The sequence below is a fragment of the Mustela nivalis genome (assembly GCF_964662115.1).
Source record: "Mustela nivalis genome assembly, chromosome: 2".
NCBI classification, from domain to species: Eukaryota; Metazoa; Chordata; class Mammalia; order Carnivora; family Mustelidae; genus Mustela; species Mustela nivalis.
Window position 1 is genome coordinate 81,078,434 of NC_139021.1, and position 72,089 is coordinate 81,150,522.

Genomic DNA, 72,089 nt, shown 5'->3' on the forward strand with positions numbered 1-72,089 from the left:
TTGGATCCCGATAGATTTACTCACGAGCACATTCAAACACTCTGGGAATAGCCCATTCCAATATCACACACTCTGTTCAGACCATCAAATTGTAGTGGAAGATAAAAAAGTCTTAGATAATCTCGCAAACCTTTCTGACCATGTTTTCAAAATTTAATGAGAAGAGCTCAAAAACAAACAAACAAAAACCCATCTTGAACATGATGTGAAAGAAAGCCTTATACCGGGGCACCCGGGTAGCTCAGTGGGTTAAGTCTTTGGCTCATGGCATGATCTCAGGATCCTGGGATCGAGCCCTGCATTGGGCCCTCTGCTCAGCAGGGATCCTGCTTCCCCTTCTCTCTCCCTGCCTGCCTCTCTGCCTACTTGTGATCTCTCTCTGTCAAATAATTAAAATATTTTTTTTAAAAAAAGAAAAAAGCCTTATACAAATGACTAGCTAATTGATTTCAGCAATCCATTAAAAGTGAGAAAGATTAGGTGATAGGTACAAAACAAAAACCCGTATCACAGGGAAAAAGAATGCTCAAGGTCATTACGTTTGTTCCATCACCAGTCACATGTTCCAGTCAAGAGCCCCAAATGTGGCTTCTGCCTCAGATCTTGCTGTCTGTAAAAATGCTGCCTTGGTAGCTGGGTTCAGCTCTCAGCCACAAGCCAAAAACACAGCTGTGCCCAGGTCTAGATGCCTTTTTCTGAGAGCTTCCCTATACTGTAGAATTTGCATCAACTTCATGGTTGGTATGAAATTCCAGATGAAAACACATGGATTCATCAATGACCAGCTTCCAGACCTAAACAATCTGAGATGGGCTTCTCTTGTCTTTAAAAGTTCAGTGCTCCTTCTCCCAGCTCATGGTACTCCCAGCGGCCAAGGTGGATGCTTCCTCTGAAGGTTGTCTCATTTGCACCTTTGGGCAACCAGATTGGGCATATTTTTACCCACCTTTGCCTTTTACCCGGTGGTTCTTTGGTGGGGATATACCTTAAGGTCTGAATTTCTAAAACAGTAGTGATAACTCTTTAGAAAAAGCAAGCATGAAAGAAACATATGCAATGCTCATATCAACAGAAATATATTTCTTTCATATCAAAGAAATAAGGTAATTATGACTCTCAGTGTCAAATTCTTCCTAGTTGAAATCACAGATCGGGACCAGTAGATGACCTGGCACAGGTTCCTGCCTCTTAAAGCATTTCATCAACTTGTCTTGCCTGGAATTTCTAATGCCATTGGAATTTCTATCTGATCATTATTCTCTTCTATGACCCAGTCATAGGTCAAAGAACAAGAATTTTTGAGGCCTGGGTGGCCTTTAAAATTGCTATCTGTTCTCTCTGGGACAGCAGGAAAAGTCTTTGGGAAGGTGTGGAAGTAGGCTTGCTGGGATTCTTCATTTTCCAAGACCGATATCCTGCCCTCTGTGGACCTTTTCCTGCCTCAGAGCCCTAGTTTGTCATTGCAGCATGCACTTCGGAGGCTCTCTCGGCTGGTTTCAAACAATGTCTGGGGGCTACTCTGCTCACAGTTAGGACCAGAAGAAGCAGGGTGAGAAAGAAGCAACCCAGCCAATACCATCCCTGAATCCTACCTCTGAAGGTAGGCAATGAACACCAAAACATATGCAGTGAGCCTCTGGGCCAGGCTGGAGTGTAAACAGTCTTGCCCTTGCTTGGTGCCCAGCCACTTCTCAGTCTTTTAAATCCTGAGGGAGCAGGGCCACTCACTGCCACTCCCTGCTCTCTGTGCAAGTCTGGAGCTCTCCTTTTAGCCTTTAAAACAGGAACATTCTTCATTCATGGCAGTTATGAAGGAAGACTACTTTAAAGACAACAAAATGCAACTGCAAGAGGCCAATTCCTTGCATACGTACCTTCTTCAGCTTATAAATCATCCAGTGTATTCATAGGATGCTTTCAGTGTATTCAAAGCATGAATCATCGAGGGAGAGATGCACACTAAAAGAGTTAGTCCCTACGTTTGAAAATGAGGTCACCTTGAATTCTGTATGAAAGTGAACAGGAACACTGTTGGTCTAGGTTTATCATTATTCAGATTTTAGCCATGAATGCATATCTCCAGTCTGACTCAATCAAGTCAAAGAGAGGAGTAAGAATTTACAGACTGAAAGCAGGGTCTTGGCAGGATTATGAATACTTTTATTTTGCAAGTCAATCTTCTAGTGGAACAGTTTTTCAGTTTTTTTAACTATAGCATATACAATGCATCCTGGAATAAACCTTTTTTTTTTTCCTTCCTTTATCTCCTCCTGTAGGGTGGGTTTTGAAAAGCAAGATAGAGGGGCGCCTGGGTGGCTCAGTGGGTTAAGCCGCTGCCTTCGGCTCAGGTCATGATCTCAGAGTCCTGGGATCGAGTCCCGCATCGGGCGCTCTGCTCAACGGAGAGCCTGCTTCCCTCTCTCTCTCTCTCTGGCTGCCTCTCCATCTACTTGTGATTTCTCTCTGTCAAATTAATAAATAAAATCTTTAAAAAAAAAATTAAAATTAAAAAAAAAAAAGAAAAGCAAGATAGAGCAATTTGTTTTATGAAATTAGAGATCCAACAGATATGGTCATGTTAGTGGATGACAGATGAGTAGCAATCCTATTTTAATAACTCCTTCCTGATTGTTTTAATGTATTTTTAAAAGATAATCATTTATTTGAGAGAGAGCAAGAACACGTGAGCAGAGGGAGGGGCAGAGGCTGAGGGATAGAGAGAATCCCCAAGCAGATTCCCCACTGAGTATAAAGCTTGACACAGTGCTCCCTCTCAGGACCCTGGGATCATGACCTAAGCAAAAATCAAATCAGATTCTTAACTGACGAAGCCAGCCAGGCACCAACTTGCCATTATTTTCCAAATCTGTCTGAAATATTTAATTTTCACATGCCATTGCAATAACCTTTGCAAAAAAGAGAAAACAGGATGAAAATGGATTCACTTGTGCTAAGCCCCACATCACCAAACTGAGCCATAATACCTAATGTAATTGCAGTGTCAGCCTCTCCCAGGAGGGGAATCCTAAACCAGCCAATCGAATTACCTGGTCAGCAATAGTGAGGTAATTTGTTTGATTACCACCGGAGGAAGGTGACCTCGTCACAAACAATCCATTCTTTACTAGTAACTTCTTGTCCCACCCAATTCTGCCTGTAGAAGTCTTTCATTTTGTACAGCTTTTCAGAACTGCTTTGTGTGCTAGATGGGATACTACTCCATATATGAATCATTGAATAAAGCCAATAAGATCATTAGGATTATTCAGTTGATTTTTTTTTTTCTGATTGTAAATACAATGACAAAGGGGGAAAATCTTTACTTTTCTGTGAAATTGGACTAAATTCTGATCTCTTAAAAACTGGAAGTAGAATGGGGTGAAATGAGACATGATACTAGGGCCCCAATGCTATACAAATTTTATATCTAAAATTTTCCCATTACCTATAATCTTGCTTAAAATTTAAATTTTAAAACCTTACACAAACTATCCATTGGACTGAACCCCTGAAAAAATAAAGAAGTTAAGCGTTATTATTTCCTGGAATCTGATTATCAATATTCAAATGTACCTGCTTAAAATACATTCCTCAGAGATTCAAATAAGAAATAAACATTCCTGGCTACCCTTTTTTTTCTTTTTCTTCTAATAATATTTATATAAACTTATAATGTACCAAGGATCCATAAATATTATTTATAAGCATGTCCTTTATTATCAGATCTAATGGAAATAACAAAAATTCTATTACATTAAACTCCTATAATTCTCCCTGTGAAAAACAGATCTGTGAAGAACATAAAAAAGATATGACCACTATCCAATGTTTCATAGTCTAAATACCTTAGAAGTCTAGAAATGTTCTATTATAAGACATTATCTTGAAAAAATTATCTCTGATGTTTCTTATCAAAGTAAAATGTTTTATAAGCTCTGTATAGTTTTCTGAGAATTGATGTCTTTTAACTATTTTGAAATGTTTATTTTGCTGTTTAAAGCATGTAAGTTCCTTCAAAATGGAGATGAAATAGAGAAAATGTTTGCCAGAACTTTCTATTAAATACAAAAAAAAAGAAAATCCTTTTGAAAACATTTCTTGCCAAGTTACATATTCTTGCAATGAAGGAATTTCTAGACCAATTTTCAAAGAATACCTACGTGCCTCATGATGAATTGAATACCACCATAGAGAAAGGTCTTTGTTACGATTATTTTTTTAAAGTTAAGATAGTGAGCTAGCATTTTCTTTTTCATTAAGTCTAGAGAATTGTGGCTCATTCTTAATGTTTGGATTTAAAAGACAATATGTGGTGACAATTACCTACATTTAGGTTTTAATTTAAGGAAATTATTGGATTTGTTTTATTTTTGAAGCGAACCTATTTGTGAGTCAACACAACACTGTTTTTCTCCTGTTTACATTTAATCACAGATGCTGTGCACATTCAATTTTCCAAGTACTGACTTGGTAGATTTCCTTCCCAGTTGTATGTTTGTAGTAATTCTTGTAGATCATAGCCTATGCTAACTCAAAGGGCCAAGTGAGTTTTCCCTCAAACAAAAATAAGGAGCTTTTAACTGAATTCATTCTCAGAACTGACATCTCCCGCTGCTCTTAGCCCCGGGGATCCTTCTCCTGTTGGAATCAATTGAAGTGTCACACATCAGAGTGAGAACAACGTGGCCTGGAGGATATTTAGGTCAGAGCCCTGCCTATCAATCTGAATTAGGACTCTTAGAGAAAACAGCTTTTAATTGTCTAACACTATATATTTGGAATGACTTCAAGGCACAGAGATGTTCATGTTTAGGTGGGAAATGCATCTCTTTGTAAAGCCCCTCCTCAATTAAAGAATACGTCTAAAAATACCTTGAAACCCTATTGTATCTGGGCCGTGTGGGTATGGGACAGTCCTGCACAAAGAACTTAAAATTCTGAGAATAAAATTTGACAGTAGTGCGGCTAAACTGAGGTCTAAATTTCAGACTGTGCTTTAATAAAGCAATGATGTAATATATGAAACCACAGGGAATAGAGAGGAAAGTCATCCCATCTAAAAGGTAAATGTGCACAATACTGGTCCTAGGTCTGGAGGAAGGAGGAGAAGCATCCACAGATACCAGGGAAGCCCCATAGAGTGTGTATTGCTGGGCGTGTTCAAACATTGTTGCGTTTACCCAGTCAATCAGGGGAAACGAGAGTAGAGAGATGGTGATCAAATTGCTGAAATCTTTAACTATCATTCTGGGAAGTTGGAACTTGGTAAAAAAATAATAGGACACCTAGTTTGTTATTGTTTTTGTTTTGTTTTGTTTTTTTGTTTTTGTTTTCTGCAGAGAAACAGAATAATAAAGATTGTTTATTGTTATTTATTATTTATTGTAGTTTGTTTATATATTTATTGTTTATTAATATTTTTAAACTTCCATTGGCCAGGCACTATACAAAGTATCTTGTATATAATATTTATTTAATCCTCACAAAAATTCAATGAGTAAGGACATAATTTGTTGACAAGGAATCTGAGCCTCAGTTTCACTAGCATACTGGGGAAGATACTGTTTGTTGCCTATTTACAACATTTTTCATTGCCCACCTCCATGACAGAGAGTTCAAAAACTACAAATTGTCCTTCCCATCCTCTCCGGCAGGCTAGAGGTCTCCATGGACCACAGTCCTCGCCAATAGGAACATAAAGGGAAATCTGTTAGGAAGCTTCAAGAAAAGTTTAGGATTGCTTCTTAAAAAAACAACCAAACCAGGTTGCTGGGGTTTGGGGGGAGGGATAGGGTGGCTGGGTTATGGACATTGGGGAGGGTAAGTGCTATGACGAGTACTGTGAATTGTGTAAGACTGATGAATCACAGACCTGTACCCTTGAATCAAATAATACATTATGTGTTAATAAATAAGTAAACCAAACAAACATACCCAAGACTTGCTGGTTCTGCCCCTACCTCTTCTTATCCACAATGTGGGTGTCATACTGCCAAGTGGGAAAATATGGTGAAGCCAGAGTACCTCCTAAGTGCACTACCAGGAGGAATATCCCTGAGGTCTTGGGGTAGAAGATCACAAACCCAAATAAGATTCTTGAATCACGCAGAGAGTTAAATAAATCTAAAACCTACAGTGAGAAGCAAGGGGAAGGAGAAGGGGATGAAAAGGATACAATGCTCACCTAGCCTCTATTTGCGGCATAGACCTCGATGCCAAGCTGAGTTCAGTGAAAGCAAGAGGTGTCTACTGTGGGAGTAAAGGAAGGCAAGGAGTCTCTACCAACAGAAGGTGCCTGAAGTCAACACATGTTGCTCAGTTACAATCATGCAGTGGTGCCCCTGATCACGGTATCACCAATAGCCTGAACAGCAGCCATGCATCTTATGTAACCACCATGGGTAAAGGATATATAGGTTAGAATGGGTGTTACAAATGGGGGGCTCATTTAGGAGCAGCCTAGCTTTCAAACTGGACATAACATCATCAATACCTTGTGCATATTTCAGATTTACATGATTTTTCTTTATCTATCTATAGGTAACATCCTTCTTTGTTCTACAGAAACACATAAATGCTCCATGTATTGTATATCTAATGTTTCTTATGGATTAGTAACTAAAAATCTATACATCTTATAATTTGATACTATGATTAATAACTTACTTGCTTAAAATCTATACTTAAAACGTCTTATGAGTTATATTCATTTACTTGCTTTTTTCATCCTCTATTGAAGAATTCAATATATTCTATTAATACAGCACATACTCCTTACAGATGCCAAGTTATAAGACAGTTTTTTTGTAAAATTCTTTATAAGAAAGTTTTTTTGTGACAGTTTTTTTATAAGACAGTTTTTTTTTTTGTAAATGCTACAAGTGTAGAGAAAAAGCTGTAGGAATGGAGTGGCAAGAAAGAGTCTTTAATACTCTGCAGTTAAACCACAGCCAGAAACCATCTACTTCTAGACTTCTTGCAATGTGCAAAATATAAGATCCTATTAAATTAAGCCACTGTTCATATGAGATTTCATATGCACTTAAATGCCTCCTGATTAGACTCCTTTTCACCATTCATTCAACAAATATTTGAGGACCTGTTGTAAATCAGATACTATTTAAGAAATTTGAGATAGAACAGTAAAAGTAGTCTCTATTCTCATAAAATTTATTTCTAGTGAAGGGAGAGAGATAATTTTTTAAAAGATTAAGTTTTTGATTTCTCATTCTCTCAATTTGCCCCCTTCCTACAGTCAACTAAAAAAGTCAGCAAAATATATGAAATAGGGTGTTCAGACATGAGAGAAAAGTCAGTACAAGATTGTGATCCTTGAGGGGAGAAAAACAAATGATAGGGGCTGACAGTCAATTCTGATTTCTACCTAGAGACAGACCATGGTGCAAAAGGAGAAAACCAAGATGAGCCCGATGGAATTGCTGAGCTGGGAAGATAAGGTTCAGAATTTGGAAGACTTGGTCAGCTCCAGTTTGCTTGGCAGAGGAATTCCTGACATAGAGGACCTATGTCAAAAAAAAAAAAAAAAAAAGTCAGAGGTATTCAAGGGAGGTCTCTTTGAGGCTTGAGATTCAATAAAGCTGGGCAAAGAATAACCACCAAGGAAAACACAATTCCAGGATAACTACACATTGAACAACACTAGAGCTTGCAGGGACATGGGAAATGTTGGAGTTAGGATCAACAAGAGAGAAGAAAGCACATTGAATAACCAGGGACATTCAGTAGGGACCCCAAAAGACTTTTTCATTAGTAGTAAAGATAAATTAGTGGGTTAGAAACAATTTAAACCTTCCTAAACAAAACTTAAAACCAGTTTTCAAAATATCAAGCTATTTGGCATGTTAGTTTAGTGCCAGCAGGCACAAAGCCCAGCACTCCTCAAAAGAAAACAATCTAACCTTGATAATCAACAATGTAATATTCACGATGTTCAGCAACCAATCAAATACTAGTAGACATGCAAAGATGCAGAAAAATATGACCCATCATCAGAAGGAAACTGTCAGGACACCTGGGTGGTTCAGCTAGTTAAGGGTTTGCCTTCAGCTCAGGTCATGATTCCAGGATCGTGGAATTGAGCCCAGCATTGGGCTCTCTGCTCAGCAGGGACCGTGCTTCTCCCTCTCCCTCTGCCAGCAGCTTCCCTTGCTTGTGTACACTCTCCTTCTGTCTCTCTCTGACAAATAAATAAATGAACTCTTTAAAAAAGAGAGACAGAGAAAGAAAAAATTGTCAATAGGGACAAATCTATAGGGTGTCTGGGAGACTCAGTTGGTTAAGCAACTGCCTTCAGCTCATGTCATGATCCTGGAGTCCTGGGATCAAATCCCACATCTGGCTCCCAACTCCCCAGGGAGTCTGCTTCTCCCTCTGAACTTCTCTCTCATGCGCTCTCTCTCTCTCTCTTTCTCTCAAATAAATGAATAAAATCTTAAAAACAAAAACATATCTGTAATTGACAAAGATGATTGAATTTGAAGACAAGTTTAAAATAGTTATTACAAATATATTTAAAGATTTAAATAAAAATATAAGCATAATAAACAAATTAATAATATAAAAGGAATCAAATGGAATTTCTACAGCTGAAAAATTATAATATCCGAAGTTAAAATGTATTGAATAAGTTCAACAAGAAATTAAACACAAAATTAGTGAATTTATAAACATGACATTAGAAACTTTCCAAACTAAAACAGGGAAAAAAGGATGAAAAGAATCAACAGAATCTCAGTGTTACATGGGATAATATCAAGCCATCTATGAATATAAAAAGAGTTCCAGAAACAGAAAGGAGCAGAAGAAATATTTAAAGAAATATTTCCAATGATTTTCCATATTAGGTTAAAAATATCCATTGTCAAATCCAAGATAATTGTAAAACACTAAATAGAATAAACAAATTAAATCACACTAAGGCACATTATAATCCATTTGCTGAAAATCAATAATAAAAGAAATCTAAAGTACTTCATATAAATGTACAAAAATAAAAATTATCACCGACTTTTCACCAAAACCAATCCAGAATATGATAGAATAACAACTTTAAAGTACAGTTGAATAATATGATTTGAACTGCATGGATCCACTTACATGTGGATTTTTTTAATATTTATTTTGAATATAATACTGTAAATGTGTTTTCTCTTCCTTATGGTTTTCTTAATAACATTTTCTATTCCTTTACTTACTTTATTGTTAGAATATAGTATCTTATACATATAACATCCAAAATGTGTGTTGCATTGGTTATCCATAAGGCTTTCTCAACAGTAGGTTATTAGTAGCTAAATCTGGGGGGGGAGTCAAAGTTATATCCAGATTTTCAAGTGTGGGGGGATCAGTATACCTAACGCCCATATTATTCAAGTGCCAACTGTACAGCAAAGCAGAAAAAGTGTTATTCTAGGAATCTATATGCAAAGGAAACATTCCTTAAAAACAAAGGTGAAATAAACACATTTCAAACAGAAGCTAAAATAATTCATTGCTAGGATACTTGCTTTACAAAAAATGTTAAAACATGTTCTTCAGGATGAAGAAAAATAATACCAGATGGAAATTCAGATCTATACAAGGGAATAAATGCCCAGAGATATGGTAAATCTGTAAGTACATAAAACAGATTTTTATTCTTTTAGGTTTTTAAAAAAAAATAGTTGACTGTAAAAAAACAAAAGTAGTAAGTATATATTATATGGTCTATTATATATATATTATCACAAGGAAAGAACAAAGATTGTAGGGTTCTTGCATTTTATATGCAGTGGTATAATGTTAATTTACAGTAGACCATGGTAAGTCAAAGATGCAAAGAGTAACCACAAAAAGAAAATAAGCCCCCCAAATGCTCAATTAATCTGAAAGAAGTCAGTGTGGCCAATAAAGCTAGGGTCTTGAAGTAATTCTTATTGAGTTATTAATCTTAATAAGTAAGTTGTTTAGTTGGTTCACTGTCTTACCTCCTACAGACAGATATTTCTGGAGTGAGCAGCCATGTTGTTTTTCAATATAGAGACATGGAAGTATATGCACTCCAAGTACTGTTTCACAAACAAAGACAAAAAATTTTGATGATTCACTTCTCCCTGATTCAGACCCAACTGTCTGACTATTAAAGAACCATACTTCCCACTATATTTTGTAGTCCCTTGATGGTATCATCATAACTTTGATTTTCATTTTGGAATAAATTACTTGAGAAGTAGATTGACAGTGGGGAATCTTGTGTCTGCTATTTCCACTCCAAATTATGTGGATTTAGAAGCTAATCTTTATGCCCAGCTCCCTTATATCTTTGGCATTATGGAGGAATGTGGGACTCATAGGTTCATATTTTGATTAAGGTGACCAACATTCTATGATCACAACTTTCAATCAGTTAATTCATTTCCATTTTAGGTACATCTAAAAAGTGCAGCATTACACTAATGTCTTAATGCAAAGACAATGATGTGAACAGAATCTTAAACTCAGTTTTAAACTGAGGTTATGATATAAAACTAACCTTTATGCTCTCTATTTACAATTACCTAAAGGACAAGGCTTATATTTTATTAATCTCTATTTCCCTTGCATTTAGCACACATTTTGCCACACTGGGGAAATTCAGTAACTTCCATATTAAATTTTAATTAAGTAAGATAGATTAATTGGGACTGAAAATCAAGTGAACATTTTATCATTGCTCACTGGTAACATTTTTCAGTCCAGAAAAAAAATCTTTTGCCAAGAGGACTTTCTGTAAGGAGCTAGTATTAAATTGTAGCCTTGCCCGTGTTAGAATCCATGGAAGAATTCCATTTATTAGGGATAAATCACTTGACTACATAGGGTATGCTATTATTCATACATACGATTAGGAGGTGAGAATACATGACATCATCATTCATAAAAACAACCACACTACGTCTATCATCTATAGAAGTCTATGGTGTGGCATTTATTTAGTGGTCAAACCAGTTGATTAATATCTTAAGGGTGTAATGATCTGAAAGGACGTAGCAGCAGGAGAAACATGAGGTAAAGGTATTTGCTAATCTGTATGTTTTAATGGTTTCTTTCATGCCAAACAGTACTTTGAATTCTTAAGCCTAATTCAAAAATTTTCTAGCCTTCCATATTATGTTCTTAACTCCTCCCCCACCTCAAGTAATTGCAAATTCAGAGAAAATAACCTGAGCACACAATTCTTGTCTTAAATTATGTGAGATCATATTTCCTCATTATAGTAATTTGAGTCAGAAATCTGTTGAATCTTAATTTACTGTGCAAAAAGCATTTAAGTTCCACAGATGGAAATCAACTAACAGAATAACTTTCTCTCTTCATTACTTGTTTACAGGGTTATGAATGAAATTCTATATGTTGACATAATTCATTAAAGCAAGCTTGCTATTTTTGCTTCTGAATTAGAAGCAGCTCCTGACTTAGCAGTGGATTTATACTCAAATGACCATAAAAATTGCTGGAGACTTCTGGAAAAAAATATAGTCCCTAGTGAATAAATGCAATCTCAGAAAAATGACATTGGATGGATTCTTTCATGACGATCTTCTAAGAACTTTCCTATCAGAAAAATCAGTGAAATTTAAGACTAATAGGATGTGTTCTCCAGTGTTTGCACAGTTGAAACAGAAATAGAAGACTATTTTCAGTGTAAGGTCTAGGATTAAGGCATTTTGTTCTTAGCAAAGACATTTTCTCATTAGAAAAAAAAAAATCTATTCAGGTAAGGGAAAAAAATGGACTTCATTGTGGAAGTTTTCAGTTATTTACTACAAAGCATAACAGTTTGGATGAATTATGTATTCTCTTCCACTCACTATATTGTGGGTGTTCTGTTGTTTATTACAAAGAAAGTGTTCATGATGTTTCTACTATAAGAAATATATCTCCATGGTTTATGCAAAAGACTCAGCAACATCTTTTTTCATTCTTAGAGCATGAGTAAGCTGGTGGCTGTTAACAGGAATTACTGAATTTAATTTGAACACCCTGTTTTGTGTGTGTGTGTGTGTTTCTCCAATGCAAAAAGGTGCCTTTATTAAAGCATAGGGACAGGACAGCCTGTTATTTTTAAGAGTACATTTCAGTCTTGCAGAGAGAGCCCATTAGGAAAATATGAGATCTGGGATATTTCTCTTGTGTCCTGCATGGTGTCCTGTTCTATTTGAAGTAAGCTGAAGGGGCAAGTGGAAAGAGACAGAGCCCACAGATGGCAAATCTTTGAAAATAGCTCTGACCTGGTGTGGTTTTTCTCAAAGCCTCTATTTCACCTGGAAGACCTGACTGTATTCTAAAAATATCAATTCCAGAAAAATCTCTAACCATCAGCTGCAACTTTTTCTGAGTTTTGGATCTGCTCTTCTAAACCGCATGCCCCCCACCTTTTTTTTTTGGCATTTACCTATTCTCATCATTAAAAAAAAGGGGGGGCAACAGAAATAAAGAACTTCTATTTCAGAATGTAAGTAGGTGGGGACCAACAACTATATAACTGAGTACATGGAGGTTAGACGCTTTTAGAAAGACTTCTATTCTAGGTACTTCTAGTTGGACAGAAATTAAAAAGGTAACTGATGAAAGAAGTGAGCTCTGGGGCAGGGGTAACTGTTTAACAGCTGAAGTCCCCTACTCACAAAGAAAATTCTGCAGGAGTGAAACTCCATTCTTTAAACCATTAGCTGTTGGGGTTTTTAGTTGCAACAATATTGAGCAGGAAATATGTACTAGGGTTTTACAAAACCAGTTAAATACACTTAAAATTAAATATTAGGTAATGAAATTTTTTTTTGGTATAATCCTAAAACTACTCATAGAAGAAAAACTTTTCTTACCCCTTAACTTTCTACATTTTTTTCTAAGACTGAAACTTAAAAAATAATAAACCTATAAAATGAAATCCAACATTTAATCCAGAAGAGCTCTGGATATCTTGGTGTGCAAATATATAATTCTTCATGTAAGTAGAAATAACTTTTCAAATTTATTCTTTTTCAAACTAAAATAGAAAGAAAACTCTCATATAAGGTAGCCTAGACACATTAAAAGGAAGATATTTTCACCTACCAAAATCAGTAGGAGGTATTTTCTGTGAGTTTGATATGGTTTAAGCTTTCAAGACACAACATGAGCCATGTTTGAACTTAAAGGTCTCGATTATTTCCAAAAACTTTTTCTTGTACTCTGACTTTATGGTTAATGGCACTGAAATCATTAACTATTAATTGAGAAAATACTGAGTGCTCTATCATTGTGCTGGGGTCCATATGGGTGTTTGCCTAAATTGTGGCTATACCATTTTCTTAACTGGAAAGTCTTACTAACTTCTTCGATCTCTGGTATCATCTATAAAATGGGTATGTTAAAAACAGTGCCTGCTTTGTAAGGTTGTCATAATAATGATGTAATGATGTTATGAATTAATGCACATTCTCTGGCATTTAAACAGGGTTCAATAACTATTATCTACGAGGAAAGTAAATTTCCTAGTTAGGTGCTAGGGATCCCATCACTTTAAAGGAGTATGAAGAATTTTTTTAATGGTGATACTCAAAACAGGTATGGTTTGGGGACTATGAAAATAAAAGTGTGGTAATGAACTGAAGGGGGATGGGTAAAAGGAAAAAAATGACAAAGTCAGATTAGAAAATTTTATGTGAGCTCAGAAAGCTTCCTTCCACTGTTGACCACAGTCTATCTCAATGTTTGAGCATGGGAATTGGGGCTATTCATTACTACGTGTAGAGGAAGAGAAGTACCTTTAAATGTTTACTATAATCATGGAAATTATGAACAGTCTTAATTTTCACAATCTCCTCTACCTCTATAATATTTTTAAGTCACAAAACATATATAATGCTTTTGTTCATACAAAAGGACTTATAATTCACTCAACAGAAGCAGCTAATATACACTTGTGTATATATCCTTGTGAATCTGTCCATGCCCTGAGAATATGATTCTTAGGAGGTATGACAGTTGCATACATGCGCTTAGAGCCCTGGTTCAGTTATGTATGAGTATATAGGTCACAGCAACATATGACCCTTTTAGGCATTCTTTAGGAGGCCCGGACCCTTCTCAGGGCTGTTACTAGGGATACCACTATCCTTCTGTGCTAGCAAGTTCCTTGTGAGCTATTCCATTGGCCTTCAAACATTTTTATTATTCATTGTGATGAGTTCCCTTGTACATTATAATCAAAGAAAAGTGTCACTGCATAACAAAGACTGGAATAATAGTTTGAAAGATTTTGTCCAAATATATGCAGATTTGTACTCACTTAAACTGACAGCTAGTAAGTACCCAGGAAATTCATTATGCTAGACGGTCTACCTGGAATTCTTGATCTGAACACAAAGATAATTTCCAAAATGTCATATCATACCACCATATAATGGGCCACCTCTGTTGCTGGTTGAATAGTACATGCGATCCGCAAAAAATCTCTTCTAGAGAACGTAACAGCATATTTCAACTAGCCTTTATGACCCGCTACTCTTTAGCTTCTGTAATGAGTACATCCAAGTGAGAGCGAGTTGGCAGCAGGAAGAAAGCTAATTAAACACTTTTCAGGTCATGTTATTGAAAATGAGGCCATCTGGTTGACTGTCACTGTGGGCATTACACAGTACTAGTGTCTCTGAACACATAGTATGGAAAACATAGGATTAAAATGCCAGACTTGATATCCAAATAATTTTCTCACCATTCCACATGTAAGAAGAAAGGTTATCACTTGACCTGAACATCATTTTAAAAAGAATAACATGTACATCTTGCTGTTAAAATATTCTGTTGATAAAGGGACCCCGGGTGGCTCAGTCGGTTAAGCATCTGCCTTCAGCTCAGGTCATGATCTCAGGGTCCTGGGATCAAACTCTGTGTTGCTCCCTGCTCAGTGGGGAGTCTGCTTCTTTGCTTCTCTCTGCCACCACCCCGCCACCGCGCCCCCTCATGAGTACTCTCGCTCACTCTCAAATACTCTCAAAGAAATAAAAAAAAAATCTTTTCAAAAAATATTCCATTGAGATACTCTATGAATTCAGATGTTCAAATTTGCCCATATAGCAACTAAGCTCCTCAGTTGTAAGCAATAAAAACAGACTGGCTGACGAAGCATTTAAAAAAAATGCTTATTAAAAGATATTGAATAGCACATAGGATTGTGGGGAAGACTGGAGGATATCTTTTTGGCTAAGCTATCAAGAAAGCGTGTGTACTCTTGCAGAATCAGCCCAGTGAGGAAACTCCACTGAGCAATACTGTGCTGGTTCCTAGAGCTGCTATTTGCACCACCATGCTACTAAACACCCCTGCACCCCTGGCCCCTGAAAGCGGTGCTCCGGCTACAGAAGGGCTCCTCAGGGAGTCATTTTCATTAGATTGTTCACTTCAAAATAAAAATCTCCGGAAGAAACTCTGATTGACTAAGCCTGGGTAACAGACCTGCCTGGGAGATGGAAGTTACACATTGTGGGGTCCCACTTTGGGGAGTCTGGACCACAGCCTAAAAGATACTGCAGACCAAAAAATCTGACTCAATAATTACAGAGACCATATAATTTATCATTCACATCACAACCCTTCTCAGAGTGAAAGAGGGTGTGCTATTAAACAATGATTCCAGGGAAAGATGTATAAACTGCGGCACTTTAAAGAGAATATGGTATTTGATTACCAGTTTTCATCCCCGGGCTGTGCTCTCAGTGCCACCACGAGGTTTTGCTATGCGTCTGCTTGGCTGTGCTGCTCCCAGAGAGGAGGCTGCCTCTCCAAGGGCTGCTGTGAGAAGCCAACCAAAAACGCCAGGCGGTCACATGATATGGGAATCTTTTATGCCTCCCACAGAGATCCAGGTTCTCACCTAGGTGCGACTGACTCTGTGATACCTGCTGAGCTTCTCTACCAGGCTCTCCAAATAATGCATAGTAAGGTGCACTAATCAAAAACACTTCCACAGATGCCGTGACAAAGCCGCTTTTCTAATTGTATGGGGAATCCAACCTGTAGCTCATCTGAAGTTTGGAGAAACATGTGCTCCCTTTAATATTTTATATATCTATATTAATTATTTATCTTCTATTGAGATAAGCACATTGGCTATAAATGGAACAGATTTGGGATTAACCCTAATTTCTGGTCCACAGATGAGGCATTGCTGGAACCATAGACACCACCACTGCATTGGGAAATGAGGCCATTACAGGTCTGCATGAGAAACAGCATTTTGTGATGCTGAAATATTCTCCAGATAACCTGGATGCTTTAAAACCTTAAGAGAAAGGTTCTTCTTGGGGCACCTGGATGGCTCAGTGGGTTAAGCCGCTGCCTTCGGCTCAGGTTATGATCTCGGGGTCCTGGGATCGAGTCCCGCATCGGGCTCTCTGCTCAGCAGGGAGCCTGCTTCCCTCTCTCTCTCTCTGCCTGCCTCTCCATCTACTTGTGATTTCTCTCTGTCAAATAAATAAATAAAATTTAAAAAAAAAAGAAAGGTTCTTCTTAAATAACTGATTTCTTGGGGTGCCTGGATGGCTCAGTTGGTTAAACATCTGCCTTAAACTCAGGTCATGATTTCAGGGTTCTGGGATGGAGCTCCCTGTCATCAGGCTCCTTGCTCAGTGGGGCTACTTCTTCTCCCTCGCTCTCTGCCCTTCCCCCACTTATGCTCTCTGTCTCTTTCTTTCAAATAAATAAGATCTTTAAAAAAAAAAATAACTCATTTCTTGAAGTTTATATAATTTTTTATCTTATTTTCTTACTTACTCAGCTTTGAAAATTACTGTGAAGATTTCTCTAAAGCTCCTAGTTTTGTTGCTGAATTTTATTACTCTGTCTTCATTTTAACATCTACTATGTGGATACTTTGTCAGATAGTTTCAAGGGACAAAGTAATGAATAGCACATGTTCCTTGTCTCTCAGTCTACTGGAGAGAGGGACATGTCAACAAACAGGCACTATAATGTCACAGGTGACTTGACTTTGAACTGAATAGTATTCAACCATACTCATAAAATTGAATCTTTGGGGAGAAAAACCACATGCATTTTAAACTGTATGGACAAAAGATGGAAAACACAAACATATTAAGCCTTTATTCCTAGTCTTTGCAAATAATAATCTTCAGTACAAAAACATATACAAATGGCTATAATTTTGGATTTTTAAAAATGAAATAACTAAAAAAACCACTGCATTTCTAAAGCACAGATGTGGCCATTTTTGCAAAGAATTTATGATCCTTGTCCTTAAGACATTCACAGTCTATTGGGAAGATGAAGATGTCAACAAATGTACATTATAATGTCACAGGTGACTTCACTTTGAACTGAATATTTTTCAACCATACTCATAAAGTTTAACTTTTGGGGGGAAAACCTCACATACATTTTAAACTGAATGGACAAAGGATGGAAGACGTTGCCAAGTTAAACCTTTATTCACGTCTGAAAAATAATTTTGAATACAGAAATGTATAAAAATCATTATAATTTTGATTAGTATTTTTAATGATTTTTAATGTTTAAAAAACTACATTTCTAAAACACAGATGTGGCCATTCTGCAAAGAATTTATGGTCTTTTTGTGACCCATTAACATCACTGCACCTGACTGTTCACAGACCCAGAAACCCATTGGCCAAGTCAATGAAGACCAAGAATTAGTCCTCCCCAGGGCCAGGTATTCTGCCCAGTTGAACTGCTGTGAAAACAAAATGAATTATCAAGAATTTTTGTGCTGAGTCTAAGAGGTTTGTGAACGGAAAGGGAAAAGAAAGATATTGAATGGTTAGCATTGAAACCTTGGCAGGTAAATTGCAATTTTCTCTGAAAATCTTGAAATCAAACATGACTATGGTTTCTCTTCAATTGTGGAATAGTTGAAGCTGCCCCAGGAGTCTTCCCCGATGAAGAACAACTTTGTTCATTGACGGATGAGAAAACTAAGATGCACAGGCTTTCAATGACTTGTCTGAGGTCACAAACTTTGTTAAATAACTGGATAATGGAGTAGAGACATTGAATCATTCGATAACAAAAGACAGTTTTACAAAACTATGCAAACATCATAGCTTACTTAACATATTTAAGTAATCACAATGAATGATTAATGGTCTCTGGAAGGCTTTTACAAAATAGGAATGTTCTTCCTGGTGTGTCAACTCTTGAGTGTGATGGTCTTAAATTTATGCCCGTTATTCTCATTACCACACAACAATGCTTAGACTCTGAAAAGGATCTTCTATGAGAAATAGTCATTTGTCCTAGACTATTCAAATCTAAGACATCTACTCATTATTTCTACTCATTATATCATTTATTCATGTATTGAACTAATATTTACTTAGAATTCAAATGTTAGGCACTAGTTTTTTTGTTCGTGTTTTGTTTTTTGTGTTTTGTTTTTTGCCAGGCACTATTCTTATGAAGGACTGCAAGTCTAGTCTAGTATTTTAGAAGCACAGGTATGTGAAAACAAAGAGCTAAAAGGCAATGTCTAAATGAATCATGGAATTAAACTCTGATCTTCTTCTCTATGACTTTAAAGATATTTTTAAAATTGTTGGGGCACCTGGGTGGCTCAGTTGGTTGAGTCTCTGCCTTTGGCTCAGGTCATGATCTCAGGGTCCTGGGATATAGCCCTGCATCAGGCTCTCAGCTTGGCAGGGAGCCTGCTTTCCCCTCTCTCTCTCTCTCTACCTGCCTCTCTGCCTCCTTGTGATCCCTGTCTGTCAAATAAATAAATAAAATCTTAAAAAAAAAGATAACCATATTTTACACATTGACTCACTTGTTCATTTAACACATATTTACTGAACATCTGAGCTGTGACATGTATTGGCTAAATCAAGGGTACAAGAGATGTTGAGTGCTGGAGAAATGGATATAAAGTTTAGCACTTATACTTTGTTTAAAGAGCAAACCCTACTCTTTCTGCCTCATAGACTTCTAATAAGCTAAATACAAGGGTCACAAGATAACTATTCAGAGATTACCTTTCTAAGAGTAAGAAGCAACTTACCTGAAGGATGGAATGCCAGTGTCAGCCATTGGGGTAAGACCAAGGGATGCTTGAAGATAGGTCTCTCCATTGCTGTTGTTTTGCTTTGTCTGTAAAAGGCGTGCTGAGATAGACCTGGAATCACTTATTCATCTTTCATCCTGAATGGTCACCGTGGTACAGATGTAGGATAAAACCACCATCCTGCCCATAACAAACAGAACCCACAAATGTGGGAGAACATAGTTCGCTTTGCTTTACAGCTTCAGTGAATCCCTTCCTGCAGACACCTTCCTCACAAAATTGAGATGTGCCACCATTTAAAATGCCAGACTGTATTCCTTGAGCAAGAGGGCTCATAAAAGTTTATTTTGGCATCACCATATAAGAGTTTTCATATCCTCTGGGCACCGTTGCTTTGTATGTCTACAAAGCCAGAGGGGGAATGAGAACTGATAAAAATTCATGAGGAAATGTTTATAGAAGCTGCAGGATTGGGTGGGAGGTGAGTGGTCCCAACTGAGTGACCACCCGGCCTGTTCAACTTTCTCTGCTCCAGCTCTTCTCTGGGGACGAGGGCATAAATCCTGATCATAAAGCTAACTAAAGAAATATGCCTTTTAGAAGGCCCAGTAGACCCAGTAAGCTAAATGGGGTTGGTTCATATTCTTCCTTGCCCATTACATCTCACATTCATTTCCTCTCCCTACCTTTCATGTCTACATGGCCCAGCTCTTGAAGGCTCACCTCAAATCTCTCTTTGAAGACCCAACCCGCACAGATCTAACCTCACTGTGGGCTCCTGCAAGAGGGACGTGTACCTACTCTGTGGCACCATGAACTCATCTTGTCACTGACATCTTGTCATAACAGTAGATTCGTGCTACTTAAAAGTGGCCTAGAAAATGGAATTTTCCACAGTGACTCTTACTGCAGAGGGCTTAATATATCAGCACTGACTGAATGAAAACAAAGCATTTCTTGATGAGTCAACAATAGAATCCTCAGGTATCACCAATCTCTATTCCCATGTTCATGGAACATGGTGTTGACATGGACATGTGGGAATAGGAATAGAAGCAAACTAAGGTGAAACAATGTGGAAAAAAAATATAGGAGAAAGAGGTGGGGGGAACCATGATTCATTGAAAATTATGTCCATTATTACCATCTAAAGACTTCTGAGGGAAAAAGAAATAATACTTAAATGTAGCAAAGAGAGGTTTGCTTACTTGAGGTGAAATCTCAAGAGACAAGGGAACAAGTAACTGGACAATGGCCCCAGAGTGAGCGCATGTGAAAAGTGCTAAGTGTGAAAAGGTTGGCCCCACACCAGTGTACAGGACTCCCAGTGTCCTCAGTAATGAGGGATGCCTAAAGAAATAGTTCTCTCTAACACCATGCTTTGGACTGCTAACTGAAGTTCATATGGCCCTTCTTTTCCCACCATGGACAATGACAGATGTATTTCTATCCAGTCATCTGATATTCCATTCACTAGAAATTTACAGTATGGGAGAGAAGGATTGAGAACAATACAGGCCATTCAAGTAGATTTCTGCAGGTGTCTTTCCAGGTCCCAGTGTGCACTGTAATTTTTCAGTGAATTTTCTCTCAAATTCAGCCTAGCTTGGCTTTTATTTATTTATTTATTTATAAACATATAATATATTTTTATCCCCAGGGGTACAGGTCTGTGAATTGCCAGGTTTACACACTTCACAGCACTCACCATAGCACATACCCTCCCCAATGTCCATAACCCCACCCCCTCCTCCCAGCAACCCTCAGTTTGTGAGATTAAGAGTCATTTATGGTTTGTCTCCCTCCCAATCCCATCTTGTTTCATTTATTATTCTCCTACCATATGATCTCCCTGATATGAGGAAGTGGAAATGCAACATGGGGGGTTAAGGTGGTAGCTTGGCTTTTTCCAGCATTCTCTGGAATAGGTATGTCTCACAATTACAGCAGGTAAAAAGGAGATAGTGCAGAAATAAGTTAACTGTGGCAATTTAAGGTGCATATTTAACACAGAAAATGGATCTGAAAATAATTTTAAGTGACATTTTCTGTGTCCAGGGACACTGTGCATAAAATTTCACAGATCTCCTTTAATCAATCAGTCATAAACCTTTTATTGGTTCTACTTCACCCCTGCCTTATTATTTCATTTCGAAGTTCTATCTCTCATCTGTCTACTTCTCTCCATTTCCATGGCTACCGTCTCATCATTTAGTCACTGTAAAAGCTTTGAGCTGGTCTGTCTCCTCTTGGCCCCATGTCTATTCTTCGCATAACACGTACAGGGAATTTTTAAAACAGACATCAGCTCATGTCCCTCCTGCTGAGTCATTTAGTGAATTCCCAATGCATTTTCTAGACCATTAAAGTTCCATAGGAGGGGGAGCCAAGGCATCTTCATTGAAAAATTATAAATATTAATATTTTTTAAATGTAGTTGTGGTGGCAGTGAGGATGACTAGTTGAGGAAGGGCAGGCCCAGAGACAGGTTATGGCAACAAGCAATAGAGATCCGAGGACAGCCTGAGCCAGAGGTGACTCCAGTGAGAGACTGTGAATGAGTGGATTGCACTGGGAGTCAGAACTGGTGTAACAAGTGGACAACGGAAGTGAGGCAATGGGAAAATTAGAGTGATTTTTAGGGTTTCGACTTCAAGTGATGCCATGGATTGCAACAGGCAACACAGAAGTGGGTTGGGCTGAGCACAGAGGAAGAAGGAAGAGGGAAAGGAGGGGAGGGAAAGACTGAACGGAATGTGGAACTTATTTATTAACACTCAGGGAGGACTTACTATGCACCAGGCACTCTTCCCAGCACTTAACACATATTAACGCATCTAAAACCCAGAGCAGCCTTCCAAGGCAGCTGCTGTTACTAGCCTGCGTGCCAATGAGTATAATGAGGCACAGAGATGATCCATACCTTGTTTAAGATTTCACAGTTTATAACTGGTAGGTTTGAGACTGGAACCCAGGTGCCTTGGCTCCAAAGTCCATGTCCCAGTTGCTCTGGAACATGCCCCTCTGAGAGGTCTCCTGTGGCACTCAGCGCCCTCACGTGGTTGGGCAGCCAGTGCCACCATCCATCTCCAGAACATTTTTCCAAACTGGAGCTCTGTGGCCATTAAACAGTAACTCGCTGTCCCCGTCCCATGCCTAGTCCCAGGTTGGCACCATTCTACTTTTGGTCTCAACAAATGTGCAGATTTTTCTTTTCAATCAGATACTTTATGAAATTCACAGAGCAAAAGATGCTATCTGCAGGCTTATAGACTTTGGGGTAGGACTGAATCCCTGCCAAGAAATAATGAATTTGCCTAATAGCAATGATATTTTATGGCTTTTTCTTGTTACTCTATTCTTCTCCCCTCTGAAATCTTTACCCATCCTTGGGAACTGTCCTTTGAGCACAGAGAATGGTTAATGACTGTTCCAATATTAGGTTAAAGAGTTGGTAAATAGAGCTTTAATATGATCGATTACTTTGGCTTCTTGATGAAAATCTTCTCTGTGCTAATGTAAGCTCAGAGGTCCTTACTAGGAAAGGCACTGAATTTATAAACTTCTAGAAGCACTGTGAACACTGACTCTTTTTGGCTTAACAAGAGAAACCTCTTTTTTTCCTATGATGATTTCAGTGAATGCAAACCTGTGTTAGTCACTTCAAAGAAAGGCGGGGGGTAGAAGAGAAATTGACATACAAAGTTTGCATATTTAATAAGGAGATATGCTTAGAGACAAAAGAGAACACATAATTTGGAATGAGTCCATCAGGAATTCAAATCATGGGTCTGCCATTAAGTCATACGTGGACTTGGACAAGCAAGTTCATTCTTCTAAGCCTGTTTTCATCATCTGCAAAATGGAACCACATTGGCCAATGGAAGGAATAATTAGGATAGGATATGGAAACGCCTTCATATCTGGTAGGCAGGCCACAAATGCCATTTTCCCTTGGTTTTACTTCTCGTATATCATGCTTCTGCTGCAGATTTTGATCTATTCCTTGAGGTTCGGCATGCCCATAAAATAATAAAGTTATCTTATAATTATTTGAACAAGATTAACTGAATTCAATCCAAAATATCTTTTTGCTTTGCTCTGAAATTTCCTATGAAAGCAACAAATATAATTGTGTGTGTGTGTATATATGTATAAATCCTGTATTAAGAACCCACCATAAGTAAATAATCATTGCCAAATAGTTCGCAGCAATACAGCTGCTCTAAAGACAGCATCTCTGGTATTGAAAGTCGTGGCATCTCAATAGGCAAGAAGAGTTTCAAAGACATCTGCTGGAGGCAGCAGGTCTAGGGGACAGATGTCTGTCGGGTTCTAGAAGCCTTATGTGTTTTACCCAATAAAATGTTACTTCCTTTTTTAAAATTAAATATCCTATTAAAAGTTCTTAACATCATTTTAGGAAATAAATTAAAGGGCATAAGGGATTATACAGATTTAAGTGTCTTCTAATTTCTACTTGGTTTTAATTCCATGTATTATTGAATTCATATTCTTGTGAGCTATTTTAAGCACAGTATAATTTCCAAACAGACAGGAAGCAGTCTGAGGCGCTCACATACCAAAAACATGGCTAAAAACTATCCATTTGCCAAGGATTCTTGTTTTGCTTTATGAACTTGTACAAATGATTTAAATTTCTATGAATGCACACTCATTTACCATGAACAAAACCATTCTTCCTTGAAACAAACAGTGATGATACAGTCAACAAGTTGGGTTTTAGCAAGAATCCATATTAGGTTGAAAAATGATTAAAAGCAAACTATGGGCAAGGTGGCCAAGCCTTGAAGTGAACATTGTAACTTCCCATTGTCTGCTCTAAGGTGAGTGGGAAGCTCCACACTTAATTTCTTTATAATAGAACAGAGGCTCCATAATACCCTTTTCTTGAACAGAGTGATCTTTCCAAGAGTCTGGCACTAGCTCCAAGATAAATCTGCATTTGAAGAAGCTTTTTTTTTTTCTCTTCTTTTTCTTTTTTTTTTTTTTTATTTTTTATTACTATTTTTTTTAAGATTTTATTTATTTATTTGACAGATACAGATCACAAGTAGTCAGAGAGGCAGGCAGAGAGAGGGGAGAAGCAGGCTCCCTGCTGAGCAGAGAGCCCGATGTGGGACTTGATCCCAGGACGCTGGGATCATGACCTGAGCTGACGGCAGAGGCTTTAACCCACTGAGCCACCCAGGCGCCCCATCTTTTCTCTTCTTTTTCAATCCTTGTGTCAGAGTCACCAAGAATATTCCACTTCTTTACTCAATCTGGTTTCTGGAGAAAAAAATATGAATTTTAAATTTTTTTGTTAAAGATTTTTGTGTATGGTGCATAAACAATGAATTCTGAAACACTGAAAAGAAATAAAATAAAATAAAATAAAATAAATCTTTGTGTACATATAAAAAACACAATTCTTCTATTTAATGCCTGCAATGGTTCCTTTCTGTGTGATTTTGAAAAATACAGATTAGCGTCCCTGTACATGTCAATGCCTTGCTGTTTTCTTATCCAGTTTCATCTTAAAATAGTGAATCTACTCTTGGGAGAAGAAGCAATTACACCTTTCTTGTTGAGATCCTCTGTGTTTGATGTTGTTGGGAAGGAAATGCAAACCCCCCTTCTGGGTCCATGGGCCTGCCCCACATGGCCCTGAGATCCTCTGTCAACACAGAACTCCAGCACACTGTTTCATCATTTCATAACAGCTAGGTTTATACATGTTGTGTTTCTTAGACTGCCATCAAATCCCAGCTGACTCCTCTATCTGGGCTGGGAGTAAAGGTTTGATCCTGATTTTACTACTAATGAGCTAATTTACTAATGTGTAAACATGCACATGTCCTAGCCTTGGGAAGCCTCATTTCTGCATTTATAAAAGAAATAAATTAAAGACTAGATTATATTTCATATACAATCCAGCTCTAAAGGTTTATGTTTTTAATTATTTATATGTCTAGTTATTGAGAATGCACTCAGCAACATTAAATAGCATTTAGGTCAGTTGCAGATAGGTTAGGCCTAACTGTACCCACCCCACCCCACTACACACACATTTCCTTCTCTTTGGTTCTAATTCATTCTATGCTGTCACACTGTTCTTTTCTCTGCTTCCAGTAAATTTCCTTCCACCACCCTCAAAGGTTAATTAATTTTTCTTAAAGCAATCTAGCAAGTCCAATTATAACATCCAAATGTAAGCTCAAAAGAATAAGCATGCAAAACAACCAGAGAAATCTGAAAAAGAAGAGTAGCAGAGGATAACAGCCCAAATAAATAATAGGGGCACATTATGAAGACATAATAAAGAAATTTAGTACTGGTGCAGGAATATGGTATATGGGTCAAGCAGACCAAACAAGCCAGAAAATAAACTCAAGAACATAGGAGAACTTGTTACATTGTAACACTGAAGCTTTAAATCAGCAGGTAAATTATAGATCAGCTATCTACTCATTCAGAACAGAAGGAAGCTGGACAATTTATACCTCATAATAAGATAAATTCCAGGTGGCATGAATAGGTAAATATTTTTAAAAATCATAAAAATCTTAGGGGATGTGAATAGATTTGTATAACATTTCACAATATCAAAACACAGATAATTCTAAGCATGGCAAAAATTTAGAAGTTGTAAAGAAAAAGTTAGATAATTTATGTGGGAAAAAAAACCCACTGGGGACACAGTCAAAAAACAATAAACAGAAAAAACAATTGCATCACACATGACAGAGAGCTCATTTTATTAATCTAGATTTCTTACAAATCGATGTGAGAAAAATCTGACCCTAATTACAAATGGACAAAGATTGCTCACAGAAAAAAAAAAAAAAAAAAAAAAAAAAAATATATATATATATATATATATATATATATATATATATATAATATATATATATATGCCTGATAAACAGATGGGGAAGGATACGTAACAATGATGCTCTCAGGCTCCATCAGCCACTCTGTCTACAAGTGGTGCAAGGGTGAAGAACATGGACCTTGGGGCCTCAGGTTTCAATCTCAGCTCTTCAGCTCTTGGCTGTGTGACCTTGGGCAACTAACCAAACCATTCTGGGCCTTAGTTTCCTCACCTGTATTTGGGGAGACTAATAATGGTACCTACTTTCTATTTTTATGAAGTTGAAGTGAATTGATATTTGAATGGCCCTCAGATCATTGCTGGGAACACAGGAAGTCCAACACAAGTGCTCTAACTCTAATCCACCCTATCACTGTGTGGGGCAGTGATAGAGTCAGTGCACCCGGTCCCACCTGGCTGAAGGACTGAAGAGCAGTGTGTGTCCCTAATAGACAAAAAGCAAGCAAGAGAATGATGTAAGGCATGCACTCCTTGGACATCGTTTTTTTTTTTTTTTTTCAAATTTGACTATTTTTTAAAAATTTATTTTCAGCGTAACAGTATTCATTGTTTTTGCAGCACACCTAGTGCTCCAAGCAATCTGTGTCCTCTCCAATACCCATGACTTCTTCATATTTAGTAAGCATTGCCATTTTTCTTGGAAATTGTCCTGGGAAATAAAACGTTTGATGTCCTGACCAATGGAATCCTTTAGAGGTAATTTAATAATCTCAGAATCTCTTCTCCTTCCCATGGTGGAGTGGGAAGTGGGGGAGGGAGTGGGGCAGCGTGGGAGGAGGGGGAGGAGAAGAGGGGATGGAGGGGTCACCCAGGACAGAACATCTCTGGCCCCAAGTTTCCTGGGAAGACCACACAGTTCTGGTGGACTCCTCTGCTCTGTGGCCAGCCCAGGCACCCCCAGTACCTCCCTAGCTGGCCCCCAGTACAATGCTGTAAGAGCCATAGCATTTAGGAACCACTTTTTCACCAAAAGCACCTGGCAGTAAGAATAGAACCTTGAACTGGGCTGGTCGTCCTGAAGCTTTCACAGCTTCAGCCAAAAACTCACTGTCAGAAACAGACACAGAATGGGTCAGCACCTACCAGACTCCATACCTCGTCTGGAATTCATCATTTTCAAGGCAGTCCTAGCGTAAATCGTTCACCGATAAAGAGTTACAGTCCTCCTCAGCCCCAAGTTCACACCCTCTAGAGAAAATTAGAGGCTTAGCAGGGCACATTTATTATTGTTTTTTTCAGGTTCCTAATTTAATGCTGAGGTTATCATTACTTCACCTCCTTAAACACACCGCTGATCACTCAGAAGAAACTTAGTTCAAGTGAAATAGCCCAAATAAATTCATTGCAAAACAATTTTTCCCCTAAATCTTTCATATTCACAAGAAATTTCCAAATACATATTGATGAAAACAACAGTGGTGGGAACTTTGCAAACTTTTTTCTTAATGTTCTCTATTTCCTAACAAACCCACGCCAGTAACCGTTGGTACCTTCCTGTCAGTTTGATTTATTACATAAGTAATGTTCTGCCCAGTGCTTGGTGCCAACACTCCAGAGTCTCCAAGTTACTCTTAACACAGTCCAAAGAGAAAGTTGCTCAGAAGAGCTGTTAAGATACCTAGAGGGACTTGCTATAACACAGCTCAGGGGATGACTAGCCATACTTTTCTCCAAAAAAACCCAAACAAACAAAACAAAACAAAACAAAAACCCAAAAAACAAAAAACAAAACAAAACAAAAACAAAAAACAGTCATCGTGGCTTGGCAGGAAATGCCTGGAAAATGTGAAGCAAGGAAGGAGTGAGGAGACCATGTGAAAGCAAAGAGTGTGTTTGTGAAAAGAAGAGGAAGCATGGCCTTGCCAAGCTGTTTCCAGACCAAATGGACCAGGCACAGAGAAGAAAACTGGCATGTGAAGGCTTTAAATAAATCTGCTGTTTTCGTAACAAGAAACTCTCCCAAGCCATTGACTATCTTTAGCTATAGATGACTTGCAGTCTTATGTGCACATCTGTATAATAATTTAGGTTTACGGTTTATATTCACACATTCAAGGCAACCTTCTATATTTGCTGCAAAAAAGAACTGAACTGAGCTTGCCTTTAAATATAGGGGAAAGAAATTATGAGAATATAAATAACAATAAAGAGCCTATGACAGTGTGTATATTTACAGCCAACCACTTTATTTTGAAAGGGGCAGGAAAAGGCACATAGGGAAATTTAGAAATATCAATAGATCTCTTTCCTGGAATGACCTTTTTGAATTGTACAAATCTATTTTTATGCGCCTTCTGGATGTGTTATGTAATTTCAAGGCTTTCATAACACTTTAGACCACAGAAAATCTTTCTATGGTCTAGGGTGTCAGCAAAGTAGAATTCACCCGCCTCTGGAGGGCTCAATCTTCCCATACCCCATTCAGTTTTCCTTCTCCTTGCAGATTTCCTCAGGCTCCCTGCGGCTACAGAGTCAAGTTCAGAAGCTCTGGAGACCTCACCCATTCCTTCATTTGCTCAGCTTAGCTCCAAGGTCTTGTCTCCACCTCCAATCTATGCCAGGCATCCAGTTCCGCCATGCACAGTATTCCGCATTATGATTACGGCCGGTGTGCACACTGTCCTTCCCTGTTCCCTCCCCCTCAGTGAGCAAATGATCATCTTTCTTGGCTTTCCCAGTGAGGGGTCAGCCTGCCCTCTTTCTTGCTCCTTTGGACCTCTGTTCATAGCTCTCTGCAGTCCCCTAATGTAATTACCCATTTATTCCTCTGCCACTGTTACTAGACCTACGAGACCTCTGTGCATGGGCTGTGTCTTCTTTTGGCTATAATCCAAAATACCACAAGGACCACGATGAGCTTGATTTGCTTGATTCGTAGCCATAATCTAAATGGGAGGGTTTCATAGCATGATAACATCAGCTCAGTTCCATGAAAATGTCCTTGGTTTGAGAACTTCATTTAGTTCTCTGAGTGTGATCAGACTGTAGCAGGTTTTGAATTTGCACTGCCAGAATGGTTTTCTTGAAATTTTGAAATCTGGGGTGCCTGGGTGGCTCAGTCTGTTAAGTGTTTGCCTTCAGCTCAACTCATGATCTTTGGGTCCTGGGATCAAGCCCCGCATCAGGCTCCCTGCTCAGAGGGAACCTGCTTCTCCCTCTCCTACTCCCCCTGCTTGTGTCCCCCCCACTTCTCTCTCTGTCAATTAAATAAATAAAATATATATATTTTTAAATTATGAAATATGTGTCAATTACTTACTTAAAATCTTCCCTCATCTTACATCACCTTCCTGAAAACCCACAACTCTTCCTTGTAGAGGAGGAAACTGCACCTCAGGGCAGGTGAATGGGCTGTCCCAAAGCATCTAGAGAAAAGCAGGGACCAGAGCTGTGTGCTCTGTTGTATCTAACTACAAAACCACACCCCTCACCAGTGTTCTCAGGGACTAAAGAAAATTCCTTGATTTGGTGTGTAAAGAACTTTTTGACTGGCCCCTATTTCTTTCTCCAACCCAAGTTGTAGCACCAGCCTCTTGAACACTAGGTCAGTTTTCATCCTGAGCCATTTTTCACCCTCCTGTATCTCAGGCCTCTCTTCTGCTCTGAGCCTGAGCACACATTTCCTCTGGGCTGGAACAAACTATGCCCCTGCTGCAAGCTCCCATGCCCCTTTTCCCAGCAAGTGCCACCATTCTTTGCTTCTTTGCTTGAGGGCAATGAGTCCCTGGAGACCCCAGGACTTAGCGCTGTATGCAACAAAACTATTAGTTGAATTGTATTTGTAGTTGGTGTCTTTAATGAGTAAAGGTTAGTGAACCTCCCCACTTTCTTCCTAATTAGGAAGTAATTTAAGTTTTGAGAACAGGAATTTCCTGACACGATGATGACAAATTAAAGGACAAATCAAGAAAATGCATCTTAACAAGGAGATAGTGGAAATCCACAACCCAGGAAAAAACCTATCAGATTATTATACCCATTAACATTAAAGATTTTCAGTATCAGAAAAGCATGATCATAAAAAAGTGATGAATTTAGCTCATCAGACTGCATTATGCATTAAAGCATTGGAAACATGTCTTTAACTTTGAAATAAGAGAATTAAATAGGTTTTACCTGCAAAACAGAAAAATAGCCTCACTTCATTTAATCCATGCCAAAAAAGAAGAAAAGAAGAAGAAGAAGAAGAAGAAGAAGAAGAAGAAGAAGAAGAAGAAGCAACCAATCATTACCTAGATATTAAGCAGTAACAACAAACACCACAAATACCAGAAATACTAAATAAGATGTTTGGATGGTGTATTTCTTTACTTACTTATTTTATTGAATCAATCTTTAAAGTACACATTTACTCATGCCAAAAGACACAAAGACTTGCCACTAACAGGTCATTCTTATGGTGGCCTTAAAGTACCATAAGATTTCTTGTGTGTGTTGGTCTATATATCTCTCCGAGTGTATAATTTTCTCTAAGGTATTGATCTAAATAGTGAGAAGAATCTTGCTTGTTAGTAAGTGTACTTACTTCTTTTGAACTTCAGATGGTGTTAAATTTTAGGTCACTTTCATTGGATGACCTGAAGTCCTCAGTCAACCTCTCCCTACTCACTCTCACTCTCAGATTACTTAATGCCCATCCCTCAAATAAAGACAAAAAACTCCCCCGCATGGTGCTTGAAGCAGCACCTTTATTTTTCTTGGAATAAGGGTGAGCCTTCTTTTATCCCACACATAATGTGAATGACCTCTCTCTTTCCATTACAAGGCAAAGGATTTGTATCCGAAGTGAAATACTGCCCTGTGAATACACTGCCAGAAAATGCATGGGAAGGAAAAATTCTTCAGTGTTATCACTGAAAATTGCTTTTCACTTAGACCTGTTTAGTTGGCTCCTTGAACCAACATGTGATCATGGGAGATGAAACTGACATAATTCATACTAGTAAAATTATTTTTTAAAGTTACATATTTACCAAAAATCTTAATCATGGCTTTATCTTCTCATTGTAATTCCTTTTAATAAAATTTGTAGCTTGCTTTCTGTTGGCTTGGAAATGAGAAAATAAATGTGGTTCCAGAGAATATAGCTGATTTCTTATGGTAGTCCTAGAAGGAATTTTTAATGATTTTATTTACCTATCTATCTATCTATCTATCTATTTATTTATTCATTCATTCAGGCACCCAGCTAGCTCAGTTGGTAGAGCATGAGACTCTTATCTATTTATTTATTTATTTATTTATTTGAGAGAGAGAGAGAGAGAGAGAGAGAGAGCATGAGCAGGGCTGGGAGGGGAGAGAGAGAGAGAGAGAAAGAGAAGCAGGCTCTCCGCTGAACAGGGAATAGGACAAGAAGCACAATGCAGAGCTTAACACCTGGGGCTCGATCCCAAGACCCCCCAGGTCCCCAGGATCAGGACCTCAGCCAAAGGCAGATACATAACCAACTGAACCACCCAGATGTCCCCTAGAAGGATTTTTAAACACTGTTTTATCTAGAAGTAAAACTAGAACTAAGCCTTAATATTATATTTATAAAATATTTTATAGTTGTGTGCTCTATTTATAAAATATTTTATAGCATTATTCACTGTTTGTTTGTTGTTATTTTATTTTTTCATATACAACCCTGTGAATAGGACTGGTTAAAATAATTAATATTGCCATTTAGCAGATAAGTAGATAAGCTTGAAAAGGCTGATTCACTAGCCCCAACCAGCAAGTGGCAGGCAGAAATGGGAAGGTAAATCTGTATGTTCTGCATCTTAGTCCCTAAACCTTTGCTTGAGCTCATAGGTAGGTTGTGAGCTACTTTACATCATGAAACTTCAAGCCACTTGGAAGATCTCTAAGGTTTTCTTGAGTCACCTGACAAGGAGAAAAAACAAAGCAAAACAAAATCCTTTTCCTCTATCCTAAAGTGGTTCAGTGGCTGTGGCCCTGACTTGAACTGTAGAAAAACACATTCACAGGAGAAATTTTCTTCAGATGCATACTGGGGGGGAAGGGGCATCTCACAGAACTAAAATAAAAACCCCAAAGATGTAGTGAGACTGGTAGATTTATATACCATTTTAACAAAGGGCAATAAATTTCTGGAGAAATAACAAGGCAAAGGGTTTTGAGCTTTAAGGGGCAGTGACATATGGGAAGGTAAATATATGGGGAAACTAATGGAAGATAAGTGTTATTAGTAATGTTTGTCATGTGGAGTCCTCTTAGTGCCTCTCTGGGCAGGTGGGAGTCATCCTCAGTGATTAAAACTCATTCCTATCTTCTTGGTAGGGGAGAGGGGTGGGGATGCCATCACAAAGGAGAATTTATGCATTGTTTTTAAACAAAAAGCGGGAGGATGAAGAGCTTTTTCTGTAGTCTGCTGTTTCTCAGTTATCTTCAGTTAGAAACAATCTTCAATCTTCATGCCAAAGTGGCCTAGTGTGGGATAGCATCTGATCTCCATCACACTCAAATGTCAGAGCACACAATTCTCTAAAATAAGGAATCTTCTGTTGCTTGTCCTAAACTGTAGCATTCAAAATATGGTACCAATAAGGCCCTTGACTCCTGGGAATGGTAACCTTGGAAGGGAGGATAAAGAACAAAGAAGTAAAGAAAAGAGGACAAGGCAGCATGCAGGATGAGCTCCATGAGCGTTAGTGTCACTGCAGTGGGCTCTGGTCCGACCAAATCATCATTGTCCCTCTATCCCTAGGTTCCAAGAATGACAAATATTTACAGGAATCGACAAAGTGTGTCCTCATATGAATGTGTCATGGCCAGTTGATTGAACTGGGGGGCAATTTTGCCAACATGACTACATCTATTGCCAATGAAAATGGTATAAATATTCACAAGAGGGGCGCCTGGGTGGCTCAGTGGGTTAAAGCCTCTGCCTTTGGCTCAGGTCATGATCCCAGGGTCCTGGGATCGAGCCCCACGTCAGGCCCTCTGCTCCGCAGGGAGCCTGCTTCCTCTTCTCTCTCTGCCTGCCTCTCTGCCTACTTGTGATCTCTGTCTGTCAAATAAATAAATAAAATCTTTAAAAAAAATTTCACAAGAAAAGTCACATGTGTTTAATACGATTTAAACAAATTGCGGCAGAGAATTGAATCAGTTATGCAGGGGGTTGAAATGAAACCATTCTGACCCATTTCTACTCCCACTGCCCTCATCAAACAGTGATGACCATTACTTTCCCCAGCCCTACGTCCCCCACCAGAAAAGCAATCAAAGTACTTCTGACACCATTACCCTTCATGTAAAGTCATTTGAAAGTCTGAATCACATGGCAGATATAACTTCTAATAACCTCTAATCCTACATTTAGATTTTGCTTTTTTTTTTAATTTTTTATTTTTTATAAACATATATTTTTATACCCAGGGGTACAGGTCTGTGAATCACCAGGTTTACACACTTCACAGCACTCACCAAAGCACATACCCTCCCCAATGTCCATAACCCCACCCCCCTTCTCCCAAACCCCCTCCCCCCAGCAACCCTCAGTTTGTTTTGTCAGATTAAGAGTCACTTATGGTTTGTCTCCCTCCCAATTCCATCTTGTTTCATTGATTTTTCTCCTACCCACTTAAGCCCCCATGTTGCATCACCACTTCCTCATATCAGGGAGATCATATGATAGTTGTCTTTCTCTGCTTGACTTATTTCGCTAAGCATGATACGCTCTAGTTCCATCCATGTTGTCGCAAATGGCAAGATTTCATTTCTTTTGATGGCTGCATAGTATTCCATTGTGTATATATACCACATCTTCTTGATCCATTCATCTGTTGATGGACAGTTTCTCAGGATTTTAGAGTTAATTATATTGAGTTATAATAAAAAACACAATGTAAAAAGTAAACCCAACAAATACTCATGGCAGCATTACTTCACGGAATGTATTTGCTTTCCTACCTTACTGTCCCAACATGGCTGACTCTGAGAGAGAGCTCTCTTTGGGGCAAAAAAGAATAAAACCTTTCCATATTTACTTGTTCAGGGCTCATATTACCATACATACACTGCCAGGTGATGTCTATGAAACAGGAATAAAAGAACATTCAACGTTTTTACTGCCTCAAGTTCCATTTCCCTTTGCAGGCTGCTATTTTGACACTTTCAAGGGCTTCCTTCTATCTTCCTACATGCCTGAAGCTCTAGTCCATGGGTTCATGCCAGCTTCTCATGCCTAAACACAAATATGCCCTAAACATGCCATGTTCGTCTTCCGGTCCTTGCTTCCATCATGCTAGTTTATTGAGCACCAGAAACATTCAGTAGGTAATACCTCTCAAGATTCTTAGGCTCAAGGACGTAGGGCATCATTTATTTATCCTGGGGCCTTGGGTGGGGAGTTGAAGGTGGGCAGAACATCAAGCAGATCCCGTTGTAGTTTGAGGCACTTTAGTAGATATCCTTAGGCAATAATTAGAAGGCTGATACCAGGTTAGTAGCACCTATTGAAAATTCCAACAATTAGAAATATATACTATCATTGTGCTACAACCTAGCACAATTCTGGGCACACAGAAAGTGCTCAAAATATGTAACAAGGACACAGGATTCAAAGACTAACAGCTTTCTACTTCACACACCAGTCAAGATCAAGAAACAAATTCACTAGATGGCTTCCAAATCCTCTTTTCACTTAGTGCCATATGGCCAAGTCAGTAGGGAAAGACAAAAAGTCAAACTAATAAACTGAAGAATTCAGGCCACAAAACCTGCCACTATGAACTTTCTGGGCTTTTGTGTACAACTTTCAACTTTACATCGTGGATATATATATATATATATATCCAGCACAATTGGAAACACTGGGTATCACTGGGTATCTTCATATATATACATGTATATGAAGATACCCAGTGTTTCCAACCTGTGTTTTTTAAGATATGCAACATACACATTAATGTCTGAATAACAATTCAGATTATATTATATATATATATTATATTATATATTATGCAGAAATACATTTATTTAAAATAACAAAATAGGGTAATGATTACCCTTACCTGACTTTTCTTATTTACTCTACAAGCAACTATTATCTGTTCAGAATCTTTTAGGAACTTTTTGGGAAAAGTAAAAACCTAAACTAAACAAGATTCAAGAGAAACAGATTTGCCTTCCTCTGTATGCTCACTGAGCCCCTTCCACTGAGCAGAAAACCCCATCAGAAAGCAGAGTCTCCTCTGCCGCGATTAACTGGGAAGGACTCAGTCTCCCTGGGGGCAGTGGGAGGTACTTTCATAAAGCCAAGTGGAGAAGCAAGGTCTTCATCAAGTTATTAATGTTGAAGCTACTTCTGCTTGAAAGCTAGAAAACTGACTTTCAGTGTGTTGTTGAATATGTGACTAATTCTCTCAATAAGCAAGACTTAGGCATACCACAAAAGGGTTTCTGCTCTTGCCTGCTCAATTAATTAGTCTGCTAGGGCAGCCATGATAAAATACAGAATGGGGGGCTTAAAGAACAGAAATGTATTTCCTCACAGTTCCGGAGGCTGGAAACACAAGATCAAGGGGTTGGCAGGTTTGACTTTTCCTGAGGCCTCTCTCCCTGACTTGTAGATGGCCATTCCCTCCCCATGTCCTCACACGGTCTTTCTTCTGGGCATGTGCCCCGGCGTGTCTTCTTCTAAGGAGAAGTCACATCAGATTGGAGCTCCATCCTAAATACCTCATTTTACCTTAACTACTTGCCTGAAGACCTTATTTCCAGATATAGTTGCATTGTGTGTTAGGGCTTCAACGGATGAATTCGGCAGGGGATACAATACAATCCATAATACCTATCCTAGGACAGAGCTGAATGGACCTGTAGTAAGTGCCACTGTTTCCTATTTAGCATGTAAATATGTTGATTACACCTTTGAATCTCTACCTTTTTGTGTTTGGAGACTGTGGGCAAGGGCAATATTATTGATACCCAGTACTTAGGGAATATTTTGTATTTTAGAAGGCACTTTTACACATATTGGGTAGATTTGGCAATTAGCATTATTGTACACAATAAATACAGAAACAGATTCAGTGAGATTAAAATGCTTAGTCCAATTCTTATTACTTACCCTACTGCCCCTTCCATATCTGAGAAATTTCTGCTTACTCTGATGACTTCCCATAGTATGATCTAGAACAGCACCAGACCTTTTTTTCTTTTTCATCATCTAACTCAGCAAGTTGGAAACACCTTACAAGCTGCTCCAATGTAGGTGTGACATTGATCTTGCAGTGTTGAGTGAAGAATGAGACCTGAAAAGAGAGGTTGGCTTTCAATGAGTCACTTAGGATCCTGAACTCAGGTGTGGGAACTGAGAGAATGAAACCCAGATAGGAAAGGAAAAAGCAAAGCAACATGTCATGGATCCACATTTATAATCATCACAACCCAAGGAGCCATAGGACCACAGCATGCCAAGAGGGTCTAAGATGATATTAGCCAAGAAATAAAAAATCTAAGAGTACTTCATCTTTGGCATGAAAAAACACACAGAGAGAACAATATGATCCTGAGAAAGTTGTCTATCTTCTTGAGCCTCAGCCCCCATGAAAGTGGTTTTTCAGATTTGCAAAAGTCCCAGTATCAGCTTGAGAACCAAGCCATGCACAGGTGCACACAGAGTTTTGACTGCCACCAGCCATTCTTTCTCCTTTCCATTCCCTAGATAAGTGTTCCAGATGTGTGTGAGGAAAATAAATCAATTTGAATTAATTTCTGTGTCCTTCCAACCAATACCATTGTAAATATTTGTCTATTTTCTTATGAGTCCGAAAAATTTCCACTGTACTACAGTTAGCACATAGCTGGCTGGTCTACTGGCACAAATACACAGAAGATAATGTTCTCACTTCATTTATGAACACAGAAATGAAGGAATGGAAATGTTAAGCAATTTAAGGGGGGGCACTGTACACCAAGGTCAACAGCGTGGGCCCTAGAATGAAACTATCTGGGTTCTACCGCCTGCTAGCTATGCATCAGAGCTATCTCTGTAATGTGTTCTTGTTTCCTTGCCTTTAAAATAGGGATAATAAGGGCACCTGGGTGGCTCAGTTGGTTAAGGCTCTGCCTTCAGCCCAGGTCATGATCCCAGGATCCTGGGTTGGAGTCCTTCATTGGGCTCCTAGCACTGGGGAGTCTGCTTCTCCCTCTCTCTCCCTCTGCTCACTCTCTACAATAAATAAAATAATAAAATAATAAAATTAAAATAAAATAAAATAGATAATGGTGTCAGCAGTTAAAAGAGTTGTTACCAGGATTAAAGAAGAAGATATATGGATAGTGCCTGGCACATATTGTGCTTGCTCTCAAATAGCTTAGAGAAAGCAGAGCTGCTATCAGACCCTGTTCTGAGTTTCCTGAGATGAGCCCCATATTGTAACATTGCTTGTCTACAGAGGGGTTGCAAATAACTAGGGAATTTGGTCCTTAACTGTGACCACCCCAGGAAAGTTCTTCTTTTCCATTGAATGATAGAGCAGAGCATGGAGTGAGGAAGTGGTCATATTTCCCAGGAAAGTCATGGTTATGGATCAGCTCTGTCCCAGGTCTCCGTGTTCCACCCACATGGCAAAAATCTCTGTCCTGCTTATATGCTTCCTGCCAGATCAACACTCCTCCTCCAGAGCTGCCTCTAAAAGGCACCACATTGCCCGCCCAATTACCCTCATTAGATATGTCTCCTATTTAGATGTTCATGTCTTCAAAAGTTTTTTCTCAGTCTCCCTTCCAAAGGTAAAAAAACTTTTGAACAGTTATAATGAGACTTTTTCATGAGACGCTCAAAGGTCAGCGTCATACCTCAGAGCTTTGCCATGAACAAAACCTACTTAATAATTTATCATCACTCACATTCCCCTTCTTATTTTTCTTTCCTTAGCTTTTACCATATGCTAATTCTGGTCCCAGTGCTTGAACTTGCAGTGCCCATGTTTTTCTAAATCTTGACTCACTGACCCTGCTTCAAAGAGAATTTTATTTGCCCCTGAATGCTTGTGCACTTGAATTATTGAACATTAATTATATTATTTTACTTGAAATGTGCAGCTTGTCTTTGGGTGTGTATGTGTGCACGTCTGTGTAGAATCAGTCTTCCCAGCTAGAACATGCATTTCTCAAGAGCAGAAACACTGGCTAGTTTCATGTGTAATCCTTAATAAACTGTTCATGGTATAAAACCTGAAAGTATAGTCTGAATGACAGTTCAAACTGTCATATATATTCAATATATAATGAATATATTATAATATATTATATCATATATTATAATATAATGAATATATTATTTTAAGAACTACCCTTTTTAAAAAATAGCAGAGTATGGCAAGCAGAACACACTAAAAGGTAAAGATGTTCAAGCAACATAGTTCACATGTTTTGGTAATTTTAGCATTTAGATACAATCCGTGTTATTTATTAAAAACAACAACTTTCTCTGAGCCTTGAAAAATGGTTCCAGAAAAATTGTCCTTGTCAGGTAGAGGTCTGTCTGAGGCATTCCAAGTGAAATGTGTAGTGTTTTCTCTAAAATATGCCAGCGAAAAAGGAAACAAACAAACAAAAATTAAGGGAGGACCATTGAAGCTGGATGTTGGGTACATGGCTTTACCTTTATATATGTTTGAGAAAACATATATAGTCTTTCTAAAGGAAGAAGAAAGAAAATCTGAGACAATAGTGAGGAGTGCTAGTTAACCACTTAGGACCAGATGAAAATGGAGATGGGTGAAACAAATGTTTATTAACATTCCCAAGGCAGGGGCCCCCAAACAGGCTGGCTCAACAAAGTATTTGCAGCCATACTAAGGCTATTATGTTCTTGCTGTGGATTCTTTGGAGAATTGGTTTATCGCCAATGGCTTCGATGGCCCAGAAGATGATACCAAGCAGATACCAAGTCATGAGTGACTCTGAATTGAAAGTCAAAAGAGTCAGATCCTGAGTGGGGAAAAAGCAATTTATTTTGCTTATTTTTTATTTCCATTTATGTACATTTCTTAGATTACAGAAATCTAAGAAATCTCTGTTAGCATAAAACACACATTCTATTTGACTAAAAATAATGGGAATAAATAAAGTGGTGACATCTCAAATATTTGTTGACTGCTATTGTGTACCAGACACTCTTTTAGAATGTTGGGACATGTCAAGGAAAGATTCTTCCCTATGAAATGTCAGCTTTCCGTGGGTTGGAGGCAGATTTTTAAAATAACAATTATATGGTGTGTAAGATGTGTACTAGAGGCATGGTGACAAATTAGGTAAGGGGAATTAGGAGTGCAGGATGACTGAGAGGGAACCTTCCATCTTAAACATGGTGGTCAGAGCAGGCTGGGGGCTGGGCTGGGGTATCTCTGGTGGTGGCAGGTCAGGAGTGAGCCGAGTGCCACCTGGTGGTATGCGGGAGAGTCTCCAAGGGCCCTGAGAAGGTAGCCTCTGACTTGTGATGGTCAACATGGAGGGAAGTGTAGCTACAGCCTCGGTCAGTGTGGAGGACACTGCAGGAGGGAAGAATTTTCTTAATTTCGCTAGATAAGCAGGCCCTTAAGTTAACAAAAACATATTTAAAAAATACACTTAGTTAATTATAAAAAGTATAGAATGTTGGCACAACAGAGAGATGTTTCAAGATTAGAAAATGTTAACTTTAAAAACAGGTGATAGTCTTCTGTGTCTATCCATCTACCCAAGTATCTAAGTATATGTATCTCATAGTGGTTAAGGACAATTTTAGGGGTTTCATCGTGGTAAAAATGAAAGCAAGGACAAGGATTTTAAATAAATAATGTTTATGAAAAATACTACTTACACAAGTATTTTTAATTAACTGTACTGTGTTTAAATTTTAAGTGGACACTTTCCATTTTTCTTTTTTAGCTTATTTTGAAGTATCATTTTATCATCTTTCATTTACTATTATTTTGTCACTTTATATTTATTTTGTGTATGACATAGCACAAATAATTCAAATTTAATTCTTGTCTCATCCCCAGTATGAAATGTCTACATCTTACATCCTTAAGAGAGGGTCAAATATATAGACAAATTGGGAAAACAGTCTTTGAATGTATTTTAAGAAATATTATTTCAACCCATTAAAGTTGTGAATAGAACATCAGTTTTTTGGTTTTTGCAGTGTTTTGGATCCTGGTTTCATTAAGCTCATGGTGATTTAATTATTGTAGTAATTACACATGTAAAAAGGGGCAGTTCCTTTCATCTTTGTGTGTTTTCTTTTAAACCTCTTTTCTTCATCTGCTAATTAGGATAACAATACCTGCATGACAAAACTTCACAGAACCCAGTGAATATTTATAAATACTGCACAGTTAGCAATTCTTTAAACAGCTATAGAAATGCAAGACAAATGCTGTGTATCATTAGCAATAGTCAATCCATTTTGTTCCATATTTGAATGCTATTTAAAAATTTCCCCAATCTCCTTAGCAAATTGCTGGCATGTTTCTGCTCATATATTTGTTTTGTTTGAGTTTTTCCTTGAAGACTGAAATTGTCATTAACTGGGCACTGCCCCATTGGCATGAGCGCCCAGCCAGGAACCAGGTTCTAAATGATGATTGAGCCGCCTTTTACTGCCTCAAACATAGATGGTCTGCTGCAAACACTGGTAGGTACTGCTATCACATGTCATCTCTGGGCCAGACAATCTAGCCTCCAGAGGACTGTCAGAGGGAGGACATACCTTGTGCCCATGAGTGTTTCTGAGATTTGCATTAAATTTGTCCAGCTCTGTCTGTAAAACACCCAAGAAATGCTTTCACACTATTGGTTGGTCTCCTGAATTCTATATGGTTTTCAAATAACTGATTTGACACAAATTTTCTACCTGAAAAATGATGTGAAAATGTGTCCCACAGTTGCAATTAAATTCTGAATGACAAAAAAAAAAAAAAAAAAAAGAAAGAAAGAAAAAGAAAAAGAAGAAGAAGAAGAAGAAGAAAAAAAATCTGAATGACAAGGTTATCCTTTGGACTTCGGCATAATTCCCTGCTTGAGATGATCAAACGAGGACCCCATGTTTGCACTACACAGCACTGGTTCTATCTTTACTTATCATATCCATACTATGAGGCATGTCACAAAAGACAAGACAAGGTCCAGAGTGACATCAGAATTTAGATCTCATAACAAAAGCTGGAGAAAGTGGTCAAATCTTTAATGTATTTCATAACATAGCCTGGAAATAATGATAACTCTGTAAATCATACTGCTTGGCAAGAAGTAGTGATAAGCAGCAAATTCTTGGTGCAGCAGAGCCCGAAATCTTTCAGGTGAAGGAAGGAAGGCAGCAATATTTTCAATATCATTGATTAGAGGTTTCAGAGGATGACCCTGGGGTGCCTGGGTGGTCCAGTTGGTTAAGCATCTGGCTTCAGCTCAGGTCATGATATTGGGGTCCTGGGGACTAAGCCCCAATCAGACCCCAACTCAGTGGGAAGTCTGCTTCTCCCTCTCCTTTGACCCTCTCCCTGCTTGCTCATGCTCTCTCTCTCTTAAACAAACAGATAGATAGATAGACAGATAGTTAAATAAATAAATAAATCTTTTTTAAAAAGAAAAAAGAACAACCCTCTTCTTTCCATTTGTTCCAAAAATTCACCACTTGATGGTTAGGACCACCCCACAGATGATAGTTATGCCAAAATCTCAGTCCTATTAGAAAAGAATGCTCAGTTCCTAAGTTCCAAAACCCTCCAAATGCTGTCATTAACCACAGGAAGCCACATGTAATCCCTCACACATAAGATACCTCACAGGCAGATACGTTATTAACACCCACCGATAGTTGTTTCACATATTCTGGACATAATTTTTTAACTTTACTGAGATACAAAAAACTGTTACATAATTAGTGTATTTAACTTGGAGATGAGTGTGGAGATTAGCATACATCCATGAACGCATTACCACAATGTATGCCATTATCATAGCCATTACCTCCAAAAGTTTCCTACTTTCCAATTTATTTTCATTATTACTTCTTTTTGTCATAAAAACACTTTATATAAGATACACCCTCTCAGTAAATTTTTAAGTATACAATATAATATTGTTAATTATAGGCTGTGTGCTGTGCAGTAGCTCTATAGGACTTATTCATCTTGTATAACTGAAGCTTTGTACTCTTTGATGAACATTTCCTCACTGTCCCTCCCCTGGCCCTGGCAACCATCATTTCATTCTATGCTTTTATAAGCCTAACTATTTTAGATTCCTCATATAAGTGATTTCATATAATGTTAGTCCTTCTGTGTCTGGCTTATGTCACTTGGCATTTTGTCCTCCAGGTTTCAGTCATTATTAATCACTTTAATCTGTCCCAGACAAAGAACAAGAAATTTTCTCCAACCTCCCTTTGTATTCACCTTTCCTCTCTACCAGTGTACAAATGCCTGGTCTCACTGGGACTTGTCTCTCTGGCAACCACTAATCTCATGTGAGCCCAACATGCCTGCCTTCCCAGCACCTGACAAATCATACCTTACTATAATGGGAAAAGTATTTTGAGATATTTCATTCCCAATAATCCATGGTTGCTGATTTTCCCACCATTGGCTAGATAGGAGAGGAAAGGGTAGTCTAGAGAAAGAGTTTGGGCTTAGCTTTTGGTTTATACACATACGTATGTTTATGTATTTCCTTGCTATGTTTATATATAAGCCAGGATCTTCTAAATTCCCTAAATTCCAGGGATACACACACACACACACACACACACACACACACACACACAGGATTTTCTTTTGCCAAGCACTGCTTAGAATTCCAAACATAGTTTTATCAGGAGTCAGAAGTATGATTTAAACATCAGAGTATAATATAATTGTCATTTCAACTAGTCAGGGGCAGTGGCATGAAATTGTCACCAACGTTGTAAGGCATAGTTACGAGGTAAATTAAGTCCCTTCCGAATTCCTATGTTGAAGTCCTAACCCCCATTACCTCAGACTGTGACTACTTCCAGATATAAGGCCTTCACAGAGGTAATCAAGTTAAAATGAGGTCACTGAGTAGGTTCTAAAACAATGAGACTCATGTCTTCATAAAAGACATAAAAGGGTAACTCATAAAAAAGGTAACTTTGGACATTGGTCTGAATGTGGGGAGAAAGTGATATGTATAGAAAGACAGTCTAAAAGCCAGAGACAGAGGTTTAGAACAGATCCTTCCCTCAGAAGAATCAACACTTCCAGCCACGTAATTTTGGACTTCTAGTCCCCAGGACTATGTGACCACAGCTTTCTGTTGTTTCAGCCATCCAGTTTATAGTGTTTTGTTTCAACAGACCCAACAAACTAGTACAGACATGTAGATTTATTCAATAAACCTGAATTAAAGAGTCTACTATGGAGCACATCCAAGGTGGGCTTTGGCTCCTGCCCTCACAGCACTTAAAACTTAGTAGAGAAGATACCAAGCAAACCATTCAACCTAACTGAATTTGCATGCATATATATGATTTCCTTTATATACCATCAACCCGCCGGGACACATGGCAGCTGTGAAGGACATGAAGGGATTTGGTTTTTTTCTTTTTAAAACATCAGTTTTCTTGGGGTACCTCAGTTGGTTAAGCTCCTGGCTCTTGATTTCCGTTCAGTTCATAGTCTCAGGTTCTGAGAGACAGAGCCCTGTCTCGGGCACTGCACTGGGCATGCAGCCTACTTAAGATTATCTCCCCACCATCCTCCCCACCCAGCTTGTATTCTCTCTCTCAAAAAATAAAATCAATTAATTAATTAAAAAAAAAACTTATATTTGGAGCTGTTTTCTGCCCTGCTAGATGTGGAACACCATGACCATGTGGGGTCTCCTCAGAGCTTTCGTGTCAGAGGAGGCCCTTGAAGCTGAGATTTGAAGGATGGGAAGAGAGGTCTAGGTGGAGACACTGGAAAGAATGTCCTGGGGAAAAGAAAGAGTTTTTAACCAGCTTTTCCTGCTTTGCCCGAGAAGACCAACCCAAGTTCATATGTCCAGGAGGGTGTCCGGGCTGAGGTGCAGGGCCTGGTCTCTCAGGCCTCACAGTACACTATGTGCCAAGTTTACTGTGATGTCTTCAGGAGGGAGATCCAAATGGTCAGACCTAGCACATGGCCAATGTATGATCCTGAGGCAGTGCATGGTGAACACAGCCCCAGGGGTAGGCAGCCATAGATTGACCATTTACTGAGTGCAAAGTACATGCACAACACAGCTGAATGCCATGAAGGAGACGAGGAGGAACAAGAGATTTTCTCCATTCTCACTCAAAACTCACTAGCCTCCACCTCAGACGAGGATATTTACTCGTCATTCACTTGATAGTGGTTTAGTTGCCCACACTCCTAATGTCATTTTGTTCAGTTCAAATGACTTCAGGGCTTCATGGTATATGCAGCATTTAGGGTCACCTGGTGTCTCTTCTAGAATCAGCTTGGGTAATGAAATGCTCAGGGAAGAAATTTCATCATCACGGAAGGCAGCCAGCCTGGGCCAATCCCATTAAATCACACTTTTCATTCACAACTGTAGTAGCCAGGTACACCTCTCCCTGTGGCCCCTTATTTTAAGTAGAGCTGAACGACACTCATGATTTCAGATTTGGAACTTATGGAGACTATCAGAATCATGGATAAAAACATCTAATTCCACAATCAAAGATGCTATCTCGCTATTTAATTAGATACCACTTAAACTGGTGCTAAAGCACTAGCAAGAATGAGTTGGAGATATATTAAATGTTTTACAAAATAATTCATCTCTCTAGGATACATACACCAAAGATGACATTACAAATAATCCAAAAATAAGCCTTGCAGAGAAAACATTTCTCAAACTTCATTTAAATTAACATTTGTTTATAGTCAGGAGAGAGCTTTCTACATTTCCCCAGCTCAGAGTGAGCCCTGAAGACTTTTGATATGTCCCTGAGTGATTTAATTAAAAGATAAGTGGAAGCTGGAAAATAGAAAGCAAAACACTTTAAGGGGAGAGACATGCAGAAATGAGGAGGGAGGATAGGGAAAGAGCAGAGGACAAGAAAGCCGGATGGCTTCAGGAGAGACAGATTAACTAACAGGAAGTGGTGTAACTACGCGAAAGGAGAAAACATCCCTTCCGATCTACACAGGTGATTAACACCTTCTTGGAACTACTTCAGAAGATTAGGAAAGCCAATTTCTCTGAAAAAAAAAAAAATCCAAATTATGTGAATCTTTTTCATCTTTCATCTAGTATGCTTTGCTTTCTTTGCCTCTTTGTCCTCTTAGCAAGTAAAAACCAACAGATACACAAACCACAGAGGGGATTCCCTGGCCTCGCCTCAACCTGTGGTGGGCTGCCATCAGGGCTAGCCGACCTGCCTGCTCATTGGGGTGGAGAAAAGTGGGTGGGGAGTGGAGGGAAGGACACCAGCAGGATGGCCAAGGCTGCAAGGCTAATTTCCCTACATTTTAGGACATTCTCAAAGCTAAATGCCCTGCATGGCCCAGAGTTGCGTAGATGCCTGTGAAGCCCTCATTCCCAAACACAGGGCACTAGGCAGCTGTTGGGTGTGAGGAACAATCTGAGGTAGAGCCTCCCAGAGACTTCCAGAAGCTACCTTCCAATCACGTGCAATGCCAAAGAAAGCGCTCAACATACTTTTCTCCAGACACAAAGTTAAATTGATTGCACATGTGAGTGAATTAAAAAATGGATGACTGTATGCATTTTTCAATTCTGTTCAGTTTATCATATGTGACATTTGAGGGAGTTTAAGAATGGCAAGCATCAGGCTTTGAGGACATAATTATGCTCTGGAGTTATGCTTAAGTATTTAAGGGCAATGTTTAGATGATATTTATATTTAAGTGGCTCACATTAAAATCTAACAAGACCATATCATAAATGTAAATTATAGGAGAAATTGCCTATTTGTGGAAATGAACTGTATGCAGCTTTATTAATTTTTCTGATATTATTCACATCCCATTTACTGGCACATTTAGGATTATAATAATTATCTAAGGAGCACTGATTCTAATCCTATAATATTTCAGCTAGATTTCACAGATGTGCCAACCCTTCTGAGAATATTCAATGTTATACTTATAATGGAAGTACAGGACTCTATAATGGGGCTATACATTTAAAGGAAATATATAGGGTAAAGGAGAACATAACTCAGGATTACAGACAAGAGTATAAATGGAAAACAAAATGCCTCTCCAATGTACTATGATACAAGGTATTGTCAAACTCTCAATACATAACTTCTACATAAAAATTAACATTAGAAAGTAGTAAAGCAGGCCAACATTTTCAGAAATAGCTACATGATTTCTTTGAAAAGAGACTAGTAGTGGGAATTCTAGCTTTCTGGGCCTTTTTCACTGTCTGCCCCATGTTATTAATGCAAAAGAATCTGCCTGGATCCATCTTGGTTCCCCTTTCCTCCTTGCTCGTCTGCAAACTGCCTCGACGCAGTAAGCTGGACCAGTTGTAGGGTTCACTTGTTTGCTTCTCATCACTCAGGGATCGCTGTTCTGCACTCCCTAGTGCCAAAGGTCTTGAAAACTGCCATTTCATAGACATTCTGACTGGTTGCTTTGGCTGTTTCAGGAGGAAGAGTAACTCCAGCCTCTATTGTTCCGTCTTGTCCAGAAGTGAAGGGAAAAAACATGCAGACGTGTACAGGGTGAGTACTTACAAGAGCATTGATAATACATGCAATATCACTTGAAAATTTGACACAATCTTTGACTATAATAAGGTTTTATGTGTTTAACCCTTGCCAGATTTCCTTCCTTCCTCCCTTCCTTCCTTCCTTCCTCAGAGAGAGAGAGAGAGACAGTGCAAAAGTGGAGGGAACGGCAGACAGAGCAGGCAGAGGGAGAAGCAGGCTCCCCGCTGAGCAGGTAACCTGATGCAGAACTCAGTCCCAGGACCCTGGCATCATGACCTGAGCTGAAGGCAGGTGCTTAACCGACTGAGCCACCCAGGTGCCACCTTGCAGACTTTTAAAGCCATCTCTTTCATGTCTTCCCCTTTTTCTAAAGAATGCAAAAGAAAGGAAAAAAAGATGCTCTGTGAAAAATCAGGACAGAGTCAAAGCAGGAGCCCTTATGAAAGGGACAGAGGTACTCAACAAATACCTGTCATATTTTTGACATTTATAAGCTGCTGATCACAAAACATTGCAGTCAATATGTATCTTTTTAATATTTTGCTTTTGGTTAAAAACAGAGCTTTGTGATATGCTCACAATTTAGACAAATATGTCATGAGAACTGTCAAACAGGTGCACCTGGATGGCTCAGTTGGTTAAGTGTCTGCCTTCGGCCAGGTCATAATTCCAGGGTCCTGGGATCAAGTCCCACACCGGGCTCCCTGCTCAGCAAGAAGCCTGCTTCTCCCTCTCTCTCTCCTTCTGCCCCTTCCCCTGCTCATGCTCTCTCACTCTGTCAAATGAATAAATAAATAAAATCTTTTAAAAATAAAAAAGAACTATAAAGCAAAGCCTATACTAAAATGTGCATCATAAAGCCTCAAATGGAATGAGGTTGATAGAAAGAAGGGGAAGAAAAAAAAGTCTTAGTGCGGGTGCCTCCACTTCCCTATTTGGAGCAACGTGTTTACAGAAGACCTATGCATACTAACTCGGATAGAGACAGAAGAATACCAGAGTAGAACAATACCAGAGTAGAACAGCCTTGCGCAAGGCTGGCAGGGCCTTGCACATCATGGCCAGTGTTGCTATGGCATCTTGTGAAGTTGATCAGTGACACCTGACATTTGTATGAAATTCTGTCTGCTCTATGACAGTGGTATGTGGGAGGGAATAATTTGTTCATGAACATGCTTAGCTGTTCATTCATTCAATAACTTTGTATAGAATGTTCTTCAGTGTGGTTTTGTGGTTCTCTGCTCCTTATAGCAAACACAATATCTCGAAGATATATAAAAAACTATGGCTTTAATAAAAAACATGAATATGGCTCAAAAACAAGGTTCACTATTTGTGCTTATGAATCAATAAGAAAAAATAAAGAGATCTAAAAATTATTATGATGCTAAGCCATAAACTTAAATCCTTAGATAACTTGAGAAAATAATTTCAAATAAAATATTTTTATATCTATGCCATTAATAAATTGCACTTTATATAGATTTGTGAATATGTTTCAGTAAATATTTCTACCAGAACAAAGTTACTCAACTACTGAGTCTTGGCCTGCAGTAAAGCTACACCCAGTGGAGAAATTTTATTCACCAGATTTCCTCCTAGGGACAACTCTGTGTCTGCCTAGAAGAAAATCTAGGTACATTGTGGAGTGGAATAGTTGAGTTGGACCCATTTGGGAGAAGGGTAGAATTTCTTATCTTGTGACCATGGGAGATAGGCAAGGAAGTGGCTGGGATGAATTAAGAGGCCTGTGAAACTCACCATATATTTCTGTTAATGTCTATAATGCTGATGAATGAATTTCTATTATTTCAGTATAAACTTTTCCTTATTTCCCACATGAAATCTTCAGGAAAGTCCACACTGCTCACAAGGGTTTATGTAAATGAATTTTTTCAGTCAAAATTTGATGTTGGAGAGGATGTAGAGAAAGGGGAACCCTCTTACACTGTTGGTGGGAATGCAAGTTGGTGCAGCCACTTTGGAGAACAGTGTAGAGATTCCTCAAGAAATTAAAAATAGAGCTTCCCTATGACCCTGCAATTGCACTACTGGGTATTTACCCCAAAGATACAGATGTAGTGAAAAGAAGGGCCATGTGTACCCCAACGTTTATAGCACCAATGGCCACGGTCACCAAACTGTGGAAAGAATCAAGATGCACTTCAACGGACGAATGGATAAGGAAGATGTGGTCCATATACTCTATGGAGTATTATGCCTCCATCAGAAAGGATGAATACCAACTTTTGTAGCAACATGGACAGGACTGGAAGAGATTATGCTGAGTGAAATAAGTCAAGCAGAGAGAGTCCATTATCATACGGTTTCACTTATTTGTGGAGCATAACAAATAGCATGGAGGACATGGGGAGTTAGAGAGGAGAAGGGAGTTGGGGGAAATTGGAAGGGGAGGTGAACCATGAAAGACTATGGACTCTGAAAAACAATCTGAGGGGTTTTAAGTGGTAGGGGGGTGGAAGGTTGGGGGAACCAGGTGGTGGGTATTATAGAGGTCACGGATTGCATGGAGCACTGGGTGTGGTGCAAAAACAATGAATACTGTTATGCTGAAAAGAAATTAAAAAAATATATACATATGTATATATGCCCATCTGAACAGCAAAAAAAAAAAAAAAAAAAAAAATTTGGTTTTCGTATTTGGATACAGGTAGCACAGCATAGAGACAATGGAACACATACCGAACAAAGAGCCAGAAGGCCAGACAAGATATGAGAAGACAACTTGTATTATTTCCAGAAACCTAAAGGGAGAATTTTATATATTTATATATTATGAAATTAACAGGATTCTGAGTAAACTAATTGAAGATTTCTGGGGCTTAAGAAAATTCCAATTGGGGGGCGCCTGGGTGGCTCAGTGGGTTAAGCCTCTGCCTTCGACTAAGGTCATGATCCCAGGGTCCTGGGATCGAGCCCCACATCCGGCTCTCTGCTCTGCGGGGAGCCTGCTTCCTCCTCTCTCTCTGCCTGCCTCTCTGCCTACTTGTGATCTCTATCTGTCAAATAAATAAATAAAATCTTAAAAAAAAAAGAAAGAAAGAAAATTCCAACTGGCAACAGAATGATGCATGAAATAACTATGAATCTGAAAAAAAAAAAAAACCTAGAAATGTGCATTTCATTATTTTTATCCAAAGATCAAAAAGTTTTTGTTTTTAGGGGCGCCTGGGTGGCTCAGTGGTTTGGGCTACTGCCTTCGGCTCGGGTCATGATCTCAGGGTCCTGGGATCGAGCCCCGCATCGGGCTCTCTGCTCCGCAGGAAGCCTGCTTCCCTCTCTCTCTCTCTCTCTCTCTCTGCCTGCCTCTCTGCCTACTTGTGATCTCTGTATGTCAAATAAATAAATAAAATCTTTAAAAAAAAAAGTTTTTGTTTTTATATCTAATGAGTGTCAAGAATGCCTTGTGATTAACTTGTATTTTGGTTTGTTTTCTTACTAATAAAAGTAGTAAGAGATATGGTGAAGTGGTAAATAAAATTAACAATGGAATAAGATGCAGAAACAAGTCACAACCTTGATGAGACCTAACCAACCATACCTTCCAAATTAGAAAATATAATCAAGTGGGTTCATAGAAAATTAATTTCTGGCTTTTGAAAGATTATATAAAAGAGACTGGAAAACACAGACTATAGCTTGAAGTCGGCCATCCTCCAGAAAACTTCAATGTATTATCAGACCAAAGATTTGTGAGAACCTGAAGAAAATAAACAGTGATTTCTAAGAATCTCTAAAAATTGACATTTAGGAAGAAGAGAGAGGATGTGGGAGTCCTCTTCTCTAATAGTGGTGTTTAAACAAAAATCTTAAAATCAATCAACAAAGATATACTTATTCACTTGATTTATTGAAAAGCTACCCTTTGACCAAAAAGGACACAATTTTATAGTGGGGAATGAAGTCAGAGAACAAAGTGAAATATTCAGTGATGGATTACCTCCAAGCTCTACTCCCTCCCCCACAATTGCTCCTGAGTATCTTTTTCATCTCTATTAAAATATGTAAAGCTGATTTTTTAAAGGTTTATTTATTTATTTTAGAGAGAGGGTGTATGTGCATGAGTGGGGGAAAGAGAGAGAAGGTGACTCCTCAAGCAGATACCCCGCTGAGCACAAAGCCCAATGCAGAACTCGACTCCAGGACCCTGAGATCATGCTCTGAGCCAAAATCAAGAGGTGCACATGAAAAGATGGGTCATATGAAGCTTCTGCTTCTCTGAATGGATGACTATGATTTTAGGGGGAAAAGTCTCTTGGGTTTGGAAACATTATTAGTCTTTGAAGAGAAGTCATTTATGTCGTCAACCTCGGCCTTTGTCAGAAATGTCCAGCAATGGACTGAGAAGACTTCTCGCTGACCCTTCAATATTCTTTGTCTTTCTCAAACAAATCCATTTGCCCTTGGGCCCTGACTCCCTTTGGGTAGCCAGTTTCAGCCACATTCACCATGAATGACCAGTGTGTAATCAAAGTCCCCAAGTTGATTCCTGCCCAGTCCCTGACCACCTCCTGTGTTCAGTGTCCAGGTCTAATCCCTGGTTGATTATTAGGTTCTTACCTGCATTGTTTCAGTTGGGTATTTTATGCAAAGTCCAGTTTCATACAAACATGTTGGTATACCCATCTTGCCTAACTCAGACTTTCTCCCACTATTCTGACTCTTCCCTGGGAACTGGCCAACTCAAGTCCATCTGCCTCCCATACTGATAGGGAACCTGCAAGTTCTTCCCAACAAAAAAAGAAAATGCAAATCATGTAATGTAATCACACACAACAGTGAAAAATAGCTGTGACTCCAGGTCCCCTCTATTTACCTCTATAGAATGAACCATATTCCAAATAATTACCTAGAGATATATTTCATACTCTTAAAATTGAAAAGTATTAGGCAAAATGTCCGTATGATCTATGTTCTGTTAGGAAAAAAAAAAAATAACAACAGAAAAGGCCATGCTTCATCTTTCTGAATGCTGAAGCTTACTGTAAACATCCCAGTGATTTAAGCATGAATATACACTACTATATAGAAGCCATGTATATTTTCACATTTTTTCATTAGAAAGGAAAAAAGTGAAAATAAAAAATTCAAAATATTCATTCAGTTGACCATCTCAAATACCACCTTCACGTATTGTATTTGAATCCATACATGTGTTCAGTTTAATGGTTTATATGTGTGTTATCACATCAGCATTATACCTCTGTGGCTGGAAAACAATGTCCACTACTGATGCTTATGAATCAATGAGAGAAAAAAAGAGATCTAAAAACAATTATGGTGCTAAGCCATAAACTTAAGTCCTTAGATAATTTGGGAAAATAATTTCAAGTAAAATATTTTTTTAATCTATGCCATTAATAAATTGCATTTTATATAGGTTTGTGAATCTGTTTCAATAAATATTTCTACCAGTACAAAGTTACTCAACTACGGAGTTGTGGCCTGTAGTGATAAGATGGAAATAAGATGATAATGCCATTTTATAGCCTATATAGAAACAGAACAGATTTTTTTTGTTTTTCTTTAAAAAATAACACTACACAGGGGTGCCGGGCTGGCTCAGTTAGTAGAGCCTGTGATTCTTGATCTCAGGGCTATGAGTTTGAGCCCCATGTTGTAGAGATTCCTTTAAAAATAAAATAATTTAAAAAAATAACATTACACAATACTGGAAATCAGTGTTTGTTCTAGCTATGAATACAAAACACCTATGAAATGGAATTGGAATGGGGGTGTAATAGACCTATTGTTTAAAACAGAAACCAAGCTATTATTTCAAGCACGTGTGTAATCAGGTATTTCAAATATATAGAACACATGTGTTCATACATGTTCACATATACATACCAAATGTTCTAACTTTCTAGACTTTCAAATATAATTAATAAGGTAGTGCCAAGATTCTCTCAGGATCACATGTTTCTCTGACAAACATGGCAACATCATAAATGGCAGAAACAATGCCATGGAGGAACCCCACAGCAGATGGCATAACTAAAGCACAAAATGAGGGAGGCATATCTCAGTATTTTCCATGTTCATGTGACTATAGAAGGGTAAGTAAAATGTTTTTAAAGCTATGCAGAATTAGGTGTTATCTTTAGCAAGGAAATCAACCCTGGCTCCCCTTTCAAATCAAGTAAGACCCTTCCTAAAAACAAAAAACAAAAACAAAAACCTGTTCTAGGATCTAGGTTTGTTTTTGTTTTGTTTTGTTTTTAACAGTATTTAAATCAGAATTTATATTAAGGTCAGCTTGGGCATCAGTATTTTTAAGATTCCTGGTGATTTTGTTATGTATTGCTTGTTCAAAGTTGTTCTACATTGTCAAGTGCATTTAATTTACACAGCAATAACCAGGTTGTGCCCTTCTCATATCCTTCCAGTCCATTAAAAATGGCAGAAAATTCAGTTAGCTTTACAAACAATAGCAAAACAAGCAAAAAAACCCACCCCGAAAAAAGTTCAGCCATGTATACAGGTATAATAAAATTACTTAGGTGTAGAATTTGAAAGTGGTATGTCACTTCTTCAATATATAGGTAAGAAAGTCAGGTTCAGAACTGGGATACTTCAGCTCAGGTCCCAAAGCAAATGTGTTGCAGAACCAACGTTAGAAAACAATTCCCAGATCCTAGGACAAAGTGTGTGGCCTTATCCTTTCAACAGATATTACTATCTGCCTATATCATATCCTAGACACGAGGCTAGGCACTAGGCATATTAACCAGCTCCAGGAGCTGCCCAAAGTGGTTTTATAGTTAGTGAAGAAGATAAACTGGAGGGGCTCCTGGGTGACTCAGTCAGCTAAGGGTCTGCCTTCTGCTCAGACCATGATCCCAGTGTCCAGAGAATGAGTCCCTTGTTCGGTTCTATGCTCAGTGGTGAGTCTGCTTCTACCTCTCCCTCTACCTCCCTCTACCTCTCCCTTGCTTTCACTCTCTCTCAAATAAATAAATAAAATATTTTTTAAAAATTAACTTATTTTTAAAAAGAAGACTAGAAAGAGAGAACACACAGACAATGAAACAATGGAGAACATACAAGGCACTTGGGTGTCTCAGTCAGTTAAGAGCCTTCCTTCGGCTCAGGTCTTCGGCTCAGGTCATGATCCAGGGTCCTGAGATCCAGCTCCACATCGGGTTTCCTGCTCTGTGGAGAGCCTACTTCTCCCTCTCCCTCTGTCTGCCACTCTGCCTACTTGTTCTCTCTCTCTATCTCTGTTAAATAAATAAAAACCCTTAAAAAAAAGAGAGAGAGAGAGAGAGAAGGTACGAAACGTAAAACAGCAAACTTTTATCCAGAGTGTTCTATACTACTCTAAGCAGCTTGGATGAATTCTCTCACTTCATCTTCATGACGATTTAGACCAATGCTCTTCAAACTTGAACATTAAAAAGCACAGGTTAAAATGCATGTTCTGATCCAATAATTCCATGGTAGAGCTTAAGAGTAGACATTTCTAGCAAACTCCCTGGTGATGCTGTCATTGCTCATCCTTGAACCACTCCCTGAACATGGTGTTTGAACAGTCGTTCTCAAATGCAAGCACGTTAGACATCCTGAGGGCGAGAAGAGTAAAATATCCTGACATCTAGGGCCTCTGTATTCTTTAATATTCCCCTCCAAGACTTGCATGCACAGCCTGCTGTGAGATCCACTGCCTTTTTGGTAGGAATTTCCCCAACTCACAAGTAAAAATCCTTAAGCCTCAACATAGTCCATGAATTGCCTAAGGTTACAGGACTAGGAAGTGATAGGCTTAGGATTCAGATGTGGAAATCAAATTGCCAAGCCCATCATACTCATAAGCACTCACCAATGCTCTCTATGTTCGATAAAACTGTGTTGGAGAACTGGGTTTTTAGTCAGAAAATAATTCCATGATGAGATTCAGTATCATCGTTTCTGACTGGGGTTAGTTTGTTGTGTTTTTATATTTGGATAAGCAACAAAACCAGTTGGGATATAATACAATCAGGATCATAATGTACCATCTCCCTCAACTCTAAAAAAGTAAGGAAATATTCCTTTCAAAGGATATGGGCTTTTGGTCCTCTCTGTGGAGATGAGAGAAGGGAAACCCAAGGATGGTGGGTTTTTCGTTTTTTGTTTTTTGTTTTTTTTGCTGAGGAATGGATGAGTTCCAGAGAACAATTTATTTAACAACATACTGTTTTGCCTATATCATTTTATAGAAACCGTGATTATTTTATTGGCTAATAACACTAAAGAACAAATTTCCTTGCAAATCTACTGATTTATAGACAAATCCTCATAGATGACCACTAAAGACAATTAAACTGATTCAACTCTTAAAGTCCTCATTGTGCACAGTAGGGGTGACTTTCAACCCCAATACATTTACACATTCCTATTCCAGAACCACAGAGAAACAAATACCAAATAACATGGGTTTTTCTTCCCGTAAATCCCCTCAGAGAATCTAATGTATGAATTAGCCCATTTTCATCTTATGATGTGCTAAAATAGACAAATCTCATCAGAAAAAGCATAAAGAAATCTCTTCTAGATAAAATTTGATGTTGCTCGAAATTTTTAATACAGGAAAATCTAAGAATGTAAGGTTTTAATTTCAAATGGGATAGCTCACTTTTATGGAAATAATTCTCAGAATGGAAAAAAATAACAATTTTTTTTCCAAAGATTCTTTTTTGTTGGCCCCAGGGTCTCATCTATCAGCCTCTAATGAGCACAGAATGAAACCTCACATGTTCAGCTCAATTACTATTCTCTGGAGATCTGATTTGCACGGAACTCTAGAGAAGCTAACATTTCCAGCTGATAGAGAGAAAAGCTCTTCTAAAACCCAAGGTGACATCTCCCAAATTTAGTTCATAGCTCTGTGCTTATGATTTAAATGATGAGACTCTACTTCAGTTGTCAAGATAACATTTTGAACTTTAAAAAATACAAATCTATCTTTTTTCAAAGATTTTATTTATTTATTTAATAGAGAGAGAGAGCACAAACATGGCAAGCAACAGAGGGAGAGGGAGGAGCAGGGTCCCTACTGAGCAAGGAGCCCAATGCAAGATTTTATCCAAAACTCTGGGATCATGACCTGAGCAGAAGGCAGATGCTTAACTGAGTAAGCCACCCAGGCACCCCAATACACACATATTTACCAGTTTTCATTTAGCTAGATGTGGGTTGTCCAAAAATATCATCCTCACAGAAATAACAATCTTCTATCTTCCTCCTTGTTCATTAGTTTGATGAAAATATTATTAGAGAACAATGGAAAAAATAGTGGGTTTTATTTGCAACTTGACTATTGCCTTCTTTTTTATTTTGTCTCTAACTAATTGATATAAAATAAATTGAAGGAAACATTGCAGTAAGAATTGTAGAAAAAAGTTCTATCTCTCAACAATAATGACCACTAAAGGAATAGTGATGAAATGGGATGACTTTGGAATGTCAGCAAAGAAACCAGTAGGGAAGAATAAAAGACATCCTCAAAAAGACATATGCACATGCTGAAAGCTCCTCTATATCTGTTTTTTTTTTTTTTTCTGTAGTTTACCAGATTTAGCATATTTATTTCTGATCTTCCATAGACCAAGAAATTTCTTCTTCTGGCCAAGATGGAGCAGTCCCATTGCTCCCAGGTGCTCTGGTTATACAACTAGGAACCCTGGACATTACACAATGATAAGCACAGAAAGTCTCTGTAAGGTAGACAAAAGTAGACTGCTGAGGGACATCGGGACTTGAAGAACAACAGCACTGGTCCTTCCAGACTTCTCAGCAGGGCACTGCAGAACCTCCAACCCAGAAGCATTAACACACACACAAAAAAAATTTCCCAACAAAGCCCACTCCCAGCTAAAAGACTGGCAGGTAGTTTAAGAACCAGAAACCTTTAGCAATGTTCACGGTGAGCACCCCTGCCATAAGAGGTTCTGGGTGGTCGCATCCTGGCCTGGTAAAACCATAGTGGTGATGGCCTCACCCTTGAAAATTGCTGTTGTGAAGAACAGTAGCCTGATGATCTCCAAATTGGTTCAAGGTAATTTTTCCCTTTTATTGAAGAATAGTATCTATTCCTTACACATGAACATCTCTATGGCCCCATCCTGTAGAAACCAAGAAGGCTGGCTTGGTTATTTGAGCCCAGGTCCATCCCTTTCAGTTCAAACAGGCAGTGTTTATGTCTGTACAATCCTGTAATCTCTTTATCATGGAATAGTCCAGCCACATCCTTGGTGATCTCTTCAGAACACACTTTCCCATTTTTTCAAGAGGCTTAGACTGAGAATTTCCAAACCTTAAAGTTCTGGTTTCTTTGCCTACTTCAGTTCATCTCTCTTTTCTCATATTTTACTCTAAGTAGTCAGGAAGAACCAAGCTTTGCCTTCAATACTTTGCTTGGAAATCTCTGCTAAACATCCAGTCTCATTGTTCGCAAGTTCGACCCTCCACAAAATAGTAGAATACAATTCAGCCAAGTTCTGTACCACTTTGCAACAATAATCATTTTCCTCCGATTTTCAATAGCCTATTCTTCATTTCCATCAGAGATCTCAACAGAATCATCTCTGACATCAGTAGTTCTTCCAAAATCTGTAGAGTTATTTAGGTATTCTCCAAGAAGATGCAGGCTTTCCCTCCAGCTCTTCTCTTTTCTTTTGGAGCCTCCACCAGAATTGCATTGAGTGTCCATATTTCCACCAACAGTGGCAATCTAGGCTTTTTCGAGCATGTTAGGAGCTCTCCAGGCTCTTCAGGTTCCAAAGTCACTTTCACATTCTTAGGTGTTTGCTACAGCAGTATAATTATTTGTAGTACCAAAATCTCTATTAATCTGCTAGGCTTGACATAGCAAAATACCACAGACTGTGGCTTAAACAACAGAGATTTATTTTCTCAGCAGGATGTTAGAAAGCCTCAGATCAAGTTTCTAGCAGAGTTTGATTTCTGGTGAGGACTCTCTTTCTGTGCTGTGTCCACACATGGCCTTTCTTCTGTGTGTGTGTGTGTGTGTGTGTGTGTATGTGTGTGTGTGTGTGTGTATTCTCTTTCTCTCTCTTTTTCAAAGAAACAATGGTTACAATGGTTGTAAACTTCCTAAATTTGGTGAAAGCCATAAAGCCATAAACCCGTATCTTCAAGATACTTAGTAAACTCAATCAGGATAAACCCAAAGAAATCCACACCAAGAAATATCATAATTAAACTTCTGAAAATTGAAGACAAAGAAAAAAATCTTGAAAGCAGTCAGGGAGAGATAACACATTAATCACAGAACACCAACTCCAATGACAGTGAATTTCTCATCAGAAACCTCTGAAGCCAAAAGAAGTGCCCCAGGATTTTTCAAGTATTGAAAGAAAAGAGCTATTAGCTGCACATACTAGAGCTAGAGGAAATATCCTTCAAGAACTAAGGAGAAATGAAAACAGTTTAAGATGAAGAAAATCTAAGAGAATTTGTTGTTAGCAAAAAACTATAAATGGAGTTTTCCCTGCTTTTTTTTACTTTTTATGACTAGCTTTTATGTCTTTGGTTGCCTTCTCCTTGGAACCATCATATTACAAGGAATCAGAGAGTTGCAAAAAAGTCCTTCAGATCATCTTATGTTTGTACAGTAAACATCTGTTCATTTCTAGAACCATGTGACAAAAATGATGTACAAGTGAATTATTTGAACTGCTTCTTAAAACTTCTCAGAAGCACACTGCAGCTGTTGAAATCAAATCTTTGATATGCAGATTAGAAATGTCATAATCTAAAAGTTAATCTAGAAAGAATGTTTAGGATTCTAAAATACAACACATTTTTTAAAAAAAAATTTTAACACTGCTTATGTAATCATTCAAGAATTAAGACTTGTGCTTGGCAGGAACAAGGCATGTACTTGAAGCTACTTGCAGAGAGGGTAAGATTCCCACACATGTGGCTAGTGGTAATGATAGATAAATAACAAGATGAAGTCACCTAAGCCAGAACAGGGCACATGTAAGTGAACTTGAACATGGGTGAAAGAGAAAGCTCAGAAGGATTGATGTAGTTAAAGGTTGTTAGGGTCTAGCTTAGCTAGGACAACATCCACCTGCTATCCTTACACATAAAAGCATACACACCACAAATTTTACCTGCCTACACACATACACACACAGCATGCAAACACACACACACACACGCACACACACATACACACACACACACTTGAGGACTGCCAATTTTCCTCAAGGAGATATAGCCAAAGAAAAAATGGTATTTTAAATCTCCCTTTCTGGGCGCCTGGGTGGCTCAGTGGGTTAAGCCGCTGCCTTCATGATCTCAGGGTCCTGGGATCGAGTTCCACATCGGGCTCTCTGCTCATCAGGGAGCCTTCTTCCCTCTCTCTCTCTGCCTGCCTCTCCATCTACTTGTGATTTCTCTCTGTCAAATAAATAAATAAAATCTTTTAAAAAAATTAAAAAAATAAATCTCCCTTTCTACCTCCTCTTGGAGAAAATCTATTGTAACAAGGGAACATATTCTTTATACTCCTCTCAATCCCATTCTAAAGGAAAAGGAGTAGCTGATGTTGCCAGTCACCTAAACTTTTCTAGACTCTGGGATTCAAGAGTTTATGAGGGTTTCTATGCCCTCAGTACTATTCTCTCTCTCCTACTGTGCCTAAACCTGAACATGGCAACCAACTAGCTCTTCTTAAAAGACTCAACATTTTTGTTGTATTCCAGGATCTAGGTAAGAGCTGGCACCTTTCCTTGGGGCTCTTTACTCTATGGGACATCATGATAACAGGTTGGGATCTACTCTGTACATAACATGATAATCTCTTTTTGTGGAAGGTGATGAAGGGCTTGGGATAGAGAGTGGCAGGGCCAGAGAAGAGTCAAATGCCCTCTGGGTGTGGGGCCAGCTGAGCCTTGCAGGTTATAACAGGAGACACCATAATGGGCCCTAAAACCAGTGGTTCGCAATGTGTGGTCCCTGCACTGGTCACTTGGGAACTTGCTAGAATTACAAGTACACATGCCATTCACCAGATACCTGAATAAGAAACTAAGTTTGGATCCAGTTTTAATAAGTTTGCAGCTAGGGGCACCTGGGTGGCTCAGCGGGTTGAGCCTCTTCCTTTGGCTCAGGTCATGATCCCAGTGTCCTGGGATCAAGCCCCATGTCAGACTTTCTGCTCAGCAGGGAGCCTGCTTCCGCCCTCTCTCTGCCTGTCTCTCTGCCTACTAGTGATCTCTGTCTGTCAAATAAATAAATAAAATATTAAAAAAAAATAAGTCTGCTGTTGTTACTCCTGGGTCTTTAAGAGCCACTGGCTTAAGGCTAATTTCCCTATACTATCCTGACCATAAGAATCACAGGAATGGCCTTTTTATAATACAGACCCGCAGATCCCTTGACAGAATCTCCTGATCTATAGTTCTGGGCAGGACATGGGAATGTGCATTGTCACAAGTATTTTGTGTGATTTTTACCATAGGTTTATAGGAGGACATTGCCCCTTCTCTTCTTAAGAATCTCCCCCTTCTTGATAACTGCATATGTCTGCAATACTCACTCATTCATAGTTTAAAAATATTTATTGTTCTTTATATTTAAAATAAACTTTTTAAAAACTAAGGGTTTAATTTTGCTTTATTTCATTATTAAATAAGATTGGTAACGATTAGCCCATTCTCTAAATTTTTTTATTTATTGCATGTGGAGAAAAGATAGACTCATGATAACTATTTTCTCCCAGTTTTCCAGGGTAGGAAGTACATCATCACACGCACCTGAGTCACCTGTCTCTGCAACCTGGTGGAATTTAGAGCAAAAGAAAGTATTTTAAAAATATCTAGTCTTAAAGTAATATATATTCTGAAACCTACAATAGTTTCAAACATCACTTGAAAAAAAGACAATAAGATAGAAGAAAGATAGAAGAAATCTTAGCTTCCATTCTTGCATCAAATTGAGCCAAAATGACTCTTCAACCAAAATAACAATTCAGTGCCTCTTACCCAAACCCCTCTTCTCCCAGTGAAAATCGGATAAATGTCTAAACCACAAAAGGTTCTTTTATCTTTCTTGGCTGTATTATCTAAAGAGCCATATCCCAATTGCATCTCCATTTTTGCCAGGTAAGTACAAATTCAGAGGAAAGGTCGGTATGGTGTGCTAATGAATCCAAGCCAGAAATCAAATTATACTAGTGTAAATATTTTTTGAAAAGGAAACGTTAAAACTTAAATATTTGTGGAATGCATCTATCAATTCTGTCAGGTTACCTTGATATCAGTAAGTTACTTAGTCCCCTGAACCTCACCATCATGGTGCTGACTTGACTCTACAAAAGGAGAATTTCTTTCCACATATTCTAATATGTGACCCTCAAACATACAGTGAAATTTCTGAAGATATTTATAGTGTTTTGATTTAGAAGACTTTCCCTAAGAAGTAACAATTCTTGTGCAAACAAGGATAACCATGGGAATCCTATCTAGGGATCCTATGCCTCTGTCAGGTAAGAAACCAGCATGCAGAAAGAAAGGACACTATAAAGTGATGTCCAGAGACTCATATGCAGAGACAAGATCCTGTGAAGAATTCATTATCTGAGCAAAGGTATATGGGTTTGCTCTCTCTCTCTCCCTTTCTCTCTCTTCCTAGTCAATTGATATCCTTACCCACAGCTTTCTTCTTTAATGCTGACTTTGTTGTTGATTTTAGGCACATTCCACTCACTTTGAAATGCTTAGTGAGTATTTACAGACAGGACCAGCTGAATAATTTGCAAGGCCCAGTGCAAAACAAAAATATGGGAGCCTTTTCAAAAATTGAGAATTTCAAGATGGGACACCTGGGTGGCTCAGTGGGTTAAACCTCTGCCTTCAGCCCAGGTTATGATCTCAGAGTCCTGGGATCGAGCCCCACATCCGGCTCTCTGCTTGGTGGGGAGCCTGCTTCCCCCTCTTTCTCTGCCTGACTCTCTGCCTACTTGTGATCTCTCTCTCTCTGTCAAATAAATAAATAAAATCTTAAAAAAAGAAGAAAGTATTTCAAGATGGCAACCATAGAGCATTAAAGCAAGCACAGATTGCTGTGTGCTTGCTTAGCTCAGCAGCCATGATGGTGGCCCTGATCCCATACTGTTACTCAAACATAGTACTTGAAACAGGTGATTGTGTTATGATAATAGGCCGTGTCTTTTGGCTACTTTGAGCATAAACACATGAAACTAACGAGATGAGATTTTATAGTATCTCTTTCTATCTACCATTGCCAATAGGAAAGGGTTGGGAAAAGACCTTAGAGACTACAACTGGCAGCCCAGACTATAGGGGGCTAACTGATATGGCCGGCTTGGGAAAAGTGCACATTATCAGAGAAAAACAATGCCAAAATCAATTCTGGAAAATGGTGTTTCAATCAGAAGTGCTGGCCATTCAGGAAAGAATGTTTTTGTCTCCCAACCTTTGTGTATATTTGTTTGTTTTTACTAGATGATTGAGGGGAAAGTGACTTTTATTTCAACCTTATGAGACCCTATATATTGTTTTATAATGCTTATACTTTACCATGAAAATAGCAGTTATATAAAAAGCAAAAGAGGCTTGCAAAAAACAAATGGGAGAGATGTCATTACTTCCATTTTTCCCAATTATTATATCTTGCCATTGGTGTCATTATGTTCCTTTTTAATTATAATTTTTTTAAGATTTTATGTATGTATGTATGTATGTATGTATGTATGTATGTATTTAGAGCAGAGGAAGGGGCAGAGGGAGAAGAGAGAAAGAATCCCATGCAGCTTCATGCTCAGCATGGAGCCACATGTGCGGATTGACTCCACAACCACAAGATCATGACTGAAGCCAAAATTAAGAGTTGGATTTTTAAGTGACTGAGCCACCAGGCACCCCTAATTATAAATATTTTATTAGAATTCTAATAGAATATTTCTAAACTATAAATTGCAAAAGAGGGAAATATTTACCCACAAAATATTTTTTAAGTTGTAGTTTTCATACTAGTTTTCAAAGAACGTTCTCAAGATTAATTTCATAGAACTGCATTGCTATAAATAACAGCTCAAACTCTCATATTTCTCAGAATAGAAATGTTTTAACAAAGATTTCTTATGTCTTTCTGGTAACTGATGGGGCACTTGGGTCTTCTGTGCCACATATGTGCCCTCAGATTCCCTTTTGACCTAAAAATTGTCCAAGGCTCTTGCCAGCAGGCAGCTGCTGTAATGTCTAGCTATTGGAAAATCTCCTTGAAGACACAACAGCTCTTGCTGAAATTTTAGCTGCTTAAAACGATGTCCAGGGTGATTCGCAAGTGTCATGAAAATTGGTTTTCCCACCTGGATCATGTCCAGGTGCTCCACTTGCCAGATGAATAAGGAGGGAACACGAAGAAGGAAAGATCATTCTGGAGCCTGAAGGAAGGTTGTGTGGAAGCTTTATGGCTCTGTAGCCTTCTTTCCCCTGAAGAAGAAATCCCAAGAAGGTTTCAGTGAAAAAATATTCAACCACCATGTTCTTTAATTCATTCATTTATCAAGCACTGAACAGGCAGAGGGCTCAAGGTATTCTGCACTCTGAATAGAGAAATAAAAAGCAAATACTTGGTCCTCAAATTAAAGTCTACTGTAAGATAAACCAATAAAAAGTATAAATGAGGGAAGAGTTATGACCCACAAAACTCATTGAGTTGTGAGAGGAGGAGTTACTAGGAAACGTCGAGACTGAAAGGACAAGTTGGAATTAACCAGTAAAGAGGGCGATTCCAGGCAGAGGGGTAGCAATGGGCCTGAGAGTTTCAAGAAGGACAGGGTAGTAGTGTGCCATGGGCCTTTGAAGGTAAGCAGAGCTTGGACTATGGACACTGGTAACAATTTTTATTTTATCCCAAAATAATGAGACACTATTGAGAATTTTTTTTTTTTTTTTTTTTTAGAAGGAGTAATGGGGTGTATGTTACAGACATAATTAGTCCTGGAAAAGGCATAAATCTAGCATGTTGAGTGTCAGCTAATCTGGAGTTAATTAAAAGGAGAGGGACCACTCTGGGGCAGTCATTTCCCAAACTTGTCTGCATATTTGAATCTCCTGGGAGAATTTCAAAATACATTAATACATCTCACCCGAGAGATGAAGCTGCACTGTGGCTTGAGATTTGGAATTTTTACAAGATCCTCAACAAGTCAGTTGTGCAATCAGTTTAAAGACTATTGCCTAGAGGAAAATGTAGAATTACAAGAGACAAGGGCGGAAACAAAAGAGACAGTAAAAGCATGGGTGAAGGAAGAAGAGACTACAAAAGGGAATGAGCAGACACGAAGAACTGGGGAAGAGTAGATTTTTGGGAAAAGGAGAAGGGAGAGGAAGCATAGAAGGATCTCAACCAGAGTATAAGGATGGACAAGTAACCACTGGATTTGGCCTCTAGAAAAAGTTGGGTGTCTTGCAAGGGCAGTTCTAAGTAGTTTCTAGATTGTGTTGGATTCTGTGGGGGGAATGGGAAGGTAGAGATAATTTGCAACAAATTTTCCTACAGAGGAAAAACTAGAGACTTAGTTTATCAAAAGACTTCAATAGTCACAGAAAGACAAGTCTTCTCCCATCCAACATTACTAGTGTACCTCAGGGTTATCCATACCTTGTATGTTCTCTGTATTTCACGCTCTATCCAATGATTTTCATGAATCTCACTCTATGAGTCTGTTAAACAAAAATCTCTTCATAGTGTTTAACTTTGCTGAGACATTAAAACATTTCTTCTACTATTAGAACTTTATTCTCAGCTCTGCCTTCCTGTTGGCAGACCTTAAGTTCTATGGGTGGAGGAAGTGGTTAGAACTTGGCATATAGAAATGGAAATCAACTTCTGTGTGCTTTCATTGTTAAAGGAGCCCTCTGTTGCCTTGGAAACCACATCTATGTGGAAGAAGCTGTGTATTTTGTGGGTAGATGATAAAGCAATCAGGTATGCTATGTGTAAACATCATGCATCTGTGTAAAGAAGCATTGGCCAAGCTTTGTTGGCAGTAAGACCAGAATCTGGTTTTGGTATAAGTCACATGTCTGCTAAAGTATATTTGCAAAATGTTTCCTGGGCAGAGCAAGTATTACAAGGAACATAACTTTGTGAGTTTTCCTTTGAACCAATGCCTTACAGAAAGTATAGACAGAAGTGAGAAAGTGACCCAAACCAAAGCCACATATTCACATCTTCCATTCATCATTTGTGAGTATTCTAAGATGTGTGAATATTACATTTGTTCACTCTTCATTACTGTTAAGCTCATAGATTTATTTCATAAGTCACAACTCCTAGGCAATAGGAATCTGATGATTTTATCGCTAAAGGAAACAAGAGTATTCAGGTGTCCTGAGGAAAGATGGAAAAATCATAAATTGCAGTGGCTGTTATGCACTTGAGAAGACAAAGGACAGTTCCTGTAAATTACTTTGAGGAATTTTGGAAAATAATGATTCAAGAATAGCAGCTTTAAAGGCTCTGACCTGCTTAGGGTCATGTCGGTGATAGCCTTTCATTTACAACTTCCTCTTTGAAGAAAAAAATATTCTTGAAAATAAATTTAAGGTACTTATTCAGATAATTTCCCCCTCTTTTCCACAATAAGTATTTATTAAGTAATCATTTTGTTCTTGCTCTATGAATACAAGAATCATAAGACATCACCTTTCCCCTCAACTGGCTTACAGTCTATGAGAGAGAGAGAGAAAGAGAGATTATATTAATAAATCCAATGAGGTATGGACAGAATACACAGTGGTTCACAGGCAGGATTGGTCAGTTCAAAATGGGGGGAATATAAAATAACAACAACAACAATAAATTTCTAACAAGAAATTGTCTTAAAATTGGAATTTTAAGTAGTCTTTGCCAAGTCACAATGGGCCAAAGATCTTTAACTCAAAGTATATGCCTAGCTACTCATTTCACAGACATGGGACATTTTAAGAGCTTGGTATGTAGTACCGTTTAGGCCATGATAGAAACATTTCATTATTAGTTCAGTCTTTTATTAGCAGACCTCCTGGTGACTTGAAAGTGTCAAAGTACCTCCTTAAGAGCCTTTATGCAGAGGGGCGCTTATTCAACTCATGGCATCTAACCAGGTAAAAGCATTTGGTGACCATTTGTTCACCCTTTTTTTTTTTTTTTTCTTTTTAGTGCTCACAGTGACCTCCTTTCTCTCAAAAGAAGTGTGTGTTCTAAAAATTCTTTTTGCTCTGATCTATATTCATTCTTATACCCTTATACAGAGACAGCTATATATGGATTTTAGTAAGATTTGTCAAATAAGGAGAAAAGAAGATACATAGGACGAAATCAGGTTACCGCAAATGAGTAGGGAGATTTTTAAAAATCATTTCCCCATTACTGTACTATTATCACTCACTTTTTTTTTTTTTTTAAAACTTCACTCGTTTTTGAATAACTGCACTATATAGGCCACTGTGTGCCAACAGGTTTGGTTGGGTTTTTGTTTATTGGTTTGGTTTGGTTTGGTTCATCTCCACTCTCAAGGACCGTAAAAATAAATCAAATCATAGGTAGACAAGTCCCAAATAATATAAATTGTTTTAGCATATTATTAACATAAGAGTATATGTGTGCACGCACACACACACATATATAAAGATAAGTGTCATATAGAATATGAAAGTGTTAAAAAATATGAGTTATTCAAGAAAGTTCCTCAAAGGAGATGTGTATTGATTAGAACTCAAATTAAATAGGGAAAAAAGGGACTTGGGGCTTTAAGATACTATAAAACACATTTTTGCATCCTTCTTGCTTAGAATTTAGCTCAACACAGCAAGAATACAAAACAGAATCTCCAATTTCAATAAAACCAAGATCACCTATTACCTCAAACTCTACTGTGATATGTAGAAGAGGTATACGATTAAGAACTGGTTTAGCAAAGTGCAAAATTTGAAATATATGTTTTTGAAGAGAGAAATACTGTTACAAAGCAAATAGTTAAGCCTACAAAATTTGCTTCCTGACAATAATTGGAATCACAAAGTACCACGGAAGGTGGGGGTGAGGCAAGGGGCTAAAAATGGGATTGGTTGAAAATCTGTCTAAGCGGTGGTTCTGTCCCCACCCTAACCAGCACAGTTAGGAAGAACAACAGAATGATAAATGAACACACCATGGGATAAAGAAGGCACGAAAAGGAAACATCAATTCAATGACTTCAACATTTGACTAAAAGGAATTTGGGGGGAGGGGAGGAATATAAAGCATGCCAAGAAATTAGAAAAGAAAGTTACCTAGAATTGAAAGACTTTAAGTCCTGACCAAATCATGAAATTTCACAACCATTAAAAGTAAAGACAAATCTCTGAAGATTTCTTGGGAGGAAAAAAAAATAGATGTCACAACTACGTTTGGGAAATGAGAAAGGCATTGTATTTCTTAGTAGAATATTGGATGCTGGAAGATGATGGAGTTACACTGTCAAATTCTCAGTAAAAATGATTTTTTAACCAGAAGCCTCTACCAGCTGAATTATCACTTATCCGCGAGTTAATGAGATATCAGACCAGAAACATCTAAGAAAAATTTATCTCTCCTCCTCCTACTCTTAAAACAAAACAAAACCAAAACCAAACAACAACAACAACAACAAAAAACAAACAAAAAACAGTGCGATAGTGAAAGCATCTTTAGAACAAGTGCGCTGTATATAGCTGAGAACACTCTTCCCAAACTGCTTTTGGAGAAGGACTGGTTTTTGGTTTTGTTTTTGTTTTTTAACCCCATGGACTATACTTTTATAAATTACAATAAAAATGAATTTCAAAAAAAATGGTTAATGATCTGGGATACTATGACAATGTCAAATTGGTATGAAAGTTTCTAAAACTCACAATTTCTGCACTTCTTTTGTAATAAATATGATGCAAATAGTCCTCTCATTGGTACAAGCAGAAATATATTATTGAAATAGGGAAGTAAATACCAGAAAACAAGTACATAAAAAGTTGCCGCTTGGAGCAAGATAAAGAGTGAAAAGTGGTGAAGAGGGATGGGGCAGAGATCACCATTTTTCATATAAGTTTTAAGACCAGTGAAATATGAACTATGAAGATGTATTTTGTAAACATTAAAATTCAAAAAGAAAAAAAATTATGGAGCAGAGGGAAATATACAGGGATAGTAGGAATAGGTCAAGCCGTGTGAGTTATAAAGCAGCCTTGGGGACAAGTCAGAGGTAAATGTTAGAGGAAGGTGTTGACATGAAAGATTATGTTTGACGATTGCTGAAAATCCATGGGGATAGAAGGAGAAAATTCATTCATTCATTCTCTCCACAGAGATTTATATGAACTGACTCTGGGCTAGGTACTATTCTATGTACTCTTGAAGTCACAGCAGGAAAAAAAAAATCTCTGCTGCTATGGAGATTATGTTCTAGTGGTAGGAAGCCTGAGTGCAAATAGAGAAGTAAGTAAACTATATGACCTATTAAGTGATTCAGCATCCGGGAGAAAACAAAGGTACTAAAGGAGGATGGCATAGAGCAGGGTGAGCATTGTAGTTCACCATGATTCTGTATGCAAATGATACTGTACCTTTGAACCCATAACCTGGGAGTTTAACCCCTTTCTAAGTGGAATCTAAGGAGAAATGCCCAAGGGAAGTACAGAGAATGATTTTTTTGTGGGATGAACAGGCTTGGCATAATATTTACACTGAAACTGACATCATTATTTGAATGCAAAGGATGCTTAAAAGTTGAGTCTCTTATAATCCAGGAAGGAAGTTTACTCTTCACATAAAAAAAAAAAAAATCAATGTTTCCAATTTAAAATCTAAAAAGAGTTTCATTACTGAGGGTAGAAGAGAAAGAACAGAAGTGCCTTATGATTACAAACATGTCCCTGAGTCCAAGGAAACAGGGGAGACAACAGATCTAGAAGGAGCCACAGATGGTCAGTACTTGGTCCTCCTTTCCCTTCTACCAGATTTGGGAAGGAAGAGATGGTGCAGGAGAGAAGGGCAGAGATCCTTTCTCCACTCCCCTTTTGTGCCAGCCACTGTCAGGCACTCTACATAGATCTCATTTAATTTAGTAGCCCCTGAGAGAGGCATTATCTTCTCCAGTTCAGAGGTAAGTAAAGCAACACTAAAATGGTAAGTGATTAGATGGGTTCAGGGGGAAGGCAAACCCTGAAAACCAGAAATCCAAACCAGTTTTATGTCAAAAGAATAGGAACAAAGATGATATGGGTGCATCCTGAAAACGAAAAAAGCATGGTGCCATCCATCTTCCTTGCTATGTGCTAGGTGATGTAGTAACACCCCTTCTTCCATCCACTTCCCATCACCTCTGCTCAAGACTGTCATGTGAAGGAATGGAAAGACCATGGTCCCTGCAGGTCCTCGTTTCCCACTACCTCGACCTGTTAGGACTGTAGAGAAATAGAGAGGCATATGGGAGAGCATACACACAGGGAGAAACATCTCTTCACACTCGGAATAGCTAAGTAAAGAAAACAAGTAATGCTTCCAAAAAAAAAAAAAAAAAGCCAGTTTGATACAAATGTTCCTATCAGACCAAATTTCTGCTGGGTACAATTTTCTTGTATTCTCTCTCCCTTGACCTAGTTTTACTCCAAATGGCTGAACCCAGAGTTCCTTTTCATAATACCTGCTAGTTTCTAACAAAGTCTTTCCACATTGGTTTGACTAGTGTTTTGCTTAGACTCTAGACCCCAGCAGAAATTACTTTGAAATTATAGTTCTTGTTCTTAATGTGAATAAGCACCAAGGATGGAACAGGCAGGTAAAATCCAGTGGAATCCATACAACCATCTATCCACTGAAAGGATAGAGACAGGGGAGCCAAAAGAGCTCACAGAAGGGGCAATGGCTCTGAAGTCTTTGGGAAACCCCTATGTTTCTTTACTAAAAATCATAATGTTAGGGGTTAGGGGAATCTTTAGAAACAGCATTCTGGGACAAGGTCCTGGATGTATTGTTCCTCTTCTTTGCTGGATTATAAATCCTATGGCCTCATCCCTGGGACAGTGCTAGTGAATGCAGCTGAAAAACAAAATTGGTATGAGGGACTTAGACAAAATGGTACCAGGTTGATCCTCTCTTCTCTTTCAAAACTTTTTGTGAGTGTGGTTAATCTGTAACTATTTACTCTGTTCTGGGATGAATTGTGTCCACTCAAAACACGTATGTTGAGGCCTTAATGCATAGTACCCAGAATGTGACTGCATTTGGAGGCAAGGTCTTTAAAGAGGTGATTGAGTTACAACGAGGTCATTGGGGTGTGAGCTAATCCAATATGGCCGTTGTGCCAATAGGAAGAGATTAGGACACAGACATGCATGGAGGGAAGAACATGTGAAGGCACAGGGAGAAGGTAGTAATCTATAAACCAAGGAGAGGCCTCAGGAGAAAACAACCCTCTCAAAACCTCTAATTTCTAGCCCTGAGAACTGTGAGAAAATACATTTCCATTGGTTAAGCCCCCCAGTCTGTGTTATGCTCTATGGCAGCCCCACACTGATGCACACTTCCTTCCTCAGCCTTGATCCACTCACAACATCATGTAACCTGCTAGAGCTAATGTTATCACTTTTATGGAGGAAAAAATAAGAAGGAGTGGATTCTAGTTTCATAGCACCCACTAGACTTTCATGGCCTTTCATCTGTCAGCCCTCACCTTTCTTCATTTATCATTTTTTTTAAGGATTTATTTATATATTTTAGAGAGAGAGAGAGAGCACGTGAGCAGGAGCAGGGGGAGGGGCAAAAGGAAAGGGGGAGGAAGAATCCCAAACAGACTTCCGACTGCATGGAGCCCCACGCAGGGTTCGATCATATGACCTTGAGATCATAACCTGAGCCAAAATCAAGAGTCAGAGGCTTAATCAGCTGAGCCACCCAGGCCCCCCTCTTCATTTATCTTTGGAAGATGGTTGGTTGGTTGGGTTTTGAGAGGATTAAGTTTTAGGGCAAAGGAAATGCTTTTCTAAAAATTTATTTTTGAGAGGAAAGGTGCCATAGAGAGTGAAATCTTGGAACTGCTGGATAGAGAATTTGCTCATATATCATCAAAAACATCTCTTCTCTTACTGGCACTGAAATGGTGAGTAGCATAAATCTCAGCACTGGATGGGCTCACCTGCTCAGGGGGCAGAAATCTGACCAGGGCTTCTCTCCCAGGTCCAGTTCACCAGTTCACTGGAAATCTTGGCTGCACAGAGCAACAATAAACACAGCAAGGGAAAGCCTCTGGGGTCAGCTGGACTTCTCTGCTGTCTTTCTCAGTTGGATGGATCCAGGATTAATGTTTTTAGGATGAATACTGATGCCTTACTTTTTACATAGCATAGGACCCCACTTGTGCTTTGTGCAAACTGATACATGCACACACACACACACAGTTTTGACTGGAAGGAATATGGGTCATACTAATAATCTTATCATCTAATGTAAACAGCTTCATGACAAAAGCAGTTAAGCTTTAATAGTTACGTGGTCCTCAACGCTTGATCGCTTAATGGACCCACACATTATACTCAATTCACAAAACACATGTTGATGAGCCCAACAGAGTCGTTACCACCAAGAGATGGGATATTCAGAATTGAGATGGCAGACTAGAGACCAAGGAAGAAAAAATTATGCCAACCTTTGTTTTGCCTTAAGAGGTAGGAAATTAAGTGGTATTTTATGAACTTTCCATATAGAATCTGAATTTGGAATTCCAGTGTTGTCCTGACCAGAGTTTTACTTCTCTGTACACTTTTCAGCCATTAAAAAAGGAAAAACCAAACCAAAACAAAAACCACCAAAACTGCACCTGGTAAGTTAACTTTACTTCTGGCCTACAAAGCCATTCTCATCCAGGTTCCCTCACAACCAAAGAATTGGGAAAGAACCATCACAGATGATCCAATGGATCTCAGAAAATGATTAATTAATTAATTAGCTTGATTGATTGATTGATTAAATTACCCCAAAGCATGATTATCAGTGTATGGTTTTATTTGTTTATTTGTTTTCTAATACTCTACAATATCCTGTAGAGTTCCCTCTTGGTCAAGCTAATCTGTGAAAGAACAAGAATTGCCATACTCTTCACATTCAGATGCCTCAGCGCAGACATCAAAAAGGTTTCTACAAGAAACCAACACATACTGAAAATTTCAAGAGTGGAGTATAACTGCAAACCTCATTTTCTAAATGAGCCTGACATTTTCTAAAGGAGCCTGACAAGGGACTCGATCTCACAAACCTGAGATCATGACCTGAGCTGAAATCAAGAGTTTGATGCTTAACTGACAGAGCCACTCAGGGGCCCCCAAAATATCACTTCTTAATAACAAACCATATTTAGCATTTGTGTGGTGGTTTGTAAGTGCAAAGTTCTATACATGTTACCG